Source organism: Chrysemys picta, chromosome 7 (assembly GCF_011386835.1).
Source record: "Chrysemys picta bellii isolate R12L10 chromosome 7, ASM1138683v2, whole genome shotgun sequence".
Classification (NCBI taxonomy): Eukaryota; Metazoa; Chordata; order Testudines; family Emydidae; genus Chrysemys; species Chrysemys picta.
The window spans coordinates 89,175,990-89,241,376 of NC_088797.1; the positions used below are offsets into that span (position 1 = coordinate 89,175,990).

Genomic DNA, 65,387 nt, shown 5'->3' on the forward strand with positions numbered 1-65,387 from the left:
GTAGTCAGGGAGCAGGGGGGATTGGATGGGGCATGGGAGTCCCAGGGTCCCTCAGGGGGCAGGGGATGGATAGGGGTCAGGGCAGTCAGGGGACAGGGAGCAAGGAGGGTCCTGGGAGGGCAGTTAGTGGGGGGGGGTCTCTGGAGGGGATGGTCAGGAGACAAGGAGCTGGAGGGGTTGGATGAGTCAGGAGTTTTGGGGGGGCTGTCAGGAGGCACGGGTGTGGAGAGGGGTTGGGGGGGAGGCAGGGAGTGGGGGGGTTGTATGGGTTGGGAGTTCTGGGGGTCCTGTCGGGGTGGGGACCAGTTGGATAGGCGTGGGAGTCCTGGGGGTTTGTCTGGGGGCGGGGGTGTGGATAAGGGTCGGGGCAGTCAGGGGACAGGTAGGGGGCAGGGTCCTAGGAGGGCAGTCAGGGGACAAGGAGCAGGGAGGCTTAGGTAGGGGATGGAGTCTTGGGGGGCAGTTAGGGTCAGGGGACAAGGAGCAGGGGGGTTGGGGGTGCTGAGGGGGGAAGTCAGGGGGCGGGAAGTAGGAGGGAGTGGATGGGAGTGGGACTAGGGCAGGGCTATGGCGGGACTCCCTGGGTGCACATCCTAATGAAATGGGCTGCGCACACCTATGAACACTGGTAAGGGCAATTTTTACCCAAAGAGAAAGAGGAAAAGGTTTTTTTATACAATATGTATAGGGTCTTGAATATCTATGCAGAGCAGTGAGGTACTCAATACCAGTTTTTCCCTGAAATCTGCTTTCTCCCTCCCCTTCCCAATAAACTTTGCTGTTTTCAAATTATGTATTTGAGGAGGAGGAATGGCTGAGTCATCCCTGCTGGGATTTGAACCTGTAGTTTCAGGGTGTCAAATTCATCCCTGTACCAGTGCACAGCCTGGCACAGAGACTCTGGGGTAAGATATGTGCTCACCTAATCCTCGAGCTGGAGAAAACTGTACCTTTAAGAAGCTCTGGCATGAGCCAGTTGGAACCAGTTAGGACATAATGCGGAGAATCCTGTTACACACCAGTGCTGGTCAGTTTGAACTGGGACTCTGAATGGGGTGGAGCTGTACCAGACATACTGGCTCTGAGCATCGCAGGGGGCACTGGGGACCCTCAGCGGGTGACTAAGGCCTGCTGCACGCCTGGGAGGGGAGCAGGCAGCTGCAAAGCACATAGCACAAAGGGCCCACAGGTGTTTAAAATGGGCTACTTAGACTGCTAATCCATCCCCTTCAGCAAGAGCTATAGCCTGGCCTGCCGCTGGAGAATTTGGTTCTGGTTCTGCGGGCCGGTGGCAGAACAGAGGGGGACTGAGCGACTCCGGGTGAGTCTGTCCAAGGGCCGAGGGTACCTCCTACATTTCATAGGACTCTGGGTCCCCTATGGAGGAAGCTGTGGGGGGAGCTGCACACCCACTAGCCTGACCTGCCAGGCTATGGCTTGTCAAGGAATGAGAGATCATTCCCCTTTCTGCTCATTAAATCATTAGCTTCTCTGGTGAGTGTAGTAAGGAGCTGACTTTTGGGTGCTGCACTGGAGGCTACAACGTTTGTTTCTCACAAACTGCAGAACACATGATTGTGACTTTCCCAGACAACCAACCTGGCTTCAACCACTGACTAACCGGTTAAAAAGGCACATTGCAAAATAAAATGATTTTTGCTGAAGTACATTCAGTGTAAAAAGAGGGTAGAAGGTAGGTATATCTACTAACGACCTGTTGATAGTACCATCAGGTGGTAAAGCGGTCTTCAGTGGGTTAACTGCATAGCCCCCCTTTCATCCCCCCCCCCCATTTCCTGTTTAGTCAGTGCGTGTTTTCCCTCACTCTGTTGCTGTGTGGTTGAATGAAGCAGCATGTTCCCAGCCTGCACTTACTTACTGTAAGTAGCATGTTTTTTGTGCACTGAGCAGACTCTGTACAAAACTCATGACTCAGGGAGTCAGGATATTTGCTCTCCAGTGGAAAGTGTCCATTATGGGATACCTCTCTTCGTTTTGACTGATGTTCCCATTACAGCAGTGCTCCATCCTGGGCAGTCTCTGCAGGAGAGGTTTAGTTTTCGTCTTTCCCTCCACCACCACCTCCAGTTAAAACTTTCCAATTGTCTGTGATTAACTGGGGGGAGCGTAATGAGCATCATGAAGTCATATGACTTGTGGAAGGAGCCGAGATAACAGCTAGCACCAATCTGCCCTTCTCTTCCAGCCTTCCAGGATGTCCGGGTGTCCCCTCCATTAGAATTCCCCTTTAGATAAGATACTAGAGGTGTCACTGCAAGAAAACAATAAGGGATGAGTTTAAAAACAAGATTGGGCAGTAAAGGGCAGTGCTGCTTTGTGCAGGTCAAGGCTGAAGTTGTGCCCAGCATCCCCTCAGCCTCTTCCTCTGATAAGCCCTCCAGTAGCGCTAGCGCCACCACACTTCCCAGAGCTTGGAGTCAAAACACACAAGCCACTAGGAGAGGCAGTCAAAGAGAAGGACAGTGAGGCAAGACGGAGGGGGAGCAGGCAGTTACAGGGAGTTTTTGTTCAGGTGCAACTTTTACTTGGTTGAGTGGGATGTTCCAGTACTTGTTTTTCTCCTTCTGTATCTATGTCAAGTTACAGCCAATATCTTCAGTGGGTGAGTAACCACAAGTGGCGCTGCTTTTAGGAGTATATATGTGCATGGTATTTTGGGGGTTAGACTGGGATGCCTTGTGCACCTTTTGGATAAAAGAGTGGTAGATCCAGGAATCAGTATTCAAAATATCTGGAGGAGTTTTACAGCCTCCTGTTCTACACAGAGAGTCCTTTCTGTCAGAGTGTTTGGACGCTGCCTAAACAGGCAACATCTTCATTTATTTATAGTTAAAAGCAGAGAAAAATTTAATATTCATTAATGGTGGAGACTCTTTAGACTAGGGTGGGCAGGTACTGTGCTAGTTACTCACATGATCTAGCAATACAGCTCAGTTCAGAGAACTACGGTATCCCTGCTGTTCTCTTACTACTACTTCTCAGAGCAGAAACTGCCACTTACACAAAACATACAGGATTGACCTTTCTCCAGAATGTCAGACTCCTGAATGCTTATTAGATCATGAGCTACGTAATTATATCTGTTAAAGTGCACAAACAAAAATTAGTAGTATCAGTAAGGTTACAAATTGAAATGCTTAAATGAAAGTTAATGTTCTCCTAGCATTAAGTTGGCCATGCTATTTCCAGAAGCATTCAACAAAGCTAATGGAAAGGGGGGTTTGAAGGGGGTGACGGTGGAAATTAAATGTAAAAATAAAATACTTTTCCACATTTTTTGTGAAAAAAAATTTAAAATTTCCCGCCCAAAAAAACAAAAACAAAAAATGTTTCCACTAGCTGCAGTGTCAGAAAGGACTGGCATTAGAACTGTGCCTACTGAGGCAGTAGCTGCAGGGTCTTGCAGCTGTTTGTCTGCAAATAGCTGTATTAGTCTCCGTGTTCTACAGGCTAAGGAATATTTTAGTCACTATTGTCCCCTCCTGCCTGAAACTGCCCACAGTCTGGTTGGGGAGTGTTGTTCTTTCGCTTGAACTGCTTCATCAGTCTGGAATTCCCCCTTCTCTCCCTCCAAGTCCCTGCATTGTTCCATTCTCTAAATCTCTCCTTTAAAACCTTTCTTATCTGTTTAGCTAATGACGAGCTCTCTGTGGCAAGTGTTTTCTTAGCTCATTTATGAAAGACAGGATAGAGCAGCTAATTGCATTGTATATATCTTCAGTGCTGCTAAATTGGGAAGTGGACAGGGAATTCCTCACTTTGCCACCTTTTTGTTGCTAACACAGAGAGCTTTTAATCTTGGACAGTAATCCATCCTAAACCCAAAATAAAAAAATCATTGAAACTAAAGCATTGAGGAGAAAGGCCAGGTAAGTGTGAAAGAGTTTTCAGTTGTATCTGTTCTGGATATAGGGATAGCCTAGTTCTTCCATGAAATGAGTTCATCACGCTGGTAAGAAAACAAGGATTGGGAAACCTTAAATAAGTGGGGTCCAAGTCTGTCCTTGTTTGGGAGGTAAAATAATCTCTTTGGGAATACTGGCTTTAAAAGGAGATTCCTCATCAGGGCTAAGGAATACACCTGGTGTAGCAAGTTTTCTGTTAAATCTGTTCTGCTCATCACTTAAAAACAATGGTACCAAAGCTTCTTTAAAAGTTTTCCTCCTGATCCAAACCTGATCTCCTACAGCTTCCTCTCATAGCTTTGCAGCCCTCTAATGGCTCCTGCGTCTGGGTGTTGGGGGGTTTTCTGTTATACTGAACTCAAAGCCCAATGAGACAAATCTGTGATTGCAGATGGTGTAAGGGTGTTTAGTGAGAGATTCCTTTAAGAGTCTTGTATTAGCATTTCAGTGAAGGAAACAGGTATTTACTGAGGATACAGTTAAATTAGACAATCTTTAAACCATTTCTCAATGCACTTATAGCTCCCATTTCAGAGCAAGTGAAGCAATAATAAGTACTGTACAAAGACGGTATCTAGAACATTTTATTAAAAACAATAGTTGATTTTGAATGGTATCTTTCATGTAAACTGCATCACACCATTCTTTAGAACTAAGTTAAATAATAAATAGCAGAGAGAGAAAGTACAGAATATATGGAAGAACTATATTAAAGAGAGAGAGACCATGTATTCTACTTGGCTGGGATGTAATTAATCAGAATGACTGGCTTTATTAGTCTAATGCTACTGAAAGTAATGAAGTCTCCTTAGTCAGGAAAATATTAGCATACATTCTGCTTACAGGGGACAAATTGAGTCGTGGTTAGTGGTACTTAACCAGGTGTTAATATATTGTGAAAATGTAAGTTCCAATCTGTTAGTCTAGAAACAGACTAAATACAGGAAAAATGAAAATGCACTGAATAGTTTTGTATTTTCAGTGGTACGGTATTCTTCCATTTTAGTTATTTTGCACACACACCTCTCCCACTGAAATCAATAGATGCTGGTTTCCAGCATGTCCCAATTCAGAGCACTCCATTCGGTAGGTTTTGAGGTGACCTATGAGGAGAGGTGATAGGAAGATTGTTTCAGATGGCAGCTGAAGGTGGTCAGACCAACCATAATGAATGTTTTGAGTCAGAGGAGGGATAGTGTTAAAGGGCAGAAGCAATAATGTGGACAAGTTTCTTGGGGTAGTCTGGGGCAAGTCCACGTGGGTCTTTAAATGCCAGGGACCTGAGTTTTTCCACTGCCTTGCCCCTTGTGTAGTAATTTACACTAGGCAAAGTGGGTGTAAAACCCTAGCAAGTCAACATGGTAACCCTTTGCACCCACTTTGCACCGGTGTACAGTACAACGCTACACAAGGGGCAGGGTGACGGAGAGCTAAATCTAAAGACAGCAGATTGAACTGCCCGAGGAGGGTTTACAGTTGTATTGGATTCTAATAACTCTTGTGTAGGTTCTGGGCCAGATCCATAGCCAAGGTAACAGGCAGATATTTTCCATTTGTAGAACTGTAACATGAATATGTTCAACACCTATTGCTTGCATTCTAAAAGCTACTTCTAGTGATGATTTCTGACTTCTTTCCATAGAAAACTAGTACTTGACAAAAAATGAACTGTGCTATTGTTGAATGTTTTTTATGGATTTTATAAATGCCTCAAAATCCACTTGGAACTCAATCCTCCTCCTCCTGAAATCTGGGGGAGAATTAGAATTGACTCCAGTGGGTCAGACACTTATGTGGCCCCAGCAAGTGGATGAATGCCAAAGAACTGATGCTATGCAAGGCATTTCAATTATGCTTAAATAATGGATAAATCGTCCACGTGATGTTCCCTGCAAGCTTAGTCATCAGTCAGAACTTGAATTTGCGAGAACGTTTTCCACTGGTTCACTTCATTCTGCTATGCTCGAGGCACCCATTATACAATAGTTACTCTGCAAGTCATTCTTACTGTCATATAGTGTTTTAAGTGCTCGAATGCTCCGTTACGTTGCTTGTTTTTAAAGGATTTAATTAAGTTGAACTTTCAGAATACTTCACTCCTCTGAGCTTCTGGGAAACTGACACTTTACCAGCATCATTCTGCCTCCTCTGGGATCTCTGTCCATTAAGAAGATTCTGCTATATTAGGAATGGAAAAATAAAATTGAAATTATTTTCTGAGTTCTACAGTTACCAGTCAGTAAACATGGTTTGATTATCACTGGGTTCTCCCTCTTCTCTCTTATCATATGACTCAGCCCTGGACCCTTGCTCTGCCTATATCAGCCTGAATGAGCCTTGGAGGAACACTGATCACCAGATAAATGGTTCCCGTGACCAGCCTACATGCGATAGCCACATTGATGGGGAGTGGTACCGTTTCACTGGCATGGCTGGCGATGCCATGCCTACCTTCTGCATCCCAGAGAACCACTGCGGGACGCATGCCCCCATCTGGCTAAACGGCAGCCACCCTAGGGAGTTGGATGGCATTGTCCAAAGACAAGCCTGTGCGAGTTTCAAGGGGAACTGCTGCCTTTGGGACACCACGATTGATGTTAAGGCATGTCCCGGCGGGTATTATGTCTACCGCTTAACCAAGCCTAGTGTCTGCTTCCATGTGTACTGTGGGCGTAAGTAACCATGAGGGTCCTTTTCTTTTCTTTGACAATCTCTTTATTCTTTTCTGTGATTCTCTGAGTGACAACTGTGTTGGGGGTTTCCCCTCTCTGGTAGTTAGTTCCTAACTCCCACCCCTTGCCTTGGGGTGGGGAATCCTACTGACGTTGGGGAGGCAGGAATGCATCCAGAAATCACTCCAGCACCTTTATCAGCAAACAAACAGTCCAAGTGCCACTCCAACATTAGCCTCTTAGTCACAGCACTGCAGTACGGTGCCAGCCCACAGTGGCCACGCAAGACAGGCTGCTCCCTGTGTCTTTCCCCAAACCCTGAGCTCAGACTCTAGGTAGGAAATCCTCTATGGCCTGTGTTATACAGAAGGTGATTGATTAGATCACAGTGGTCCCTTCTGGTCTATAGACTAGATCAGGGGTCGGCAACGTTCGGCATGCGGCTCGCCGGGGTAAGAACCCTAGCGGGCCGGGCCAGTTTATTTACCTGCTGACGCTGCAGGTTCGGCCGATCACGGCCCCCACTCACTGGGGTTCGCCGTCCCGGGCCAATGGGGGAGGCGGGAAGTGGCGTGGGTCGAGGGATGTGCTGGCCACGGCTTCCCACCGCCCCCATTGGCCCGGGACGGCGAACCGCGGCCAGTGGGGGCCGCGATCGGCTGAACCTGCCACGTCAGCAGGTAAATAAACTGGCCTGACCCGCTAGGGTGCTTACCCTGGTGAGCCGCGTGCCGAACATTGCCGACCCCTGGACTAGATGATCATAGTGGTCTGTTCTGGCCTCAGAATCTGTGATGGCATTTCCATGCTCCCGCAGGAGGAGAGCTGGCAGCAGAAAGCAGGGGTAGGGCTTCCTGACAGCTCTCAAGAAAAGGAGGGTTCTGGGGCCAGAGGGCTTGGCCTTTCACACTGTTGATATGTGAAGTGAGGACTCCACAATGACAATGCTGCAAAACAGTTGAAAAGTGGAGGTGTTCCCTTGTGCCTAGAAATTAGGTATCCTAAAGAGAATAAGGAAAGCCCAGGCTATGAAAACAGCACCAGCCCAGCTCCTATGACTAAGGCCCTACCAAACTCACAGCCGTGAAAAATGCATCATGGACTGTGAAATCTGGTCTCCAGCGTGAATTCTGGCCTTTTGTATACTTTTACCCTATACTATACAGATTTCACAGGGGAGACCAGCGTTCTCAAACTGGGAGTCCCAACCCAAAAGAGGGTTGCAGGGTGTGTTTGTGTGTGTTGCAAGGTTATTGTAGGAGGGACGTGGTATTGCCACCTTTACTTCTGTGCTACCTTCAGAGCTGGCTGGAAAGTGGCAGCTGCTGGCCTGGCGCGCAGCTCTGAAGGCAGCACTGCCAGCAGCACCGCAGAAGTAAGGGTAGCAATACTATACCATGCCGTCCTTACTTCTGCGCTACTCCTGGCAGTGGTGCTGCTTTCAGAGCTGGACTCCCAGCCAACAGCTGCCACTCTCCGGCCGCCCAGCTTTGAAGGCAGTGCCGCCGCCAGCAGCAGCCCAGAAGTAAGGGTGGCAATACCATAACACCCCCTACAATAACCTTGCAACACCCCCCCCCACTACCTCCTTTTGGATCAGGACCCCTACAGTTACAACACCGTGAAATTTCAGATTTAAATATCTGAAATCATGAAATTTATTATGTTTAAAATCCGATGACCAAGAAATTGACCAAAATGGACCGTGAATTTGGTAGGGCCCTACCTATGACTTTCGCAGAACTGGACTGAGGTCTGAGTAGACAACAGAACCCAGAAATCTCCATGATTTGGGGTGAGTTCCGGATTCTGTGGGACACTTTCAACTACTTAATTATAACTTTAAAAAGTCTCTGTTTTCCCCATGTAATCAAACCCATAAACCTACTAGTTCTTCAGTCATCCACAAAGTCTTCCAGGAAAAACAGGGAGATATGGGACCTGAATTTTTTTTATATAAATATATAAATAAAAAGCAGGAAAACCTCCTTTGGCCTAGAAGATGTCTCTATACCTGAGAGAGAAGATGACTGATTTCTTTTCTTCTTGCACAAAAACTTGTCAGACTGATGCAGCATAAACTGTTGGCTTGTTTATATTAGAAAAGTTGCAACTGTTTCACTAAATCAATTTTAAATCTATCTAGTTAAACTAGTGCTAACCTCTAATGTAGACATACTTAAAATGGTTTAACCCTCACTTAAATCGGATTAGATTGTGTCTGTAAATTACCAAAACTAGATTTGAATTGGTAAATTAAGATAGTCCAAATTAAATGAGTTTTAAACCAGTTTAAATGTCTCTCCATTAGGAGTTTGCACTAGTTTAAACAGATCCATTCAAAATCAATTTAATTAGACCAGTGCTTTTCTAATGTAGGCCGGGCTTGTAACTTATCAATTTAGCTGAGGGCATGAAACTCATAGCACTAATGGTAGAACTAGTTGTCTAGATTCTCAGTATTCTAGATGAACAGTGCTCTTGTCATTCTGTAGATTTCTATGATATCTGTGATGTGGTGGATTGCCATGGCTCCTGCTTGGATACCGGAGACTGCATGTGTTCCTTGGGGACTACACTGGGACCTGATGGACAGACCTGTCTTGGTAAGGGCAGAAACAGAGGGACATAGGAAATGTGAGGAGAAAAGGGACTAAACAAGTTACTGATGTTTCCTTTCTGTTCCTTTAGTTATTCATCTCCCAGTTAATTGCTTAAAAAAAAGGGTGGCGAGACAGATATGTTTGGGACTAATTTTAGCCCTTGTTGCTTGTAACAAGTCCACATTGTTTGCAGGTCAGTGATCTCACCTTTGGAGTTTTCCACCATTGACTCAGCACCTGAATGACCATTATCCTGGTGTCCCTGAGGCCATATAGTTACTGAGAGTGAATTTGCGTTCTGTGTGGACCAGCCGTTGGTTTAATGAAGAGCTAATCAGGGGGCAGCAGCTTTGCTGTCAGTGGTGGTTTGCTTTGGAAGGTCACTGCTCATTCATATTCTACAATAGGCTCATAGTCTGTCATGAGAGGCTTTTCCTTCATGGCTCTGTGGGATTCCTCAGTCCTCCAAACAGTTGCATTCACTGTCACAGTGCTACATGCTAAGATTGGTGATGCTGACAATCTTGTTGTCATTGCAGGGCCCTATCCAGGGCTTGGAACTCAGTATCTTCATATCACCTGTTGGATTTTTAGATTTCTGTCTCTGCAAATGTAGCTTGGAGGCAGAGAGACTATGCTTGATAATCTGTGACCAATAGGTAAGAGTCCCCAGACTTAGGTGGCATGGGGCTGGTGTTTTTTCAGTGAAGGGGCCTCACCCGGGAACTTTCTTCCTCTTCTGGCCCACCAGAACCTGAGTCTGTTGGCCTTCAGGACTAATGGTGAGATCTGTCTGCTCCTGGGCTTTTTCATTATGATCTGATTATGGTGGAGAAGGGATTAGGTATAATGTTGAATGACGAATGAGTCTTTTCCAATATTGTCATTAGTCTGCAAAATATGTATGGATTTTTATCTTTTTAATATATCTTGTGTCCATAGACTATGTGGTGTGTACTTTTATCCATTAAAACTTAAATCCGTGATAAATACCTGGTGGTAAAAGATTGATCAAATAGCTGGTGCTTTCTTCTGACCTTCACACTGTCAGACAGAGGTGTTATTTTTTTCCCACTGAATTTAGCACTGGAGAAAGGTGCTGGACTGACAGCCCTGCAGACTGATTACCTTTATATGTCCACAGAACAGCAGTGCAAATTTCCCCAAATTTAAAGCCTTGCCAATATGCTTTCAATCCGAAGCTGTGGGAGATCAGCTCGAGAGAGGAGAGAACCGTTGGTTTCTTTGTTGACACTGATAATTGTCAGAGTGGGTTTTGCATTGTAAATATCTTTTCACTCCTGGACTGAGGCCATCAGGCCATTTCACTTAAGTCACTGAACAGTCAGAAGATGGTAATAACTTCATCCCTGCTGACATGGGCTGGAGTTCACCAGTGACCTCAAAGTGAAAGTCTGTGTACCCCATTACTAATCCCATGAGCCACTGAGGTCTCTGACATGAACCGCAAATGGTTCCTCTAGTGTGTAATAACCATCTGGGAGCAGATATTTAAGTCACAACGATGCCTTCTCGGAGATTTATTCCTAGCGCTAAAAAACAGAAGGAAATATACAACAAATATATGCACAATTTGATTCTACACACAGTTTTTCCTGAGGAGTTTTAGTAGTCCTGTCCCTGATGCAGGATTGACTCTGCTGCCTTTACTTCCTGCATTGCTTTTTTTTTTCCATTTAATTAAAAACATTTATTGGACCCAATCATACATGCCATCTGTGTGCAGAACTCTCATTGACTTGCAGGATTGGGCCCATTCACTGATAAGTTTCCCATGACAATGGAGAAAATGGAAATCCCGACTCACTGATTTCTCACACTTGCCTAAAAATTTTGGAATTTAACATTCTGCCAGGGACAGCAACGAATGTGGATCCATGGGCAGGGCTGGGTAGGATTTCCATACCACACTTCCTCTGCATGATAACCAGATGCCACAACCACCTCTCAGAAGTAATATTTGCAGTTATTCTGCCTGCAGTCTTTAAAGCCATATGACTCATTCATCTTTCTAATGAATATCCTTTGGTGTGACTAAGTTCAAATTTATTTTGAACACAATCAGTCTGGCCTTAATATTAAAATTACCCATATCTATTTTCTCACTGGGGATATTCCCTCTTCTCCAGCCACTTGTGGGCTGGGAATGCAGCTCCAGAACTAAACAGCAGCATCTGGGAATTCTGTCTAGCACTGAACTAGACTGACTTATGCAATACACTTATGCAATATAGTGTGTGTGTGTGTGTGTGTGTGTGTATATATATATATAATAATAAAATGTTGAATCCCAGTTCTGAACTGCGGATCCTGCAATTCTTTTCAGTTTTCTTAAATTAAATACATTCACCTGCAAACTAAATTATGAGTTTGAGTTAGGATTTAGGCTTCCTGCCATAAACCAACCTATCCTAGTGGGTTAATAATACTATTTACCCACTCGCTTTTCACCTCTTGGAGACCTTGAGTCAATCCCAGATTGTCATAGCTGAAATTACTGTCTGTCAACCTCGTCCGCTAAGTGACACTTGTCTTCATGAAATCACCATGTTGATCATCTCTGCTTTGATAAGCAGAACTAGAGTACCAGCAAGATAGTATTAAAGTCTGTGGGCAGAATTTTGTGGAATTACAAGATTAGATTTACAGGGTCTCTGGCTGGATAACGTTGAAGGTGTACAGCCTTTAGTAGAGCCATTGAAAGAACTCAGCACAGCCTTTTCCTGCTTTAGGTCTATCTCTAGCCAGCCCAATCATATCTCATTTTCATAAACACTAAATTTCAACCCAAAGCATTTAAAAAAAAAAAAGAGAAAGAAATTGATCAGCATGCCTTATCTCTATGAAAAGCAGTATCTCTGTGCCTCCTAAATTCACTTAACATTTCCCTTCAAGGGTAAAGGATGGGTTGCAGCTTATTCCTTAAGCTAAGAACATCAAGCTTGTATCACTTGTGGAAGTAGATTATGGCACCAGTTACAAACTGTTTGTGTGGGGCATGTGAGGACTAGTATTACCTAAAAGAACTCATCTCTGTACTGTCCTTTAAAACTACATTTTCCTTATTTTTAGCTTCTGTCAGCTAGTAAATAATAACTAGTAAGCTGTGTAGAGAAAATCCAAGCTTGGCTGATTGATAACTTTGTCATTTTACTTCGACTTAGAAAAATTGTCACACACACACCTTTAATGTATTCATTGCATGCAGGCAAAGAGTAAATCAAGTTTAAAGAACCAGGATTCCCTATGAAGAATGAGCCTTTCAGCTCAAAAGGGAAGAGAAACTACAGGCTTCAGGGGTAGTTGTAAAATGGGAAAAATTAGGAGGAATTCTTGGGGCTCAGCCAAGAGATTCAAAGGCAACCTTTACCTTTTCCATCCCCTCTCAAATAATTAACACGTCCACTATGGGGAAGTTGCATACTGTCATCCTCCCCATGAAACAGTTTCTGTGTACATGTCACCGTTTGAGTAGCAGAGGTGTTGGCTGCAGTCAGTGGCTATGACCCCTGTTATGTGATAGGGGTATTGATGCCTAGACCTAGCTCGTGTGAGTTGGGCCAGAAAATAAAGTCCAATTTCTTACCAGCAGCCCTGTTCATCAGACCCATTTTACAGGCTGTGTGTTGCAAAATTGTGTATTACAGTATTTGCTTCCTGCAGATGAGAATGAATGTGAACAGGATAATGGAGGTTGCAGTGAGTTTTGTGTGAATCTGAAGAACTCCTATCGCTGTGAATGTGGAATCGGGCGAACGCTGGGAAAGGATGGTAAAACCTGTGAAGGTGAGTTAAAAGGCAAAGGAATGAAGGCACCAGCATGGAATTACAGCTCTGAATAGCACCTTCTACAGTCATACTTCCATAAAGTTACATCAATCATTACATTATTTCCTGCATAAATATTATCTCACAGTACTTGGTCAGTCATGGCATTTTTCAGCTGGTGTGAAATTCACTTGTGTTACTGATGTACTTGCCAGTAATTTTACTCCTGAAACACTTAGAAGAGAGTGGTGAAGAGGCTCCTTCCCGCTCTTCCAGTATTGTTTCCAATAAAAACATACATTTGTATTTGTGAACACATTTTTTATTCGTTGTTAGCAGACATAAGTGGCTTTTATCTTGATAAAGAGAAAAAAGGAAGGATGGAGATAACCTTGAAACATAACCTGAGTGCAAATCATGTAGTGATGGGACCTTACCAGCAAAGCTGTCAGCTACTCTGTGCATAACCCCTCTCACTATCACCCTATACAGTGACGAAGGAATGGAGACAAAATGATGAGGCATGGGACAGGGCAATAGGGACACGTGTAGGGGATGAGCAGGATTTTGTATTGCCATAATCTGGCAAAAGATGAACTAGGGATGGGATTGGTAGGTGGGAAAATATCAGTTAGTCCCAGTTATGGTTGAGAGTTGTTTGTTTGGTTTTTTTTACTCTGCTGAAGCGTCCCCTACAATCCTAAACTTCACTCACAGTTCTAGAGAGTAGCTATATGTGTGCTGGAACAATTAGCAGAGAAATAGATACTAAATATGTTGTCATTGTGATTCAGAATTAACACCCTGTTGTGATGTGTGAGGAATAGTTCAAATCTCTCTTGGAGGTACTGGCTAATTTGTGCCCTCAGTTCACCCATTAAACTGCATTAAAATCAGTGAGGTTGTACAGATATAAACTGAGGTAAGCCCTCATCAGGCACACTTTGTTTGCAAATGCACATGTTCTAAATTGTTTTTGCGTGAATGCTTTGGTTCTACAGACCCACCAGACAAATACTAGTAAAATGCACTACTTAGTATAGGTTCAGTAGGACCCTTCTTTCCTAAAAGACTAAAAAAAATCCAATATAGTGCATGTTTTACATCTTTTAAAATGTAATTGAACCACATTTTTAGTCAGCAAACAAGGGAAAATTTCACAAGCTTTTACTAATGCCCTGTTAAATTCAGAGAGTTATAGCAAATGTGAAATCTGACAAACTGGAGTGACTGTTAACATTGCAAATGCTTTTTTTATTTGGTTTCCACAAAATTTTCTTGAAGTAAAATCTCACCCAGTTATTACCCCCAAAGCTCTAATCTACTCAAAATGCTTTTCATATTGACAGAAATATACTCTGTAAGCTGCAAAACTGACATTTAGTGTTTAATTTTTTAATTTTATATTTATCCTACAGAAAGAAAATGAGCTTAAGGTTGATTAAGGAAATATATATGTGTGGTAAAGAAAGGGCCTGGCTAGCAAATAGAAGGGAAGGCCTTGAAAATAGTAAGTGGTAAGGCCAGAAGGAATAAAGTAGGGAGGATGTCTGGTTCAAAGAATAACTAATAAGATAAGGGGAAGTTTCTAAAACGAAGACTTCTAACCAGTTGGGGTGACTGCAGATGGTTTTAAATCAAAGAGACTCTGTCTTAAAATGAGCTAACACAGCCATTCCCCAGCCCACATACCAGTGTTAAAGCCTGTGTGAACCCAGGTACAATGGGAAAACTGTTGGACATCAAAAAAGAGGGGAGAAATGGCCTTGGGAAGAAAGGTGATTGTAAATCTTATCTGGATTAAGATTGTACATAAGGGTGAATTGTCTCAAACTGGTTTTTAGCTGAACTCAGTAATTGGCGATGACATCCTTGTTTGTTAAAGGGTATAAAAAGTCAGCTCTTAACGGGTTTATTGCTAATACCTGCCTGAACATGTAGGAGCCGACCAATATGGGTCTGAGCACCTTTGGGTTTGGCTCATTTATAAGTATCTTGATCAAATGCTTATAAATGTTTTGTTACTGTTTGGATGTAGTAAATGGCTTCTTATTTAAGCTTTTTTAGGCATATTCAGAGGAACTGCATAAGACTTTGGATTTAAAAAAGGAATTTATGGTTAAATTGGGGTTTGGTGATTTCCCATGTTAATATTTCAAACATTATTAATAATTCCAACACTTTGTCTCTTAGAAATTGAAGGTTGCCACAATAATAATGGAGGCTGCAGCCACACCTGCATTGCAGTGGAAGACACATACCAGTGTGAGTGCCCCAGGGGGCTTGTTCTGTCAGAGGACAACCACAGCTGCCAAGGTAGGGCAATAAAGATCACTTGCTAAAGAGCCAGTATTGCGTAGCCAGCCCAGGGCAATGTAGGTAAAGTAGGGAAGCACCCTTAGATCTTTAATCCATTGGAGCTAACGTGCATCTTGAAGGGGACACTCTTAGGCTCTTGGATGATGTAGAAGGGTCACCATTGCGCATAATACCTCTGCTCACCCACCCTCACCAGCTGGAGAACATGTGTTGTGTAATCAAGTATTTAGCATGAAGGTAGGTTGGGGGTTTAAAGGGGTAAATGGTGCCTCTTCTGAGATTACTATTTTACAATGGAGCCAATTAGTGTCAGATATTAAGGGCATTTTGTAGAGGAATTCAGCATTTTAAAGAACAAGCAATCTTACTTTATTAAATTCAATCAGATGTATTGTCACATACAGTAGTTTATGGTGTAAAGCAGATGTTTAACAGAACCTTTTTATAACTGCAGAAATACAAGCTTTTATTACCTCTAATCAAGTTTATGGTGATGTAATGAACTGTGGAAGACTTGCACAGAAACCTGAAGCAGTTTGTCTGTATCATATTAATAGTTCTACATGTAGCAATCCCTTTCAGCGTAATTCATGGTATTGTATCATCTGCAATTTTTTTTAAAAGAGAGTCGAGCCAAAGAAATGTTTGTAATTTGTAAAGTAATTTCCCCCTCCCATTTATTGTATTCCTGCTACAGTGTGAAACTGAAATGCTTTTTTCCTCCCGGACAAACACAAACCCTATGTACAACTAGGGACATTGTGAATCAGCTATTTTAATAATTTAATGTTTATTTGTATTTTGGTAGCCCCTAGGAGACCCTGTCATGGACCCCATTGCATTAGGTGCTGTACAAAAAAATGGCCCTTGCCCCCAGAGAGTTTATGTTCTAACTACAACAGAGAGAAAGACAGACAGACAGAGACTCAGGGAGCACAAGGAAACAGGGAGACCATATTGATCAGCATGATAGGCCGTAATTTTGGACTAAGTTCCTTGTAAGCCATGTGGCCGTGCAGCAGCCTATTTAACACTGCGCAGGCGCTCAGGGAACCCGCCCAGGGACCTGCTGCGTCCCTCCCCGGGCCCTAACCTAGCCTGACCCCCAACTGGCTGGGGAAGGCAAGTCCAGGCCAGGGGAGGGGTGCCCCGGCAGGTGGCAGAGTTGGGGTTGGGGGAGGGACACTGCGGATGTGGCAAGTACGGGCCGCCTCTCCCCCGGCCCCAACCTAGCCTACCCCCAACTGGCCGGGGGAGGGGCGGTCCTTACCTGCCATGGACGGAGCGCCCCTCCCCTGGCCCAGTTCTGCCATGGCCTGGACCTGCCGGGGCACCCTTACCCTGGCCAGAACCCATCCCTGGCCTGGACCTGACGGGACTGGGGGAGGAGCACCTATCCTGCAGCCCCAGCCCCGGAGCTGCTGCAGCGGGGAGAGGCACCTCTCCCCCCAGCCCAGGTAGTGGTGTGGGGAGAGAGAGCTGGGGGAGTCCTCTCTCACTGCCATAGCACCCTCCTGCACCCGAAACCCTTCATCCCTGGCCCCATCCCAAAGCCTACACCCCCAGTCAGAGCCCTCACCCCCTGCACCCAACCCAGAGCCTGCAACCCCAACCCTCTGCCCCAATGCTGAGCCCCTCATCCCTGTCCCCACCCCAGAGCCTGCACCCCAACCCTCTGCCCCAGCCCTAAGCCATCTCCCACACTCCAAATCCCTCTGCTCCACTCCCACCACATGAATTTTGTTATGTGTACCAAAATGAAGGTGATGGGAACACTGGTCTCGGGACACAGTGCAGCCAGCATTGTAAGCAGTATGTGGATTAGACCTCCTGTGAGCTGAATTAGATGACTCAAGTGTTTAAAACACCAGCAGCTCATCTACTTTAGGGCTCAAGATTTGTTAACATTGGTGAAATTGAACCAGTACTGTCAATATTGGGACAGTTTTTTGAAAAATGTCTCTAACATAGGCAAGGTTACATTCTTTCATTACTTTGGGGATGCTCATCAGTAATGAGTTGTTGGCATTGCTTTTTTTTTTTTTTTTTAGTCTTTTACCAGTGAGGGATGAGTTAATTTGGAGCCAAAGCTGATTTATTGATAGTAGTGAAACCTGTTCTAGTTTTAAGTGTTCTCCTGATTCATGGATTCCAACATAGTCTAGAATACACAGAAGCCTGCACAGCCCTAGCCCAGAACTCGGGTGGTAAGGATTTCTTCTCCTCTCCACTTAGTATTTCAAGGTAACAGCATTTAAAAAATAGAGATGTGCCTAAACCAAAACCCTGGATCCAAATGCTCCTGAACTTTGAAGAAATGCAACCTGGATCCAAACTCTCTTGCTCTGGCCTATCTCAGTTTAAAAACATTAGGCTTCCTCATTTGTCAAAGGATTAGTTGAAAGTGTTAATAAAAGTCCTAAAGTAAGGCTGAGTTCATCACTTCTGCACAGTGTTAGCTTTCTGGAGACCGTGGAAATGGTTTCACAGTGTCCCTGTAGAATCTTGAAAATAACATTTGTCCTTTGTTTTGTCCTGTGCTGTTTGACCCACATTGATTATTTCTCACCCTCTTGTCTTTCTAACAGAGCAGGAGCTCTGACATTTCCTTTTTATTTAATTCTGCTTCCCCCTTAGTGATGGCAGCTAGAGAGCACACAGCTCTGGGAACACTGCTTGTTATTTGGCACATCACACCAAAAATGATGGCTTTTAATAAAACTATTATTATCTATAATGGCTTGGTGAGTGTTAAAAATATTGCTGCTTGTACAGCATAAATGTTCACTCGGGGGGGAAAAATTATACTTCAGTGATGCTAGTTGTATCCCAGATCCAAGGAGCTTGGAATTAGAGAGGCAAAACTTGTGCAGTGGGAAGTGTTGAATTATTTTTCTGAGTTGCCTGTCTGCCAAATTAATGAATTTGCAGAATGTTTTATCCTGTAATTTAAAACTAAGTAATTCCAAAATTCTGTATCTTTTCTAGCTAAGTGGGGAAGTCTGGGCTATGCATAAGAAGCAGAAAGCCTCCCCCAAAATCAAGTGGGTTCCCTATGTATAGGGTGTATATATAGCATTTATTTTTTAATAAAAAATATTTTCTCCCATACACACTTCTTTTTAACAGTCTCTCTCTATCCTGTTTTCACTCTGCTCCATCTCTGCTCATCTTTCCCCAGTTTCTCTTTAATAGAGTTCAAACTCAAAAATGTTCAAGTTGAATTTTCAAATCCCGGATGTCCAAGTGGCTTGGCATGAGGAAGAATGAGTTTGCTAATCATTACCAAATGTATTACATTAAATATTGATTCTAATGGTCTTTCCGAACACACCCATTCTGGCTGGACATCTATACAGAATGAATTAAGCCCTCCCAAAGTCTTGTTATAGCATGTTCTGGGACTTGTATACTACCTGAGATAGATTCTTCAAGGATGGCTCTGTTTGGGTTGTTACAAAATCCTTGCCAGTAACATGCAGGGGTCTTCCCAGGACATTATACTGTTAATGATATCATCCAGGCCTTGACTAAATAAGAGTAATTTGAAAAACAATAATTAAGCTCCTCCCACAAAAACTTCAGTCTCTTCAATTCTGTCTTCTGCTGTTGGTCCGGCCAGGATGGAAATTATTTCAGTTGCTTGGTTCCAATGTGCCATGTGGAGAATTTGGGGAGTAATCATAAATTGGAGCAGTGAGGAAGCTTGGGGTGTGGATAGGACATAAAATGAAATGGGTGGGGAGAGCAAAACCTCTCCATATTCCACAATAACTTAAAACACACTGAAATTAAAAGGGATGAGGAAGATAATGTGATATGATGCTTTGGCTAAGATGCTTTGTGTTAGTCTGGAGAAGAGTTGGGTAAAAAATACTTGTATTGAATAGTCATAACTGAACAAAAGGCAAAGTTCTCTACTGGATCCCAGCAATGCAGGAGATGCACATTAAATGCAGCTCTCAGACTCCTGGCTACAGATTTGCCCCATGAAGAGGAAAAACTGCTCTTTGGGGCATCTAAAAAGCTGAAATCTGAAATATTCAAGTCCCCTGTCTGGGCAGAGAGATCAAAACAAAGTGTCTGCAGGCCAATAAAAGGCCATTTCAGGAAACACTAGGAATGGGAGTGAAGGGCAGCCTGATCACAAATAGAACATGTGCTCTCCCCTGCATTCCCAGTAATTAGGGTTACCAGATAGCAACTGTGAAAAAACGGGACAAGGGGTGAGGGGTGGGTAATAGGTGCCTATATAAGAAAAAGTCCCAAGAAACGGGAGTGTCCCTTTAAAAATGGGACATCTGGTCACCCTACTTGTAATAGTATGCAGAGGCCTTCCCTACCTCACTTGGCAGATTTGCTGTGCTGATCATTGAGCTGGGGTTTTTTCTTGCAGTTCCAGTGCTGTGCAAGTCCACCTCCATTGAGGTGAGCATCCCCAAGGATCTGGTTGGAGGGCTGGATCTTTCTCTCATCAATGCTTCCTGCAAAGGAGTATCCAATGGCACTCATGTCAACATCAACTTCTCTTTGAAGTCCTGTGGCACTGTTGTAGATGTACGTATCCTCATCGCCATCAGCTTTGTCATCATCATTGTTCTCATTACATGTGTAGGGACTGGGGATAGGTGTAGGGTCAACTAAGGCCCAATCCTCATTTACATGAGTAGCTGTACTGAGGTCACTAAGACAACTGATATGGGGAAGTGCTGCAAGATTGAGCCCTCAGTAAATGTTAACACCCTTCCCACTTTGGATGTGTCATGTGAGTCATGAATCCAAACTCTTAACTGACTGAGCTGTGTGGGTATCCAGTTCAGCTGCGTTTCATAAAGTTTCTTATTGCACAGGTAGAACCTCTCTCAGCCAGTCTGATTTCTTTAAGCTCCTAGTAGCCATTTTATGAGATGAATACCCAGAGGTGAAAGTAAGCCGGTACACCCCGGTACTGCAGCCCTGGACCCTTCAAATAGCCACCGGAGACCCACTGCCGCCTCCCCAGGGCTCCGGCAGCAGGGCTCCGGGGACAATTTAAAGAGTCTGGGGCTCCGGTAGCTGCTACCGCCCCAGGCCCTTTATATTGTCCCCGGAGCCTGCCGGAACCCTGGAGTAGCGGCGTTGGGGCTCAGACGGCGATTTAAAGGGCCAGGGGCTCGGCCACCGCTACTTCCCCAGGCCCTTTAACTTGCTGCCGGAGCACCGCTGCCGCTACCCCAGGGCTCCAGCAGCAGGGCTCCAGGGACGATTTAAAGGGTCCGGGGTGGCAGCGGCAGCCGGGGGCTCCGGCGGTGATTTAAAGGGCCTGGGGCTCCAGCAGCGTGGCTCGGGTGGTGATTTAAAGGGCTCGGGGCTCCCACTGCCGCTATCCTCCGGGGCCCTTTAAATCGCCACCCGAGCCCTACTGCTGGACCCCTGGGGTAGTGGTGGCGGGGCTCTGGCGGTGATTTAAAGGGCCAGGGGCTCCCAGCTGCCACTACTGCAGTGGAGCCCCGGGCTCTTTAAAGCTCCGCCAGAGGCCGGGGCCCCCTCCAATGGTGATTTAAAGTGCCTGGGGCTCCACTGCGGTAGCAGCAGCTGGAACCCTGGGCCCTTTAAATCACCCCCGGGGCTCCCAGCCGCCTCTGCAGCTGGTAGCTCCAGGGGTGATTTAAAGGGCCCGGGGCTCCCAGCTGCTGCTATCACAGCCCCAGCCCCAGGCCCTTTAAATCCTGATGTAAAGTGCCTGGGGATTTAAAGGCCCCACCTCTTCCGGTAGAAGCCCCTCCCCCTCCTAAGGACTCCAGAGTACCGGTAAGTCCTTTACGTTACTTTCACCCCTGTGAATACCATGCATTTGTGGAAGACAAATGAGGAAAATACTGGCTATACGCATATCCTCTATGGAAACCTGAGTATTCCTACACACTTCCTCTCAACTAAAAAAAACAACAGAGGGTCCTGTGGCACCTTTAAGATTAACAGAAGTATTGGGAGCATAAGCTTTCGTGGGTAAGAACCTCACTTCTTACCCACGAAAGCTTATGCTCCCAATACTTCTGTTAGTCTTAAAGGTGCCACAGGACCCTCTGTTGCTTTTTACAGATTCAGACTAACACGGCTACCCCTCTGATACTTCCTCTCAACTATTCACCCATCATATCATAGAAGGTCCCCACATGGCAGGCCTCATCCCTTTTCCAAGGAGGAATGGACTGAAGGGTATTCCCTCTCTCTGGAGTCCGACTATCCTCTTTCCTTAGCACTTTCAGGTCAGGAGGAGAGGAACTGGGACAGGAATCAAGCTGCACATTAGGCTGTACTTCAACGATCACAGCAGAGAACATAAGGGAGAAATTTCAGTTCAGAACGATGGGTAGATGAAAGAGCCTTGGAGGGCCCATCTTTCACAATATCTGTTTTTATTTGTGTGCATGTATTTTTTGCTTGAAATAGTGGAGTGAGCAGGCATTTTCTAGGGATTTTAGCCACAAATTACTGTGTGGCAGCTGCAGTGAGAGAATCTTCTCCTGCTGCCATGCAAACAACCTCAGCCCAAGCCTAGAGGGGCCACCAAACTCTGCGTGTGAGGGTTTGTTCCATCTCCCTTATTGCTCAGTCCTAGTAATGTACATTTGGAAGTACTGAGGACTGAACTGAGACTACTAAATTCAGTTCAATTAGGGCCTCTGAGTGGGCTTGATCTTGGTCCTTGAGGGAAAGGCCAGTTTTTATGCTCTGTCACCCAGTAGCTGACTCGTTTGCAGAAATGCAGTCAGAAGGGAACACAGGAGGGGGTGTCCCCATTACTGGCAACTTCTCAGGAGCCAGAGCGCTACACCTATCGCAGTGTGAATAGTGTAGCTGATTGCATGGCCTTGGCCTCCATCTGTAATACAGAGCTCCCGTCCATGGAGACTGCATGTCCAAGCATAATGTTTGGATCCAAGTGTCTCACTGCAACCAGATAGTGTCCATGGGTCCCACTAAAGATGAGGGTGACTGTGGCTGCAGCGTATAATTTTATTGGCTGCAGTTTGTTAGAGCAGGAATAGCAAGAGAAATCCAATCTCCGGCTCTTGTGTCCAAAATCAAACAGAGATTTTAAAAAATAAAGGTCCTGTTTGATGCCTGATGTTTCCAGTTGCTTCGTGTTGTGATGATCTTCCTCCCCTTCCCACCCCCCTTTCTTGTGCTGCAGGTAGCAAATGATAAAATCATTGCTACCAATATGGTGACCGGCTTGCCCAAGCAGACACCTGGCAGTAATGGGGACATCATCGTCCGCACCAGCAAGCTGCTGATCCCTGTGACCTGTGAGTTCCCCCGTCAGTACACCATCTCTGAGGGCTACGTCACCAACCTGAAGAACTCCCCTCTGGAAATCATGAGCCGCAACCGGGGCGTCTTCCCCTTTACCCTCGAGATCTTCAAAGACAAAGAGTTTGACGAGCCCTACAGGGATTCTCTTCCCACCCTCAAGCTTCGTGACTCGCTGTATTTTGGGATCGAGCCCATGGTGCACGTGAGTGGGCTAGAGACACTGGTGGAGAGCTGCTTCGCCACCCCCACCTCAAAAATTGATGAGATCCTGAAGTACTACTTAATTCAAGACGGGCAAGTATCACAGTTCTACTTCCCTTGTTTGTCTGATATTTAACCCCAATACCATTTGCCATCTGGGTCACAGGGCACATAGAGGAAACAGAAAACACCATCACTCCTCCACAGACAGGAAAAATCTAGAATACTGGTCAGGACATGTTCAGAGTAATTGCCAACAGCCATTGCTACCAATGCAAAACCACCCACATAGTAAAAAGTCTGGAGAGACCAAAAGGAAGGCAGCATAACTGACTGTTGCATATTGTTGTTGTGTATCTCTCTCTGTAACTTGGCTCCTGTAGAAAAGCCATGTGGCCCTCTTTGTGTGCCAGCTGGTGACCAAACACTAAAGCTTACTTAACCAATGAGTTGAATCCCTCTACTGTGGCTGGATTTATTCTGTGTGCAGCTAAGCCTGTGGAACCAAATCTCTTTATATTCCGTTAGCAGTCATTTTTACCCTATGAGCCAAAAGTTCTGCCATGACTGGAGCTTCTAGGAGCTTTGCTGAGCTCATTTCACATCTTACACCTGCCATCTAATGGTCTGTCTGGCTATCACTATAGACACAGTGGCCTACAGGTCACTTAATTATGGGAGCAATTTTCTGGCAATTGCCAATGGGCCAAGTCCTCAGGGGAATGTTAATAAAAAGCTTAGAGCAGACCTTCGAGGTCTGTAAAGGGACATCTAATAATGATTGTGGCACAACAGGTTCCAGGTAGGTTTGCTGAGTGTTCTGATGTTTTATAAGATGGTCCCAGCTTTGACAGGATTGTCACATATCCTGACACGTTTAGAATCATTTTAGTGTTAACATGATGTTGTCTCAGGATGTTTGCATCGTGGTGTTGCCAGTCAGAATGGCATTGCAACATCATAATGCAATTTTCACAGTATTGTGAAGGTTGTGTGCTATGACTCAGGGGACAAAGTCCAGTAAAAGTAATATTCAGGATGCACGCATTCAGCCACTAGTTCAGGGACTCTGGTAATTAGTTAAGTCTAATTTAGTGTCTGCCCATCAGCCTGCAAAGATAACAATGATTTATGCAATAACCTGGCTGCCAAAGAAATAAGTCATCCACCATGACAGTTAATGAGGCAAAACTTTCATAGGCTGCTGTTTTAAAAGTAGTAGGGAGGATTTGGGTTGGGTATTTTTTTGTTTTGTTTTTGTGTTTTACTTCAATCTGTCTAACTTTAATGAGTTATTACTGCAGCAGTGTGTAGTGCTTCTCTCTCAGTAACCAATGGTAAGCTGCACGTTGGCTCTTGTACTCTGTACTTGATGCATCAGTTGCACTTAAGTCATTTATACACTTCTACTTCTGTGCTTTATGCACCAAATCATAATGGAATAACTTGTTTATCAGATCTCCTAGCAAAGACTTTGGGCATTTGTATTCTTGGGGCTCCAAACATCCATTAATCACCAACACTTGAGAACATTACTGAAAATGGTCAGTATTGGAAAAAGGAGGAACATGAACTGAATGGGGAGAAAGGAGAATTGAATGGTGAGGTCTCAAATCCATTACAGCAGCAGATTTGCACTTGACTATGATGGCTCCAGGGGGTTCCTCCTGTAAGCAGTCACTGGCATTTTCTCCTCATAGGAAGGAGGTACCAGCAACTCCTCTGCTATTTTTATACTCTACAGGACAGCAAAACTTTACAGAAAAGATATGAGATGAAGTGTGGTGGAACAGACACCATTCTGACTTCAGTCTGTATAGTCCTGTCAAGATTACTATTACCTAGCAAATTACTCTGCATGGGCACACTACATACTGTTCTAGCTGCTTTTGCATCAATTAAAAAGTAAAATCCATAGACTATACCAGTGATTGAGCATTTTTTAGCATGGGCTATTCTTGCTCCAAATAGTACTCAATCCAACATCCCTTAATCTACCCATACAGAAAATCCCAAGGATAAAAGACAAGCCTTTTAATTAGTTTAGCTAACTAACCACCATCAGGTCTGCAAGGCAACTGTGGCATAGAAATTCTTAAATAAAATACAGTATAAGGACTTGAAATATTTTTAGGGAGTATCCTTCCCTTACTTATTTTCTACCACCCCAAATCCCCCAGCTGACAAGTGCTGAATGTACCTTACTTTGGAGCCCACCACCTCACTTCTGAAAGGGGCTGTCTCCCTTCAGAGGCCGAGTGCAACCTGACTGAATCCTGGGGGATTAACTCAGACTCATGGGTGTTGGAACTAGGGGTTCTGGGGGTGCTGCCGTACCCCCTGGCTTGACGTGGTTTCCATCATATACGAGGTTTATAGTTTGGTTCAATGGCTTTCAGCATCCCCACTATAGAAATTGTTCCAGCACCCCTGCTCAGACCCCTTGTGTGTTGCAGTACAACACGCTGTCACTAGACCAGCAGGGCAGCCCTAAACTTATATTTAAAGTATGGTTTTAGTATCCTTATTGTATGTGCCTCTAAAAAAGCAACAAGCTGGTAGTAGAGAAAATAAATAGTATAGCTCTCCAGTGCGTATACCCAAGACCATGTGGTTTAAGGTGGGTCCGTTATAATCAAATCATAGTCCAGGACTTTTAAGAGGGACTTGATTTAACCCAGCTCAAATATTTTAAGACGGTTCCAGTATAAATCCGTTAATATCACTCTTTAAAGGTGGCCCTTTCATTATTATCATATAAAGAAAAACCCTTTAAATTGGCTCCTTCATAGTCAATTAGGAGCTATGCGTTTAAAAGCCACCTTATAATAAACAATCCAATAGCATCTGATGTTTGTCCATGGTAGGGTGACCAGATGCCTTGGTTTTATAGGGACAGTCCCGATTTTTGGTCTTTTTCTTATATAGGCTCCTATTACCCCCCACCCCATGTCCTGATTTTTCACACTTGCTGTCTGGTCACCCTAGTCCATGGGGACATCTGAATATTGCAGTTCTAGGAGTGGACAGTTCAGATGGGCAGTTGTAGGAGTTCTAAACTCATATTGTAAACCAGACACTTAGACCATTTTTTGAGAAAGGCCTGAAATAAAACAAGTGATGAACTAAATAACACTGATTTTTATTAATTTTTATTTACCTCTTTTCTTCAACCCCTCCTCAGTCAGACAAACTGATCATTCCAACAGTTATATAGTGCAATGCATGCTATTGAATCCAGTTTATGCAGAACTCTACTAGAGATAGCAACATCCTGCAGGCTGAGGAACCTAACTGGCTGAATATCCCAAAAAATTGTAAATGAAAATGTCTGCATAAACAGAGTTAATTATTTTTCTTTTTCGTAAATGAACACACTATACTGTGTAATCATTTTCAACAATTCATCAAATATTTCTACTGCGGCTGTCTGTTAAAAGTAAGGCTATAGTATTTCAAGTTTTGTTCCTCTACTCTCCACCATTTCCATCACAACCCCTTTTATAACATGCAAAATCCACATTCCTGAGATTAGTTTGTGGAAGAGGACATGCTGTGTTGTAATGCAGTACAACAGCAGAGTAGAATTTGTGCCTTTTTAAATTGGCAGGGCATTGTAATAATCAACAAGAACTTCTATTAAATAAAAACCATTACATTTTTCTTTTTGTTAGTTCTATATCTAGCTCTAAACTGTTATATAGTTCAGGCTCCAAAGTTAAGTTCTGTAAAAACAATTAACCGTTCTCCTGTAGTGTTCATAGAAATATAGGGCTGGAAGGGACCTCGAGAGGTCTTCTAGTCCAGCCCCCAGGCCTGAGGCAGGACCAAGTATGCCTACACTGTCCCTGAGCAGTTTTTGTCTAACCTGTTCTTAAAAGCCTCCCATCACAGGGGTGGTATTCCACAACCTCCCTGGGAAGCCTATTCCAGTACTTAACTATCCTTATAGTTAGAAAGGTTTTCCTAATATCTAACCTCAATCCCCCTTGCAACAGATTCAGCTTATTACTTCTTGTCCTGCCTTCAGTGGACGTGGAGAACAATTGATTACCATTCTCTTTGTAACAGCCCTTAGCATATTTGAATACTGTTATCAGGTCCCCTTTCTGTCTTCCTGTGAACCCTAATACAAACATATTGTCCTAGCGCATGAGATGCTGAATGTGAAATTGGCTAGACATGGAGAAGTTGATCAGTGTAGTTTCACAGGCTAAGCTGAAGAAATGCAAAAAGTAAACAAAAGCATAAATGGTGAAAAGTACATTAGATTTGAAAAATGCTTTGTTTTTAATGATCTAAGAAATTTTAGTAACACACATAAGGACATTTTCTTTTAAAGTAAATGATTTTGATCTTCTTAAAAGGTGTCCCTTTTAATTATGACATTATATTTTTTTAAATAATTCAGCAAATATCTGAATCTGTACATCTCTATTGATCGCTGCAGACTGTGGTGCCCAGAAAGGTGAACTGAGGATAAACTTGATTGCAATTCTCTGGCAGATGTTCTGGTTGTGGGTGTGTGCAGCATTATTAGTTGTGTGCATTCTGCCAGTTCCCTTTGCTGCAGAGCTGTGCTGGAGATGCTATCAGTCACCACTGTTGTTTTTCCTCTTCATTCTTGAACGTTCTGCGGTGGCCAAAGACAAAGTAATATGGATGGTAACTAGGTGACTAAATAGGTTGGGATACTTTTTTTTTCCACCTCTGTGAAAGCTATTAAAGCTTCTCCCTCTGCTTTCTTCAGCTGTGTTTCTGATGACTCCGTGAAACAATACACGTCAAAGGATCATCTTGCTAAGCACTTCCAGGTCCCTGTTTTCAAGTTTGTGGGTAAAGACAACAAGGTGAGCTCAAAACAAAATTACTTCTCAGGCAGACATTAAACCAGCCCTTAACTGGCTTGGGAGACTGTCCATGGGGGGGGGGGGGGCGGCGACTAGTGGGAGGGACACAAAGGGGGCACCAGCTAAAGGGGGGCACGTCCCCGCCCCCTCACATGACTCCTCCCCACCCCGCTCCCCAGGTGACCCCCCCACACGTGACTCATCCCCACCCCCGGCCCAGGGGCTCTGCGTTCTCCCCGTCCTCTCCCGATCCCACGTTTCCTGGTGGGGGGGTGGAGGGAGTCTGCTCCAGTCCTCCTAGCATGTGTGGAGCCATGCACTAATGCACTCTCCCAGGCAGCCTCTGCCACGCTGCTTGCCTGGGATGCTGCCTGGTGCAGCATGCAGCAGCCGCACTCTTCCAGGCAGCCTCCGGCCACGCTGCCTGCCTGGGACGCTGCCCGGTGCGGCACGCAGCAGCTGCACTCTTCCAGGCAGCCTCCGGCCATGCTGCCTGCCTGGCAAGCAGCATGGCCAGAGGCTGTCTGTGAGAGCGCAACCACTGCATGCCACACCAGGCAGCATGGCCGGAAGAGGAGAGGCTCTGGCCCTGCACCTTCATCTCCCTGGCTGCCAGCCTTGCCCCACCCCGGCGTTTTGAGGAGGGTCATGTGACCCTTTGCCCCACCACCACAGGTCGCCATTGCATGGGCTGATTCTTTGTGCATGTAGTATTACAGTAGTAGTAGAGAATCAGGGATAGGAATTGCCATACCATAACAGATTGATGGTCTGCCTAATCTAGTATGTTGTTTCCTTTAAGAGCCTAGAAGATAAAGTGCTTTTAGAGGAAAGTGGGGGGTCAGGGGAAGCCTTGACAGTGGTGCAATACCATGGCTCAATTTCTTCCTAACAGCAGAAAACACTTAGCTTAGGCCTGAAGCATGAAGATTCATAGCTCCTATAATTGTTGTCCTACCTAGTGTAGTATAACTGCAGATTTTGTTCTATCTTATTCTTGTGTCTACACCTGTTTGAATTTCATTACGCTGTTCTTGGCAGTATCAGGTTCAAAATTCAACCTTACCTGCATGCACAAAAATGCAGGACGTCCTGCTCACTACTCAGAGGGACTCTACCATCCTCTCCTATCATCTGGGGCACAGGGAGCTGCCATTCTATCACTCCATCTTCCTCACTGTCTAGAAATGACAGCTGCTACTCACATCCTCCTTCCATGGTCCCCCACAGTCTCCTGTCCCCCTCACTCTACACTGACCTGTTTGCCTTCCGTATCCCCTCACAATCTTCTACTCCTCACATTTTCCCTCCCAGCTCATGCCACATTCCACTGCACTCTCTCCCTCTGCCTTATGCTCCCCCCAGTCCCCTGATTCCTCATAATTTCCTGTTCTGTTTCCTGACAAAGTCTCCCTTATGTGTATTGCCCCTTCAGTTTCATTCCCAGCACCTCCACATTCTTTCCCCTGCCTGCCCCTTACATAGTGACTAAAGGGGCCACCGTCTTCTCTGAGCTCAGTTAGGCAACAGTCACTGGAAATAACAAGTAGGGCAGCCATTTTTGCTGGGAGCAGCCTCATTTTCTCCTCTAAAGGTTAAAGGGACATGGCAGTGAGGGCGGCCTGTGGCTTCAGTCCCTTTAATAAAGGGAGATGGTGTCCATCTTGGATAAGGACAATATTTTGCAAGTTTGGGATGGATGGGAATATTGTGAGAGCTGGCAGCACTGCTTAAGTGAAAGCCAGCACCATGGTTCTTCACACTGCCATCTCCCTGCCTTTTCACAATCCTGCAGGAAGTGTTCTTGCACTGCCGCATCCTTGTGTGTGGCGTGCTGGACGAGAGGTCTCGCTGTGCCCAGGGGTGTCGGAGACGAATGCGCAGGTCAGCTGGGATGGAGGAAGAGGAGGAGGAAACCAGTCACATGGCAAACCATATCCTGACAGGTGGCCCCATTAGAATCGACATGGATGAGTAGCACTCTCTCACCATCACAGTGTACTACCCAAGAACCTGCCCTCCCTCCCTACTGAGGTTTTGTCGCATGGGTTTTGATGATGCAAAAAAGGTGTTTGGTAAAGTCCTGCATGAGCCTATTATCTTGTTTCATAACAGCCTGACAGTTATTTACTTTTGTGAAGCTATATTAGACACAAGAGGCAGCCCCTCCATATGTAATCTGATCAGCTGTGTAATACAGCTGTGCCTGCATTCCTGTCAATTAAAGGGAGACATTTCAGTTATAGGCCCAAAATGTTACCTGCCTTCATTTTTCTGATCTCCGTTTGCAAACTTCACAATGTTTAAACACATTTTGAACCATGTCGCTAATGCTTTATTTTCCAAGGACAATACAAACAGTGCCAGGAGCCCGACACACATACTGAACAACTCCTGTGATAAGGCTGTGTGTGCAGTGAGTAGGTGGAGAGTGTGACATCAAGGTTCTGAAGGGTGGTTATTAAAATACATATAAATATATATCTCAAATATGCAGACTCCTTGAAGCTGTAAAAGAACAGTAATATGCAGCTAAAGCTCAGAATTGTTGCAGGCAAATGTGCATATTTTAAAATAATGATTTCATAAAATTAGTTTTATATTTTCCTCTGACAATTACATACATTTTTTACAATATGTTTCTCTCTATTTAGTGTATCATTTCTTCATCTCTCTTCCCCCTAATCCTGTCCCACTGCCCCACTAATTTGGTGATATGTGGTGCATTTTGTAAGTGGTGTGACACCTTAATTGTAAAAAAATTAAAAATCTCAAAACTAATACGAACTGTGATGCTGTGATCTTCTGTGACTTGGATGTTCTAATGCATTAACCTAGAACGGGATAGAGGTGTTAATGAAATGCATAGTAAGAACAATTGATGGAAACACTCCATAGATAGTATTAAACATAGAGGATCAGGTTCAAAAGCCCCATCAGGCCTGGTTACTGCAGAAACTCTCAGAAAGTTCTTAAAGACATTGTGAGGGTTAAGCACTATCTTGGCAGAGGAAGACTAGCAGGAGAGTTTGCTCCAGTGGATATTGAATATTGGATACTGATACCTGTCTGAGATTCATTTGGAGTACAAAGCACCAGCACAGAGGGAGGTAGAATGCCAAAGCCAGCCTGAACTAGTCCATGCGGCTCCATGCAGCCAAAGACTAGTGACTTTGGGTGAAGAGATTTCCTAGGTAAGAAGTACAATGCAGAGGCAGCAGTAAGGGTCAGCAAGTGTACAGAAAGTAGGGACAGAGCCCAAGAGTGAGAGAGGAGGGAGCTACTGGGCTTGACTTTGTATTCATGGGAAATGAATTCATGCAAATGAAATTCCTTTTGTGTAGTTCTGGCCAGCACGGTTCAAGGTAAACAAGACTTGTGTACATTTGTAAATAAATAAATTGCACTAGAAAATCCCCTGAGTCTGTATCACCAACTTTTCTTCCAATTGGAAACTGTCCAAAGTCCAAAATCTGTTACCACTTGCAAATGGGATTACAACTCATATCTGCAGTATTCAGTTTCAGAGCTTTATTTCCTCCAGCAACCAGACTCAGAATACAAATCAGAGTGTACCATTATTGATTTATTTGGTAGCTCTGATTTTTAAAAAAAGGCTTTTAGCCTGTCTTTATGAAGAGAGAGAGAGAGTCTGTGTTGGAAGAAGAGCAATAATGGAAAAATTGCTGGTAAAATAATATGAATAAGTGGAGACACTATTGTTTTGATGTCTTATCTAACCACTATGAAATAAAAAAATGGAAATGTAACATACTGTATTACCATGCAGCCATTGTGCAAATTTACCCTACACTGCTCAGCCATCCCCCCACAGAGTCCTGACCTGAATTGCTCACTGCTAGTCCAATTCTGAACTTCTGTTGTGCTCACTCACAACTGGGAGGGTTTTTGATGTCCAGGATTGGAGCTGAACTAACTCATTTTCACATATGTCATACAGTAAGAGAGTCTGAACCCAGATTTCCAGAAATAAAAGGCTAATTCATTAAATCACTGTACCAGTCAGCCCTACTATTATGATTTCAATGAACATACAGGGCAGGGATCGGAAACCTTTGGCACGCGGCCCACCCGGGTAAGCCCCTGGCGGGGCGGGCCAGTTTGTTTACCTGCCGCGTCCACAGGTTCTGCCGATTGCCGTCCCAGGCCAATGGGGGCTGCGGGAAGCGGTACAGGCCGAGGGATGTACTGGCTGCCGCTTCCTGCGGCCCCCCCATTGGACTGGAGCGGCGAACCGCAGCCATTGGGAGCCGCGATCGGCCGAACCTGCGGACGTAGCAGGTAAACAAACTGGCCTGGCCCGCCAGGGGGCTTTCCTGATGCAGGGGATCGCATAGAAAGCTGTAACAGGCTGGCCTGCTCCTTTAAAGATCAGGAGGCCTGGAGCCAGTCAGCCCTGTTGAATTAGTCCTGCCCTGCTATACCTGTGTAGGATGTGGGACTTAAGTGGAGGAAAGCCCAGCTGTGAAGGGCTGTTTAGGGAGAAGAACAAAACAGTTCTATCCTGGGGTAAGAAGCTTGGCCAGAAACTGCCTGAGGAGTGTGGTGTCCAGAGCCCTTTGCAGGAGGATGGGCCTGGATTTTACTGGTGAGTGGCTCAGAGCCCAGGTGCCTGTTAGTGAGTGTTGAAACAGGCTGTGGCAACTGGGACTTTAAGGAAGGAGCTGGCTGCTGGGTGAAGATTCGTTTGTTTTGTGCTTTTGTTGTCCTTTCTCTAAAGCACTCTGTTACCCTGGGAGGGGTTGAACCCTCAAATGCTGTTTGTCTGGAGGCCCAAGTCATCGCCCTGGCCAGGGTGAGCTGAAGAGTGTGGTGGGGAAGCTGGGGCAGCATAGCTGCAGTGCCGCACTATACTGTGAGAAGGGTCCTCTGAGATGCTGAGTCTTGTACAGAAGCATTTTAACTGGAGGGAAGACACCACCTGGATCATTTGTAAACAAGAACTGTAAGTACTTCAACCCATATAAAAAGCTGGGAGGAGGCAGCTTGAGGGGAGCACAGGGTCTCTCCCTTCATGCATCAGTTGGGGGTGAGAGCAAAGATGATGCAAGTTTAGTATGTTGAACGGTAGTGAACATTGATTAATCTCAGTTCACCTCAATCTAAACAGCCAGAATGGCTGTATTTCAGTGACTCACCAGTGATCTCTGGCTAGGCTGTCAAACTCTAAGTTGCTTATTTCATGTAGCACGTGTGTCTACTCCAACATAGTCTTGTTTGGTTCTTTTCATAAGACATTTCAAAAGCTTCATCCAAAAATAATTAAGGTTTTTTCTTGTTGTTTTTTAAGTCAGTAAAAGGAAACTTTACACTAAAAAAATGCAGGCTCAACGGTCTTCCATCTATCAGCTGCAGCTTGTAAAGTGGTTTGGGGATGAAAAGTGCTATATAGATATAAAGGAAATATCACTTTTATTTGTGATCTCAAAGTACCAAAGCTTGGATGGAAAGGTTCAGTTCAAAACTCCTCATTTATCCATTTTGTCATGCTCTATCGTGTCATTACATGCTTGGGTCAGCTTTAATGTGTCACTGTAGAGATCTGCAATTTAAAGGTAGCCACTGAACATAGACAAGATATTTTTGCAAGTGATATTTAATTGTACATATAAACTCACCTTTAGACTTAACAATGGGTAGCAGTTCACCTTAAAAATATATAAAGCTCTTAGTGTCTGTTCCTCACACACGACCCCCCTGCCTCTCCCACCCCAAACAAACTAGGGCTGACAATCAGGTTCTTTCTGCAGGAAACATTCTGATGGACAACTACTGAGATGAACTTTGGCACTGGAATACTCACTGGCTTATCACCTGCTCAGAGGGACATCTAATTTTCACTGAGGAAATAAGAATGGCCCTTCCAAATGGGGTGGGGGGGGGGAATCCCCACACAACTCAGTGTGTTCACTTTTTATTACCTTAGTCTCATGTTTTCTAACAATAGCCTCCCATTGCTGCAGACCATATGGGTCAGATGTATAACACTTTCCAGTGTGCGGCCAATAAGCCTGGCAAAAACAGGTACAGTAGTTTAAATAATGTTCTGCTAAATGTATCAGTTTAAACATGTATGCCAGAAACTAAAACAGAATCTGTCAAAAAACAAACAGTGTTGTAACATCCACTTTGTGCAGTGTGTAAAAGTGAATGGAAGACAGGGAGAGTGTGAGTGTGTGTACATCCATCTATCTAGGCATGTGACAGATCCACACTTATCTTGTATGTTACACACATCTTGGTAGAAACTCCCTTTCAGCAGCAGCAACAAACCCCAACAACAAAATTCCCTGGGGGGAGGTAGTTTTTAAAGTCTATAAGAGAATCCTTTCTCAGATTTAGATCTTAGACATGTTTGAAAAAATAAATCTGCTGGGATTGTTCATCTCTTTAAGTTAGCCATGTCCCCATGAAACCAAGCCCTGCCTTACCAAACACAGCCTAAGCAGTACCAGTCTACAAATATGCCTTCGTATGCCTGAAAGTTTCCCAAAGTCCCATCAAATCCTCCTGCAACCCCCCTCCCGCCCCCGCCCCCTTAAAAGGACACTGCTGAAGGTGCTTACTGGAGACTAATGTAATTTTTCCCTTTGGTTTTAAATTATGAAGGAGGGAAATAAACAGGTACAGCTGAATGGAATTGTGGGGGGAGCTGATTCCTCTGCTGTGAAATTATGGGCAGAATCTTATATGTGTATCAGAATGTATAGTGTAGAGCTACTTGAGCCTGGATGATCTTTGTTCCCGTCTACCTTTGTGTGCACTCGTGTATCGGAACTACTCAAAATCCCTCTTGGCTAATATTTGGCCATGTCCCCAGCCATGAATCATTCTCTTAGCTAACAAAAATCCTTGGTTATCTGAACAGTTTGGGGAGCCTCTAAATATTTCAGAGAAGTGGGGTAGTTTGCATGTGTGTAAATAATTGGGTCTGAACCAAAACCGCAAAAGGGGATGAATCCTTCCCCCTTTTTCCATTACCCCCCCCCCCCCAATATTGTGGCTCAGCCCATCTCCTGTGTTTGAATAATTTATTTAAAAGATGTAACTAGTGACTGGAACTTTGGCTAGTGGGAAAACTTGTTTTTCAGGGTGTATCAGTGATTCAGGGAGAGGAAGTTGTTATACACGTGTATATCTGCTGCAGAAACTACTTATTACTGTCTGCATTGCATTCTCTTTGCTCATCTTAATTGGTCTCAATAGAAAATTGGCATTAAAATAACCCACAGTGATACACCTGGAAAGAGATGGGGCTGTTAGACTGGATCTGAGGTGGGCAGTAGATGTCACTGCTTCTGACAGCACCCTCCACCCAAAGCTGTAACTGATGCATTATACACAGTGCAAAAATCTGCTCCTCCTACCCCATACTATCATAACTTCTCCAGTTCAGAGGGCTGATGGAAAATGGCTTGCTAAAGAGCTGCATCAGAGACGGAATGCATGAGGTCATCTCTGGCCAGAGGGCTGTGCTCTTCAAAGTTCCTCTTTTTCTTCCTCGTTACAAATGCAGGCACTTCTTTGGCTGTTCATGAAGGGTCGGCAGCCCAGAGTCCAGACAGTGTTAAACACTGTATCTGCTACAGATTCACAAGCTGTCAGGAGGGAAAAGAACAGGCATGTCAGCAGTGGTCTCACACTTTCATTACTGGTTAAACTAGTGCCAGGACTGGCCTCAAACCAGTGTGGATTGTGTGGGGTACTGCAATGTCTTTTTGCCTTTGTGTACAGTTCTATTTCTCGCTGTCGGCTGGATTTAGGAGCCATTTTGTTCCCAGTGTTGCTGCAGTGCAGTCTGTACAGCTGTGCTCTCTCTTAAAGAGACTTTCCTTTTGTTTTTTCTTGTTGAAAGTGTGTTATGCTCTTTGTGTACGGCAAAATAACAAGTGAGCTTCTCAAAAGATCTCTCTGCATCAACTCTTCCCTACTTCTCAGCCCCTCCATCTGACCATGGCCTTGTCTAAACTCAGCTTTTACCCCCAGGCTGTTTCTCACATACCCGGTAGCTATATCACCCTTACAGTGGGAGCAATAGCGTAAACCAGCTGCCAGTGGTCATCAGCATTTGACATGAGTGTTATCTAGACCTGCTCTGAGCAGAGCCAGATGACACAGTAGTTAAAATGTCAAACAGCCTGGAGTTAGGGTTGCCAATTTTGGTTGGACGTATTCCTGGAGGTTTCATCACATGACCTAATCTTTTAGATTAATATTTAGTTCCTGGAGTCTCCAGGACAATCCTGCAGGGTTGGCAACTCTAGCAAGAGGCTCACTATTGAACTCCCTAGCCAGGTAAATAAATTAGTTAATACTAAACTCCACAGGGTGGTCATTTCCCCTGATGGGCTGAAGGCAATAAAATCAGTTCAGACATAGAATTGGTAATAGTCCTACCCCATGGCCTCTCTCTAGTCCCCTCTCAGCTCCTCTGTCCATTTCTCTGCAGTTCTGCCACTGTAACTCCTGCCACCTGGGACAGCCTTCCTGATCCCCTCTGCCCTCCTTGTTACTTCAGAGCTCCCCAGACAATCTCTTCTCTTGTTTTACTTAATTGGGTTTGGGGATAGGAGTATAAAATCTATAGGAGTGTGTGTGTGTGTATATGTCTGATATATATGAGAGAGAGAAACATTCCCTGCCTTTGAGCACTTAAAATCTAAGACACAAGAGGAGACACAGGGGTTCAGGAGTGGGGATGACTCATTGAAGAGGTGGATTGCAAGAAGGGGTGTGAAAGAGATGGTGGCTGACAGGTGAGAAAAGGGAGATTGTTCCAGGGAAGCTTAATAGAAGGCACAAGCTGAGACTGGGAGGAGAGCTAGAGTATGTCTACACATGGAGTTATTCACCAGTAACTGTTGTGCTTTAAATTCACATCCTAATCTGCGTTGTCTTTCAAGTGTAGACAAGACCACAGGTTCAGCTGTGCTTGTGCAACCCCTAGTGCAGTCAAGTAAAGCACTGGTGGAGCTTACCCTGCTTGAAACCAGGCTAAACTGTCTTGGTGCAAATTGTGGCTGATTGGGGTTTACCCAGGCTGCAGTGGTGCAGCCACGCTGGCTGTTGGCAACCAATGGCTGTAATCAAGGAAAATTCCTAGTGTAGACTAGGCCAAATCCATTGAAGTCAATGGGAGTCTTTCTATTCACTTCATTGGGCTTTGAATCAGGCATATAGGGAGGAGTAGTAAAGTGAACTGATTGAGAGGAAAGATGACACAGAGTGGCTGGCCCTTTAAGTGAAGTAGCCCTGCTCCCCTGATGAGTAGGCAGGTTAACCCAGGTTGCCTCTAATGAGGGGCAGGGCAATACCCCAGTTCAAGGAGAAGAGGAGAGCTGCAGAGAGGCAGCCCTTAGAAAGGGGCTGTGAGAGGAGCCTAGGGAAGGTCCTGAAGAGAGCAGTGAGTTCCTGTAGTGATTACCCTGGGAGGGGAGGATATCATTTTGGTTGACTGCTTTTATTTTATGAAGAAACCCTGAGGACTTGTGCCCAGGAAAAGGAAGCTGAGCACCTGAAGAACCTGGCACAGAACAGAAGGGGATGACTAGGACTTTAAGTGGAGACATTGAGGGTCTGCTTTAAGACTGGGCGGCGTTATTCTAAATATTAACAAGCATGCAACAGAGGTACTTGTTTAAAAGCTGTCAGTGGAGTAACTTCTGAGGCCCTTGAGGGGAGGGTGTAGTCATGGCCTTTCAGGCCACACTCAGCCAGCAGAGGGCGCTCAAACGGAACTCTCTGATAAAGGGCTATCAAAACCAACAAAAGCAGAGTTGTAGGTAGGGTTTGTGTTGACCCTTGAAGATAAGAAGTAGCTTCTGGGGGGTTAATGCACCTCAGCAATAAGATCCTCAGGCCTCTGACTCTCTCTTTGTTCTCTTTAACTTGTTGCTGTGCCTGTCTTTGGTACTTCTCTACAAATGTTTAATCATCCTAATGAGACAGAAAACCAATGGAGGGAGGCACTGTTTTTCAAGTCTGCAATAGCAGCACTCAAGTGTGAACTTCCCCATTCATCTTAATTAGGTGTTAGGTTTGGAAAACAAATTAGTGACCCCTTAACGGCCTCATTGCTGGTTGGCTGCACATGGGGACCCAGGCAGGGAAGCTGCATACCATTTGTGAGAAATGCTGGGATATGCAAGGGTAGGGTGACCAGATGTCCCAATTTTATAGGGACAGTCCCGATTTTGGGGGCTTTTTCTTATATAGGCGCCTATTACCCCCCACCCCCGTCCCGATTTTTTACACTTGCTGTCTGGTCACCCTACGCAAGGGGAACACTTTTAAGGAGCACATCATGGGTTAGACTCTCTCTAAGAGGGTTCAATGTTGTATAAATACTGTTTTATGCCCAACTAAATTTGTTAGTCTCTAAAGTGCCACAAGGACAACTCGTTTTTGCTTATGCAGACTAACACGGCTACCACTCTGAAACTCGTTTTAAAGGACTGTCCTTCAGTTGGCAGGCCTAACTTTTGACGTCTTGTACCCTGCCATTGTACATATTACACTGCTCTCTATTAATAATAATAATAATTAATAATAAAATGTCTAGATTGTAAATCATCAATGTTTAAAAGTAAGGGCCATGGGAGCATTGAAATCCTGAGTGTTGGCTTTCTCTGGGATTTGCTGCAGGCAATTTCCCAGTTGAGAATGTGGGATTTTTACCACTGTTGTAGCCCTTGTCTGGGGGATCAGTGAAAACAGCAAATGTAACTTTTTGATATGGGCATTGGTTGGTAAGAGATCCAAGAAATCGCCAACCAGCAGCTTGTTTCCACAAGAATCAGAAGGCAGCACTAGGCATATTTGGGACATGTACTTCAGATGGCAACAGACAGACCCCCACGTCCCCCTTGAAGCTGTTAAGGGGATACTAACAGGTGTGAGGAAACCAGGATACCCAAGAGAAACTTTATTCTGCCCTCCCTGCTAAGGGGGGTTCTTAATCTATCTCAATCCCATAGACCAAATGGAAACAGCAGCAGCAAATGATAGAAGAATGGAAGAGAGTGTTTTTCCATGCTGTGCTCCAATATTGGTGTGGGAAGGATGTAATAATAATAACTGACCTGGGATCTGGAGTCTAGAGTGGGCCCTGTCACCCTTGACCATGTCCCTTTCAAAATTCTTGATGAGTAGTGCCCATTAATGGCAGTGGGTGTGTCACTGGCAGAACCCAACATGCAAGACAAAAGGGTTAAAACAGGCTTTTCAGAGGACAGGTCTACACTATGGACTTCTCCCAGCATAGCTGTGTCAGGGATGTGAAGAAGTATGATCTCTGATGCAGGTGTGGCAGTAAAAGCCCCTACTGTAGACAGTTATACTGACAAAACTGCACTTTTACCAGCATAGCTTGTTTCATGCAGCAAGGGGCTGGAATAAGCTATGCTGCCAAACCAGCATCCATGTTCAGAGTGCTTGGCCAGTACAGTATATCTATATAGCTACACTGCCAAAGTGCTGCTAAGGTAGACTTGGGCTCAGTCACTAGGGGAAAAAATTTGGATCTGCACAGTCATTAACCTTTTTTTTTTTGGTGGGGGGGAAAATTCTCCCATCTCTCCCTCCCTCCCTCCCCATTAACTCCCTCAATCACTCAGAACTTCACATCTAGTGACCTCTGACTGAGGAGTGCTGTTCACAGCAACTTCTGAGCTACTCATGGAGCTAGGGATTGTGGAAGTGTCGGTTGCAAGCACAGGTCCCCAGGGCAGGGCTGGCCTTACCATGAGGCGAACTGAGGCAGCTGCCTCAGGTGCCAGACTGGGGAGGGGGGGCACGCCATAGGACCCAGAGTGTCGAAAATTGTCTGCTGCTGATGCATATGTATTCTCTCTGCTCTAGATGCACAGAGATGGTGGAGTGCTGTGCTGGAGGAAGGAGGGCACGAGACATAACAGGCAGGCAAGAGAAAAAGTGAGAGGGAATAACAGAAAGCAGTAGAGCTGCAGAAAGGAGGAGGAGCCTCTTATGTACCTCTCTAGCACCTCCAGGAGCCTGGACTGATTAACACCAGCTTCTCAGGGAGCTTCCTGCTGCTTCCCTGAACCCACTTGAGGAGAACAGGCAGTCAACTGAAGTAGTAGGAGCCAATTAGGCCCTTAAGACACTGATATCTTCCCTCACTCAGGCCCTGCTACCAGCCTGCTTATTTGTCCCCTTCAATTGAGTGTTGAGAGCCACTATAGCTGGCACAGAACAGCAGTCATGAGTGAAAGAAGAAAACGCCCCTCTGGGGCAGCATTCAGAGAAAGAAAGAAAGCAAAGGAAGCTTTTCTATCTAAGCAGGAAGGAGCTCTCCTGAGATACATAGAGACAAATGTTCATGGTGAGCCTTCCGGCCCCAGTGAGGATGTGAGTGGTGAGGAGATGTCTAATCTTCCAGTTAGTCAGAGTGCAGGTGACCTGGCAGCTACTGTAGCATCCATATTTCCATCTCCAATGGATGTAACCATGCACATTCCTGAAGAAAAGTGTAGCTCAGAGAAGAGTGTGGTGGAGGCGCAAGAAACAGCTGCTGCTGAGTTTCGTTCCTTAAGTCTAGATGATCCAGGACTGTGGACCCACTTGAGCAGTAGCCTGAGGGACTTCCTTGTGCTGCATGGGCCACAGCAAGTGAAAAACTTCATGTTTCCCAAAGACAATGAAAATACAAGTTTCCATCCAACACGTTACTGGTGTAAAATCCCCAATGGTGACAAGGTGGAGAGGTCATGGCTTATGTACTCAAAAACCCAGAATGCTGCATACTGTTCTTGTTGCAAACTCTTCCAGTCTAATGTACCAGCCACATTGGGTTCTACAGGAACAAAGGACTGGAAAAATCTGGCTAGAAATCTGGCATGCCATGAGAAGGCAGCAAATCACTAGAGAGCATTCCATAGGTGGAAAGAGCTTGAGATGAGACTAAGGTTAACAGCCACCATAGATGATCAGCATCAAGAGAAGATTGCCTCAGAGTCTCTTTACTGGCAAAACGTTCTGAAAAGGCTCATTGCCATTGTGAGAATGCTTGCTACCCAAAATCTAGCACTGCTTGCCACTTCAGATCAGCTGTACGTGCCAAACAATGGAAACGTCCTTAAAATTGTGGAGCTGATGGCTGAGTTTGATGCTGTACTCCAGGAGCATCTAAGAAGAGTCACCACCCAAGAAATGAACACACCACCACCACCTTGGAAAAAACATTCAAAATGAGATCATACAGTTACTGGCAACAAAAGTCAAACAGAAGATTGTGGCAGATCTAAAGTCAGCAAGATATTACTCTGTTATTCTGGACTGCACACCTGACATCAGCCATACGGAACAAATGACTTTAATGGTGCGTTTTTCACTAGGTTCTGTTGTTGTTACAAATGTCCCTGCAATCAGGGCCGGCTCCAGCTATTTTGCCGCCCCAAGCGGCAAAGCGAAAAGAGGAGAGGAGGGAAAAAGATAAAGCCGATCGGCGGCACTTTGGCGGCACTCAGAGGAAGAGAGGGCCTGAGGGACCCGCCGCTGAATTGCTGCCGAAAAGCCGGACGTGCCACCCCTAGCGCCTGGAGCCGGCCCTGCCTGCAATCGTGACTGTCAGAGAGCATTTTCTAGAATTTATTGACATTGATGATACTACAGGAGCTGGTATGACAAATGTGCTTTTTAAAAAGCTGGAAGATACGGGAATTGCGATAGCTGACATGAGAGGTCAGGGCTCCGATAATGGTGCCAACATGAGAGGAAAGAACAGAGGAGTGCAGACATGGATCCGAGCATTAAACCCTTGAGCTTATTTTGTCCCATGCAGTTCTCATTCATTGAACTTGGTGGTCGGTGATGCAGCATCAGCTTCTAGTGAGGCTGAGGAATTTTTTAATGTAATTCAAAGCATCTATGTATTTTTTTCCATCAATGCATCGATGGCAAATTTTGAAGCAACATCTGGGAACATCCTCTCTGACACTGAAACCACTGAGTGCCACACGATGGGAAAGTCGAGTGGAGGCAATAAAGCCTATCCAACACCAAGTTGGGAAGATAGATGATGCCATAGTTGCCATGATGGAGGATAATGCTATGACAGGAACTGTTCGTGGGAGAACAGTGCCAGAGGGAAATGGAATCACCAGAAACATACATAACTTCAAATTTCTGTGTGGCATAGGGTTGTGGCATGACATACTGTTTGAAATAAATGTAAGCAAGAGACTCCGAGGTGTTGACCTTGATATATCTGGACCAATGGAATGACTGGACAAAGCAAAGTCATACCTACAGTCTTACTGGTCAGATGAGGGATTTCAAAACGTTCTGAAGAGTGCACAGAAGTTGGCAGAGGAACTTCACACTGCAGCTATTTTCCCACCCAGTCAAGAATACAAGAGTCACTGAGGAAGAAGACATTTTGATTACGAGGCACGGGATAATCCCATGTGAGACCCCCCCAAACAACAATTCAAGTTGAATTCTTTAACCAGGTGCTAGATTGTGCAATACAGTCAGTTGAAGAACATTTCATGCAGCTCAAGGAACACAGCAGTATATTTGGGATGGTGTATGATATTCCCAAACTCCTCACTATACCTGAAGAAGACCTACCCCAGCAATACAGGGCACTAGAGACAGCGTTGACACGATGACATGCGCGATATTGATGCGAGTGATTTAGGTGATGAACTGAAAGCCCTTTCAAGATACATTTCAGTAGGATCTGAAAGGCTGTTCTGGAATATGTGCACAAATAAGATGACCACCCTCTTTCCAAATGCTTTTGTTGCTCTGCGCATACTTCTAACACTTCCTGTAACAGTTGCCAGGGGAGAATGCAGCTTCTCCAAGCTGAAGTTAATAAAAACACATCTACGCTCCATAATGACACAGGAGAGGCTGGCTGGCCTTGCAACCATCTCAATAGAGCATGAACTGGCCCACACTGTGGACCTTCAGGAAGCAGTTCAAATCTTTGCAACCAAGAAGGCATGGAAAGCACCACTTTGATCATTCAAACAGATAAAAATGCCAGTGTTTACTATGCAGAGAAGAAAAGTTACATTTGCTGTTCAGGTGTTTGAAAGTGTTACTTAAAATTTTTGAACAAGGCATTTTAAGTTGTTAGTTCTCCTTTATTGGGGTAGGTAGCAGAGCAGTACCATGAGAGGAGTAGAACAGGAAGAAGGCAGAATTGAGACCTTTCAAAGTTTTGGCCCAAGCCAGGGAGAATGGGGGCATCATTTGAGCTCCCCGCCTCAGGTGCCAAAATGTTGTGGGCCAGCCCTGCCCCAGGGGCAGAGATTGCTGCTTGCATCATAGTCCGCAAGGGGTCTAGCATGCTACACTGCAACTCAGCCACTAAGCAGTCCAAATCTATGCCCAGAATGGGTGTTTCTCTGCTCATCTCTTTGTGTCTCAGCTCCAGGAGTGCCCCTTCCTGCCCACTGATCCAACCAGATTTGCCAATTTTCCTTTTGTTCATTAATCTGACACAGGGTTACCCCAATCGCAGGAGCACTAACCCCTGCCAAATCCTTACACTCCTTCCAATCCTCTTTCCAAACTGCCCCATTTGTCTTTCTTTCCCATTTTTGACTTTGCTCCTGCTAGCAAGCTGCCCTCTGCTTAGGTCAGTCTCACTCCTTGTGTTCCAAGCACTCTCCTCCAAATCAGTTTTCAACCCACATTTGTGATGCCTTCTAATGCTGAGCTCCCTTCATGGGGGCTTCGCTCATTCCTGGACTCAAACTGCTGTCTCACTATCTTTCTGAATTCGATTTAAAAAAAAAAAAAAAAAGCAACAATAATTTGTTTAACCACAAAGGATACTTAGTCCTATATAAATCTGTCTCTGTGTTTTTAATATGCCTTTGGCTGAAGTATCTAAGCACTACAGAGAAAGGAAGGTTCACGTTGATTCTGCCAAAGAAAACCAAATTCTCTCTTCACCTCATCTTTGTCTATAACCCATGCATGCTTGTTTTTATGTGGTGGTTTTCTGGTGCCAGGGAGCTCCACAGCATGGATACCCTCCACTCAGAATACTTTGTCTGCAGCCCACAGGAATTTCATCTCTATAACCATGAACTCCAGGGCTGCCCAGAGGAGGGGGGCAAGTGGGGCAATTTGCCCCAGGCCCCACAGGGGCCCCCACTAGAATATAGTATTCTATAGTATTGCAACTTTTTTTTATGGAAGGGGGCCCCCAAAATTGCTTTGCCCCAGGCCCCCTGAATCCTCTGGGTGGCCCTGATGAACTTCAGTGTCCATACCTGTCGCACATATGACTTGTTGGATGGTGGAGGGAGAAATTGTCACCAAGACATGTAGGTCTCAGATATTAATTGCCTCACAGCTCAGGATTGGCACCTTGAACTAGATCCAGAATTGGATCAGGAACCAGTGCAGTTCTTTGTTGAAATGTGCCCTACCAATTCATTTCACTTAGCAGCTGGGCTTCAGTATAATGAATTGTGGCTTCCATGTGGCCTTTGCCAAAGTACCAAGTAAGGTGAACTGCAGAAGTCCAGCCTGGATATGTTGAAGGGATGTGACACTGTTGCTGGATCCGCATCAGAGAGGAAAGGATGCAGTCTCTGGGCTAACTGAAGAGGAACAAAGGCATTTCTGGCCACTGTCACTATTGGGTGCCCAAGTAGTGCAATTAACCCAACAGGACCATTAGACTGTCCATTGCCTTGACTATCAGATACACACTCACAATAGAGGGGAAGTCACAATTACTTATTGCTCCTCAAATTGTCCCTGCTCTGTTGATATTGCCTGTATTGTATTAAAGTTCTAGGAGCTGATTCCTGGCTAAATTTGCAGCTGTTTTTCTATTAAATATTTCTACTTTTGGTCACCTCCTGAAATTCACAAAAATGGTCATATCAGCCTCAAAATTTGTAGGCTACTTCTGAGACAGGGTTCAAATTTCTCTATCAAATTTGAACAAAATCAGACAAAGGGTTCAGGAACAGATACCCTAAAAACAGTCATTCATGGGAGCTCAGGGTTTTAATTTTATTTTGCTAAAAAAAAAAAAAAAAAAAAAAACCTGACATGGAGGTAGCAAGAACCTAACGTACTGGACTTCTTAACAGTGAATTATGACAGCACTGGTGTTTCGTAGTTTAGTCACACTTCAAAAGTTGTTAATCTTTTGATTAAGAACATTTATTAGGGAAATTTGGCTTCAGCAAACAATCTTAAGGTCTTTGGCAGTCACTCTCAGAAGCATATTCTGGACAACTGCACTAGAAAAGTCTGGGGAACATTAATATGGGGACTGTGAACACCTGCCATGTGGCACTACCACAAAGGAGGCCCAGTGATATGAAGAGGTGCACTCCGAGGTATTTCAGGAGCAGGTGCTGAAGCATAGTGCTTCCCTCCCTTCCCAATTCAATGAGCCTCCTGTGGCTAGCACGCTAGGGATATATCTACACTACAGCAGCACAGCTATGGTGGTGCTGTGGCACTGTAGTTTAGGTCCTGTGTCAATGGAAGGGGTTTTCCAATGTAGTTAATCCATCTCTCTGAGAGGTCGTAGCTAGGTTGATGGAAGAGTTTGTTTTGTTTCCCCATCAACCTAGCTGTGTCTACAGTAGAAGTTAGGTTGACCTAACTATGTTGCATGGGGCATGACATTTTTTCACAGCCCTGAGTGATGTAGCTAGGTCCATCTAATTTCAAATGTAGCCCAGGCCTCCCCTCTCATAAGCAGGGCCGGCTCTAGGTTTTTTGCTGCCCCAAGCAAAAAAATTTTTGGCTGCCCCCGCGCGCACCCTCCTGCCGCCCCAGCCCTGGGTCACTGGCAATTCGCTCCCAGGGCGGGTCATTCAGCAGGAATTTTGGATGTGCACAGAACACAGACAGGACTGGTTCCCATATGGTTACAGAACTGCAGTAAAGTGGAACAATTTTCAGCTTGTGTGATTGAAGGATATCTGGATGCATATTATAAGACTGTCCTACATAAATGAGGAAAAGTTGAGGTGCCTTTATTATTCTTTTGTTCCATTCTTTGTTTCTATGAGGAATTTGCCAATGCAATATCACTGTCTTCCTTTTAAACAAATAAAACTAAAACTTAAAAATAATTAATAATAATAATAATAATAATTAATTAAAAAAAAAAGCAATGGCTGTTGAAAATAGCAATTCCAGTCCTAATAACCACTGGGGAGCATTTCTTGCTCAATTTATTTTACTTTTTCCTACAGCAAGTTACAGTGGATCAGTATATTTGATTTGGGGGAAATGAAGTAATAGCTGCCCAAATTGAGCTTGAGCACTCCTGAATTTTGAGGGGTTCAAATCTGGAAGGCAGGTGCTGGATTCCCTTTCTGAATATTAGCTAAATCTGGAAAAGAAAAGTCAATTTCTGCTTCCATGGCTCAGAAGGGTAAATCCTCCTACGTGCCTGGTACTGTATCTAAAGCTGCCCAGTCTAGTATAGCCTCCCCTCCCTTACTTTTCATTTTAAATTCTAGTGGGGTCCACGTACCTGCCTTGCTAGGCTTCAGATAGAGAGGTGCAATGTCCATTTAGTCCACCCAATTCTTTCTTTGGGGGAGAGCCCAGGGCTGGGGCGGCAGGAGGTGCAGGTGGGGGCCAGAGCTGGGGTGGCAGGAGGTGCGGGTGCAGGGGCGGAGAAGAGCCCAGGGCTGGGGTGTTAGGAGGTGCGGGGGGTGGGAGAAGACCCCAGGGCTGGGGTGGCAGGAGGTGTGGGTGGGGGCCAGGACTGGGGTGACAGGAGGGTGCGGATGCAGGGTGGGGGAGAAGAGCCCCGGGCTGGGGTGGCAGGAGGTGTGTGTGGGGGGGGGAGAGCCCCGGGCTGGGGCGGCAGGAGGTGTGGGGGGGGGAGAGAACCCCGGGCTGGGGCGGCAGGAGGATGCGGGTGGAGGGAGAACCCAGGGCTGGGGGTGCAGGTGGGGGCCAGAGCTGGGGCAGCAGGGGGTGTGGGCGGGGGAGAGTCCAGGGCTGGGACAACACAGGGGTACGGGGGGAGCCCAGGGCTGAGGTGGGGGGGCAGCAAAAAACCTAGAGCTGGCTCTGTCCCTACCCTGCAGCATGAGGTTTCAGTTCTACACTCCTTCCCCCTCCCTTTCCTGTTAATTGCGGCCAAGGGAATGCTGGGAAATGTAGTTCTTACCCTGCTCCAGGGCTGGCTCTATAGGCAGGGAGCTAACCAAGGAACTACAGCTCCCAGGGCTCCCTGTTGGTTCTCAGCTCTCATGCTGGATTCTTGTGCCCCTGCAAATTTGCTTTGCTGGTGCCTAGAGCCGGCCCTGCTAGGGTGACCAGATGTCCCGATTTTATAGGGACAGTCCCGATTTTTGGGTCTTTTTCTTATATAGGTTTCTATTACCCCCCCACACACACACACCACCTGTCCCGATTTTTCACACTTGCTGTCTGGTCACCCTAGGCCCTGCTAATAAACCACATGAGGTTTGCTGGCAGGAGAAGGAGGAAAGCTGCATGTACTGTGTTACTAATTTAAACTCCACCATTCTAGGAAGGTGCTATATGCACTCAAGCCACCGAGATGTGCCTGTAACTGTCACTTGATTTGTGAAGGAATCTGTATTTAGCTTCATCCAACTGCTTTTCAGCCAACCTCTGTTTCTCAGACATTGGGGCAGCTGGGAGATTATTTTTGTCTCCATTTCAGGATTAAGAGAAACTGGGTGGATGTTGGCATCTCAGTGACACTACCCTTTATGGTATCTCATTCTCCCTGTCCCCTCCCCCACAGTGGCTTTACTTGGATGTAAACATTAATAAAAAAGAGGTGGCAGCCCATATGGCAAGCTTCAACTCAACCCAAATCAAGAATGGGAGAGAGTTTGAATCTTGAAATTGGGGCTTATAAACGTAACATGTTAATAAGAACCTTTTGTCATAAAGTTAAATACTGTGGAAAAATTAACCCCTTTCTAAAACATTAGCACTGAGACTTTTAAATCTAGCTAAGGGATTTGGACACCAAATTCTCATTGGAAAGAAATAAGAACTGATCATCTCCATTTGGAAAGTCATGGGAGACGGGAGAGATTCCAGAAGACTGGAAAAGGGCAAATATAGTGCCCATCTATAAAAAGGGAAATAAAAACAACCCAGGTAACTACAGACCAGTTAGTTTAACTTCTGTGCCAGGGAAGATAATGGAGCAAGTAATTAAGGAAATCATCTGCAAACACTTGGAAGGTGGTAAGGTGATAGGGAACAGCCAGCATGGATTTGTGAAGAACAAATCATGTCAAACCAATCTGATAGCTTTCTTTGATAGAATAACGAGCCTTGTGGATAAGGGTGAAGCGGTGGATGTGGTATACCTAGACTTTAGTAAGGCATTTGATACGGTCTCGCATGATATTCTTATCGATAAACTAGGCAAATACAAATTAGATGGGGCTACTATAAGGTGGGTGCATAACTGGCTGGATAACCGTACTCAGAGAGTTTTTATTAATGGTTCCCAATCCTGCTGGAAAGGCGTAACGAGTGGGGTTCCGCAGGGGTCTGTTTTGGGACCGGCTCTGTTCAATATCTTCATCAACGACTTAGATATTGGCATAGAAAGTACGCTTATTAAGTTTGCGGATGATACCAAACTGGGAGGGATTGCAACTACTTTGGAGGACAGGGTCATAATTCAAAATGATCTGGACAAATTGGAGAAATGGTCTGAGTTAAACAGGATGAAGTTTAACAAAGACAAATGCAAAGTGCTCCACTTAGGAAGGAAAAATCAATTTCACACATACAGAATGGGAAAAGACTGTCTAGGAAGGAGTACGGCAGAAAGGGATCTAGGGGTTATAGTGGACCACAAGCTAAATATGAGTCAACAGTGTGATGCTGTTGCAAAAAAAGCAAACATGATTCTGGGATGCATTAACAGGTGTGTTGTGAGCAAGACACGAGAAGTCATTCTTCCGCTCTACTCTGCTCTGGTTAGGCCTCAGCTGGAGTATTGTGTCCAGTTCTGGGCGCCGCATTTTAAAAAAGATGTGGAGAAATTGGAAAGGGTCCAAAGAAGAGCAACAAGAATGATTAAAGGTCTTGAGAACATGACCTGTGAAGGAAGGCTGAAAGAACTGGGTTTGTTTAGTTTGGAGAAGAGAAGACTGAGAGGGGACATGATAGCAGTTTTCAGGTATCTAAAAGGGTGTCATGAGGAGGAGGGAGAGAACTTGTTCACCTTAGCCTCTAAGGATAGAACCAGAAACAATGGGTTTAAACTGCAGCAAGGGAGGTCTAGGTTGGACATTAGGAAAAAGTTCCTAACTGTCAGGGTGGTTAAACACTGGAATAAATTGCCTAGGGAGGTTGTGGAATCTCCGTCTCTGGAGATATTTAAGAGTAGGTTAGATAAATGTCTATCAGGGATGGTCTAGACAGTATTTGGTCCTGCCATGCGGGCAGGGGACTGGACTCGATGACCTCTCGAGGTCCCTTCCAGTCCTATAATCTATGATTCTATTATTCTATGATTCTATGATAAGTGGCTCTGAAAATCCCACCCTAAGGTAAAAATGAATGGCTTGGGGAAGTTAATAATAAACTTCAAACATAAAAGCACGTTGGGTAATTGTCTGGGACAGTTCTGCTTTAGAGAGGAGGGAGGCAATGTTCAAGCAAAAGTTAGGGCTAGCTCAGCCTTTTGATCTAAGTGTATTTCACATGTGATTGCCGCTCAGTTGTGGCAGTGCTATGTCCTATTGCAGTCACAGCAGAAACCTGCTGCCGTGTTGTAGGAAAAGGACTTCCTGCTACCGCTCCTCTGGGAAATGGGGCTGGAGCCACCTGCGTCCCACAAGAGTGGCCTGGGTGCAAAACTCACCTTCAACCTTGGAGACAAAACCAAGGCTCCGTTTGAGGTCTGAGCAGATGGAGTGGAGGCACCATCGGAACTTAGCATCACAGCGGTATTTATTGGCTCCGCAGGTGTCGTAACAAACATCCAGCTGGTTACAGCACTTAGTCATGGCAGGGATGCCTAAATCCAACTGGAGGCAGAGAAAGGGAAGACAGCACTGCTCAGGCATTGTACTTAGTGAAGGGTCTATCCTCCTCTCCAACGGTGGTGATGCCCCTCTTCCCCCAAACCACCAAATGCTGCTCCTTGACCCAAAGCTTCTGCTACAATTCCAGTGTTAATGCCATAGTTGTAACAAACAGAGCTGTAAGGTCAAGAACAAATACACTTTGGATTTTTGGTTTATAATCTCCCATTAGTGAGTGTGTAATAGGCATGAGAGTTACACATGGGCCTGTTCATATCAAGGTGGGAATGAAGTCCTTATTTTCTAAATTACTTATTAGAAACTGTTTCTCTTCCACATCCCCGATGTAGGGGTCTAGTTTCCCCTCCTTACTTCTAACACTCATGAATGCACATGCATGCAGGAGATGACAGAAGCCTCTAGAGAGGTTTGTGGTGATGTCCAGTTTAAAGAACTATTATAACTTCAAAAATAGCCCACAAGGGATTTTTTTTTAACAGAATCTTAATTGGTGCAGACCGTGGTGGGAACAGAAATAGGCTAATTAGCCAGGCCAGCTCTTAGAGGCCTTTCAAGGAACCATTCTCATGGTATAGATTAACTTTGATTTCATTAATTGCTTTAAAAATAACCAAGATACAAAGCCTGGAAATGAGTTGAATTTAGTACTCAATATTGAGGAGGGGAGCTGTAGAAAGGGACCAAAGGGCTGCTTAGTGGGAGATTTATGAGAGCAAACACCAATTCACACCTGTAAATAGGCTTTGCAGGGAACACCAGGCATTGCCATTTATCTCTAAGCTTTGAGTAATTGAACTGCCTTGCACTGAATGTTCCCTAGTGATGGACCCAGTTAAAAGTGCATGATACTTATCTGGGTTTCCATTAAGTGGCTTCTATTGCACCAACACTCCGTAGCTATCCCACGGATTACCATGTACCTTCTGAACTGCTTCCCTGATGCAATCATTTGCTTCTCCTGCATTTATCTGCTAGGTAGACTTTATCCTCCAATAAATAGTAAGACAATTGGAGTTTTGTATCATGCATCCACACATGTAATTCCCATTGACAGAATTATTCATCCACCGCAAGCAGTAGCCACCAACATTTGGGAGCTGATCGCTCTGCTGGTTAGCAAATCAGATAGTAAATTAAATGGTTACTTAAAGTTACATTTTCCTTCCCTTGCCATCGCAGACAGCCATCTCCTTGGCAAACACAGGCAGACAATTTAGTACTGTAATATATGACTGACTATCACAGCAATCTTTAGAAAGGTGAGGATACCACTCAGAGCTGGCTGCAGCCAGGAAAAAAATACAATAGTTATCATACCAATAGCACATGTCCTAGCTAGACCACGCTCTTAACTATTTTTTTAAGCTGATTATTCTGGTTAGTGAATTATTTCATGGGGGAACTAGGTGTTAGCAGCAGTACATACACTTTCTGGTACCTTGAGACCAAGGAAGTAGGAGCTGCAGCCATTGGGCTCTTGGGGCTTGTAGTTCGGTCTGGGCATTGGAGCCTTCCCTTGAAAGACAGAGAAATGTGAAAAGTTAGGGGTAAGAGATTGCAGGGGTGTCGAACTTAGAGGTAAGCACATGTTCTTTGCTTTTGGTTTGCCAAAGGCAAAGAAACATTGTACGACGAGAGTCTTAAATACAGCCTCCTATAGGCATCCTAGCTCCACTGAACAGACAGAGGACCATCACCCACCTAATCTCTTGCTTTAAGAAGAGAGGCATAAACTGCTCCTTTCAGATCAAGTGAAAGACAGTACACCGCTCCCTGAGGACCTGGTTGTACCTCCCACAATCACTAATCCTTTACAAAGGGCTATGACATTGCTGGATTCCAGTGTTTACAACCTGGTCCAGTCCTCCTCCTGGACAGTTACCAGTCTGTTGTAAATGCACCTAAACATGAATCCCATGTGTCTCTAAATCAATTGGGTCTGGGCTGAGTCTAGTTACTATTCCTAGCTCTGGGTCTCCAGGTCACATTCCCAGGCTCAGGCCTCTTGCCTGAGTCCTTCTCAGGGACACAGGACTCTGCATTCCAGCTGCCTCAGACCTCCTGAGCCCCCCAATCTCTTCCACATGTTCCACCTAGGCTATATTCAAGTAGTAAAGAGAGGGGATATCCACTTCTGTGTAAATGTTGGTAATAGAGCACTCCACAATGGAGTTAAAATTTCACCTGCTGCTTATTTCTTTCATCAGAGACTTGGGACAGCGCTGGGCCCCCTAGCATTGGATACTCAAGCCCTGGGCACGTTCGATTACACTGCTCATTTTTACACAGACCCATTCAGCACTGTGCTGGAAACCATAACTTCTAGAGCTCTTAAGTGTTAAAATGGGTCCCTTGGAACAACTCTGAAAAAGAGGCAATGCCATGCAAAATGCTGCAAATCCTGCTTGCCTGCCCATCCACAGAGCCTGGCATCTGAAATTGTGGGAAACTGTCCAGAGAATTTTTACTTTTAGCCCACTTTTGCTTGAATGCCTGAGAGTATGGCTCCTCATTTTTCACCATTGACTTCCCTAAAGAAATACCTTACTATCCCTCCCTATATTTTTCAGCAAAAACCACATAACCATAACACCTACCCACCCCCTTTTTGGGTTATATGTTCCCAGTCCTCCACAATACAGCCCTCTGCTGGTGAGAAATCCGCTAAGAACCACATCAGCTGGCAGCCAGGAGAAGGGAGATTCCAACTGCAGAGAGCATGAAATTCTCTCATCAGCATAAGATGGATATGACCACTACCAGTAAGTCCTGACCTTCATTTCGGCAATACAGACTATTAGCAGCATTATTAGACTAAAAAAAGAGCAGCAGGCAGAGTTTGTAACAGTTGCCCTGGGAAGAACAGACCAGATCTCTAATTCCTGATGTAGTTGCAGATGACTGCCCTAGGTCAAGGGATTCTGCATTTATTCTTCCTGTGAACAAATTCATTTTATCTCAGGTTTTGGATTTTCCCCCTAGCTTGCAGCTTCAAATGCCTCAACTGGGGGAGAAAGCATGGACAAATACTGTAGGCTTGCATGGATCATCAAAAACCTCCGGGCTGTGCTGCCAATATTTCAACAAGGGACTTTGCTAATTTCCCCTTTAACCTGTGACTAATCACTTGTCCCAGGGGAACACATGCTAGCAGAGAGGAGAGTGAAGGAATCTACTTGTTTGTTTAAATGGGAAAACAAATACTTTCTCATGACTACAAACAAAGAGGGAGGTTACATCATGTAACAAACATACACCTGCTCTTCTTGCTGGATTTGTTCCTGACAAATAAATATAGAGAGTTATTAGTAGTACAGCAAATATCCAGTGTGAATTCTTGAATGGGAGGTATGGATGTTTTAGTGCCAAAACCTCATAGGGCACCTGTGGGTAGAGAAGGCTGGGGTGTTTTATATAACTACCGTTTGGTCCATTCCAAAGCCAAAATTTTGCTCTTTGGAAATCTTTCTGAGCCAGTGGTTTAGGTCAGTGGTCTCCAAACACTTTTGATCGCGCACCCCTATTAGTAAAAAGATTTTGAGCACCCCCTGCCGTGCCGGCTCTACCATTTTTGCTGAAGCAAAAAAAAAAAGCTGTTCGGACTTCTGCCCGAACTGCGGAAGCAAAAAAAAAACTTTGGAGACCAGTGTTTTGGGTAATCCTGGCAGACAGAGGGGGAACCTGTCAGGCAAGGATCTCGCTGCAATCTTTCCTTTGCAGTGGAGGCAGAATTTTTAACATGGGGCTCCTAGGGTATCCCTCCAGCACTTCTGTGATTCATCTTCTAGAGGAGGCATAAAAGACCTTAACAAGGGAATGTCTTCTCTCCACCTCGCAGGGCATCCTGAGCCTTTATCGAAGCTAACAATCGTTTACCCTTAACATAACTTAAATGTAGATCATTATTTTAACAAGAAATATGCTCCCCATGCATTTGAGCTGCTTTCTGTTCTGTGAGCACCTGATTCTCATTTCAATTACCATGGTATCTCCATTTATGTCAAAGGGTTTTCTTCTGATTCTCCTGTGTGAGGGGGAATTAGGCCCATTGTTATGCAGGATCAGGTCCTAAACTGCTTTCCTACTATTTGAAACTCCTCTTGAAGTAGTTAGGACTCTTGGGTACACACACACTACAGGACTGGAACCATAAGGCTTTGTGAAACCTAATATGAATATAACTGTCTTCTGTTCCAGTACATTTAAACACTTGCCTGGATAATGGCAGTTACAGCTGTCACCTGTCACACAAGAGCTCTCTTTATGGTTCATCAGACCCACAGGCTGCCACTGTTACAAAGCCCTGGCCTCAGCTTGTTGGCAGTTTGCCTGCCAGATTCTCTTCCCCCTACAGCCTTTACAGGTAAGACCTTCCTTGTGACACATCGCCTATGTTCTTCAGCATAAGTAGGGCAACTGAGTTCCCAGAGGTTAGTTGTAGTCTAAAATGTTGGTTGGTGAAAGCATCCTTGACTACATCCAAGAAGCTTTCCCCTAAATTCTGTCTCAAAGACAAACTGACTTGTACCTTTAAAAAAAAAAAAATCAAAAGCCTAAGAGACAGAAACTGTCTGGAACAGTCTGAGTGTTAAAGGTTCTTGTAATAGTGACAACAGATCTTATTTACCTTCCAGTTCTCTCGCTCCCTCCTCCCCTCATTATTACTAATCTTAGAACTAAGAACTGCTGAATAATTAAACTCTGATGACTGCAGAGATTGCTGCAGCCTGCTTGGTCTGCTGCTTGTGTGAGTCATTTAGAAACTCCACCTACCAAGCTGATAGATTTGTACAGCTAGAGCCAGAAAGACCCCTTACTCCTTGTGACTGCAAAGGCTTGGCTGTCTAACCAAACTGGGGTGGGCAGGAAAAGAAGCTTCCTTATGGAAGATGCTGATTCTGAAAGTTCCCTGGATTATGAGGGGCAAACCAGAGTTACATCTGTCCTACGCTGACCTGCTGTTCCGCTGACCTCAGAATGGCTGAATCTAAGCGTATAAACTTGACATGTGTTAAAGAAGCAAACAGCATCACTGCGTTATACAAAGTCCTTTCTTACTTAGTGTTTTGGGCCCAAAGTGTGCTAGGGGTTGGTCCCTTATTCTGGGGTGTCTTTGTCCCCTCTGCTGAAGAGTTGTCCCCTGCTTTGGAGTCCTAGGTGACTGAGAACTGTGGTGGGTTAAGACAAGACACCAATGTTCTCTTCTCTCCCATTATTCCCCAGTAGCAAAAAAGTCCAAAGGAGTCTTTACCCTTTAGGGAAGCCCTTAATCTTCAGTGAGGGGCAAATTGTCTCTGGGCTGTTCCAGGTAGGGGAAGCACAAGCTTCCCCACTGTGGTGTCTATATACCAGACTTAGTTATCAACACAGGGTTGAATTCTACCCTCCCACGGTTAGTTTCTGACTTGCTAACTCAGTGTTAGACACAGAGTTCCCCTTTGTTTTAAGGAATTCTCTATCAATGTAAGTGTCATGAACAGAATCCATCATAGCTCAGGGGAAAGGCTGTAAATTTAAAAACAAGCAAAGGGGAGTTTGAAAGGAAAAAGGTCAGGGAAAAAAAACCATCAAAAATTCTGAGTGGGAAGCGGAGAGTTAAAGAGGCAGCGCCAAAAACTCCATTAGTATCAATTTAGAAAGCTAATGGAGTGTGGACAGTGCTGGGAGAGCAACATGCAGAATTCAGTCAGAAGTCCTAGAAACAGATACAAAATGTACAAGATTTGTCTCTACAGAGAATATCTGTTGCATTTGCCTTTCCCATCTTCTGTCTCAAACCCAAAACTGATAGCCAATAACTTACCAGTAAGAACTGTTAGGCCTGAAATAGGTGTACCAATTCACAGGACAGCTGCCTGAACCCGCAGGGCCCTATGGAAAGGAAAGAAGCCACTTACCATATCTACATCTGTACTGACAAACCCCATTTTTTCCTCCTAGCAGCTCTAAAAAAGAGTCAAAATAGCTATTAACAGTTTCAAAGCCATCTCTGAGGGTCCCAATGCCCCAGTCTGCTGAGGCTGATTCTTCTGGGGCAGCTTGGTTGACTGAGTTGTCTGGGGTTACTTCTTCATCGCATCTTCCTAGACTCAGGGCCAGGCACAGAACCACTATCTTGACAACCGGCTTCATCCTGCAGTCAGACCAAACAAATCCAGGCTCCCGAAACTCTAATGCACAGGCATGTAGTAAGGTGGAAATGGGGCTGGGTTGTTTCGAGTCCAGGGCATGTATACTCCCCTCTCTGATGGACTTTAAACACTGCTGTGGTAACCAAAGTGAGGTCACAGCAATTAGAGAGTGCAAAGGTCAGACAAAGTGGAGATTGGGTCCAAGTTCAGCTCATAAAACAGGAGAGTGGAGGACAGTTGTGTAATACTTTGAAATGGTTCAGGCACCTCAGCATGGGGCATTTAGCCAGTATTTGGATGGGGCAGGAGGGACTGTCCTTCTGTCAGAGCATGCGATCAGATCATGTTTATTTTCATCAGTGGATTGGTAGCTAGTCATGAGGTCAGTGAAACACCCCTTCAGCTAGTGCATTAGACAGATGGCCACAAAACCTTTCCTGGGTTTTTGTTTTTTTAAATCTTCCTGTGACAGTGTACCCCATAAGGCTTTATGGGGGGGGGTGTGCTTATAAATGTATGTATGACATAACTGGAATATGTTTTGTGCTCCCTGTGCCATGTAATATATCTCCATAAAGGTTATGGTCTACTATATCTATTATTCCTATTTGTACATATATATCATTTTCTACTTGAGGTTAAGAATATGGGCTGTATGCTTGCTTGGTTTCACAGGCCTTGGCTACACTTGCAGATGTACAGCGCTGTGAGTTAAGCCTGACTTTGTGCAGCTGAGTAGGGAGAGTGCTGCAGTCTGTCCACACTGACAGCTGCCCAGCGCACTGTCGTGGCCACATTTGCGGCAATTGCAGCGCTATTGGGAGCGGTGCATTATGGGCAGCTATCCCACAGAGCACCTTTTCCCATTCTGGCGCTGTGGGTTGTGGGAAGGGGGTGTGGGGGATTCTGAGTCCTGTCCCAATGCCCCGTGATGCATCGCTTCGCATCCCAGAAATCCCTTTGTTTCCGTCCACCTTTGGCGCCACCTTTCAACGGTTTCTGTGCAGCGCGATCCGTCTGCGGGAAATGGAGTCTGAACTGCTGAGGCGTATGCTGACGAGTCTCGCCAGCACGTCACGTTTGGCTGTCGAACTATTCCTTAAGATCCAAAGAGACAGTGAGGGTGAGGAGTCCGACGATGCTATCGAGCCGCGTAACGCGTACGACATGAAATTGCTTGTGGCATTCACGGACATGCTCAGCACCGTGGAACGCCGCTTTTGGGCTTGGGAAACAAGCACCGAGTGGTGGGATCACATCATCATGGATGTCTGGGATGACGAGCAGTGGCTGCAGAACTTTCAGATGAGAAAAGCCACTTTCATGGGACTGTGTGAGGAGCTTGTCCCCACCCTGCGGCGCAAGGACACGAGATTGAGAGCTGCTCTGCCAGTGGAGAAGCGGGTGGCTATTGCAATCTGGAAGCTGGCAACTCCAGACAGGTACCGGTCGGTCGCAAACCAGTTTGGAGTGGGGAAGTCGACCGTTGGAATCGTGTTGATGCAAGTTTGCAAGGCCATTTATCGCATCCTACTCAGAAGAATTGTGACTCTGGGTAACGTGGAGGAAATAGTGGATGGCTTTGCACAAATGGGGTTCCCTAACTGTGGAGGGGCGATAGATGGGACGCACATTCCTATTCTGGCACCACCCCACCTAGGATCCGAGTACGTTAATCGGAAGGGGTATTTCTCTATGGTTCTCCAGGCGCTTGTGGATCACCGTGGGCATTTCGTGGACATTAACACAGGCTGGCCCGGAAAGGTGCATGACGCATGCATCTTTCGGAACACTTGGCTGTTCAGGAAGATGCAGGCCGGGACTTTTTTCCCAGAGCGGAAGATCACGGTAGGGGAAATTGAAATGCCCATTGTGATCCTTGGAGATCCCGCTTACCCATTAATGCCATGGCTCATGAAACCCTACAAGGGAGCCTTGACAGCAGCAAGGAATGGTTCAACTACAGGCTGAGCCGGTGCCGAATGACTGTGGAGTGTGCCTTTGGCCGTTTAAAGGGCCGCTGGCGATCTCTGTCTGGACAGTCCCTCCACAAAAGAATAAATGGACACAAATCAGACATCAGGAATGGTAACATACATAAGCCAGTAAGTGAACACTTCAATCTCCCTGGTCATTCTATTACAGATTTAAAAGTCACTATCATTGAACAAAAAAACTTTAGAAACAGAGTTCAAAGAGAAACAGCAGAACTAAAATTCATTTGCAAATTCAACACCATTAATCTGGGCTTGAATAGGGACTGGGAGTGGCTGGCTCATTACAGAAGCAGCTTTTCCTCTCCTGGAATTGACACCTCCTCATCTATTATTGGGAGTGGACTACATCCACCCTGATTGAAATGGCCCTGTCAACACTGGTTCTCCACTTGCGAAGTAACTCCTTGCTCTCCATGTGTCAGTATATATTATTCGACATTGGTGAGGCCTCATCTGGAATACTGTGTCCAGTTTTGGGCCCCACACTACAAGAAGGATGTGGAAAAATTGGAAAGAGTCCAGCGGAGGGCAACAAAAATGATTAGGGGTCTGGAGCACATGACTTATGAGGAGAGGCTGAGAGAACTGGGATTGTTTAGTCTCCAGAAGAGAAGAATGAGGGGGGATTTGATAGCAGCCTTCAACTACCTGAAGGGGGGTTCCAAAGAGGATGGAGCTCGGCTGTTCTCAGTGATGGCAGATGACAGAACAAGGAGCAATGGTCTCAAGTTGCGGTGGGGGAGGTCCAGGTTGGATATCAGGAAAAACTATTTCACTAGGAGGGTGGTGAAACACTGGAATGCGTTACCTAGGGAGGTGGTGGAGTCTCCTTCCTTGGAGGTTTTTAAGGCCCGGCTTGACAAAGCCCTGGCTGGGATGATTTAGCTGGGAATTGGTCCTGCTTTGAGCAGGGGGTTGGACTAGATGACCTCTTGAGGTCCCTTCCAACTCTGATATTCTATGATTCTATGATTCTATAATGCCTGCATCTGTAACTTTCACTCTATGCATCCGAAGAAGTGAGGTTTTTACTCACGAAAGCTTATGCCCAAATAAAACTGTTAGTCTTTAAGGTGCCACCAGACTCCTTGTTGTTTTTGTAGATACAATCTAACACGGCTACCTCGATACTTGACACCCACAAGAGAGAGTCTATTTAAACCCGTGGGAGACCCCTCCATTTGGTCTTCAGCTGGCTAAGGAAGGAGCCTCTCCACCCACCCACACACACCCCCAGGATACTTGAAGGGAACGAGAACAAACAGTAACTACAGGGAGTGTGAGTGATTGCTGGACCCAGGCTAAAAGGAGATTAGCCTGTAAAAGGGAGCATTCTGGAACTGGTGAGGAGCTTATCTGTATTTAGTTTGATTAGACATAGATTTGCACATTTTATTTTATTTTACTTGGTGACTTACTTTGTTCTGTCTGTTACTACTTGGAACCACTTAAATCCTACTGTCTGTATTTAATAAAATCACTTTTTATTTAGTAATTTACTCAGAGTATGTATTAATACCTGGGGGAGCAAACAGCTGTGCATATCTCTCTATCAGTGTTATAGAGGGCGAACAATTTATGAGTTTGCCCTGCATAAGCTTTATGCAGGGTAAAATGGATTTATCTGGGTTTAGACCCCATTGGGAGTGGGGCATCTGAGTGCTAAAGACAAGCACACTTCTGTGTGCTGTTTTCAGGTAAACTTGCAGCTTTGGGGCAAGTTATTCAGACCCTGGGTCTGTGTTGGAGCAGACGGGAGTATCTGGCTCAACGAGACAGGGTGCTGGAGTCCTGAGCTGGCAGGGAAAACAGAATAGAAGTAGTCTTGGTACATTAGGTGGCAGCTCCCAAGGGGGTTTCTGTGATCCAACCCATCACATTTCCCCTTTCTTTGGAACTGGGGTGGGGATTTGTGTATCCTCCTCTAGACAGTGGGGCAAGTGCCTGATCAACAAGTATGTCCCTGCTGGAGGTTTTTGTGGTCAGGTAGACCAGGGACTGGGCCTTCCATGAGACAAAATTTTGCAATCAGGGCATCTTCCACAGCACCCTGGTTCTAACACTCTTGTAAAGCTACTTTACCTTAACGACCACTTACTTTCAGCATACTAATAGATGAATGACCATTCTCCTTATGCTTTTACTGGGACTCCTGCAGTGGCTGATGTAGCAGTAGTCTGACCACCTCTACACTGGGGGGGATGATTCCTGAGGATCTCTTAGGGTATCTCACATAAAATGGTCCTGGGGCACCTGTGAATCTTTATTATAAAGATGATATAATATACTGTCAGCCTTGCTTGCTTAAATATAACAGACCATCAATAAGTGACCCATAATATACATATAACTTGTGGCACTTAAAACTGTACATGCTAGGGGCTCCATTCCACAGCATTGTTGTTCCTCCTGGTTCTGAGATGGAGCCAGTTTAATGCATGCAGCTGGCCTCCATATCAGTTTAAGCTTTTGCAGAAATTAAACTCATCTAAATCAATGCTTCTAGCCCCTCTGGTTACCCCCCCCCCCGCCCCCCAAAAAACCCCTCCCTAATATGACCCAGTGGAGTGCTGTCTTCCTGAGTCTGCAAGCAGCCTGAAGTGTTAGTGATCCCAGTGGGGTATTAAATACCATGGGCCAGATTTTCTAACAGCTCAGCTCCCCCATAGGCACTGAAAGAAGTGGCTTCTTTACAAGCCTCACTGCTAGTTTAAATTTTCTTTATATGATCTAATAGAGAACCTCAGTAACCTTTCACTATGGTCTGAGTCTATAAATCTTTCACAATAGTCATTGCTCTCAAAAAGCAGTAGCATCAGTGGCCATTCGACTGTGAGTAAAGATCCACTGAGATAAGGGGTTGTAGGACTGGGCTATTTGTTCACTCTGTGTTTCAAGACATTCCTAAATGGCTTGAACTACTGCTGACAAATGAAAAATGACCATGCTCCTTGCTGTTTTGCTGTATGCTTCAGGATGTGTTATCAGTAAATGTTGATACAGTGAAAACCAGGTTCAAGTCATCACATCTTTCTCTTCTACTGTATAGAACAATTCAAGTATCTGAATAATCTTTCTGCACAAAGTACTAGACTCTCTCCCTCCCCCTCCTTGCTCACAGCCCTTCTGAAAAGTCCTATAGAATTTATTATGCATGGAACTAATAGGAATAACTCTAAAAACCGATAGAAGCACTGGATGTCTGGGGCTGTGATGTTATGCTTAATAATACACCTTTCAAAGATAGATCTGGCAATGACTCCACAGCAGTCCTTCTGGGTACCAAACACTGGTTGGGAGGTAGGGAATGTGGGGCGGGGGAAGAGGGGGTGGCGAGGAGGGAATTTGCCATGGTTCACAAGCTGGCTATTGCCTATGGCCTTCGCGGTTCAGTGCAGCTGTCACTGAAACTAGCATTTAGCATAGAGGAAAGGTGGTGAGGAAACAATGTCTGACCTCCATAGTGAACTGATTCTTCAAAACAACTGCTGGTGCAGATCCAGATTCTTTAGTTCTGAGCTCACTTGTATCACCACCTAACAACAGTGCCCAATGGGATTGTAGTGTACCATATCTGTGCCCTTCTCCTCCCACCTTGAGCATGCCTTCCTTCAATTCAAGAAGTTATAGCAAAGTTCTGAAACAATGGAAAAGTTGGGAAGTAGTGCAGATCCACCAAGGCAACCACCTTGAAGAACCACTGTTGGTTGTTTACTGTACTATTATTTTTTCTTTGAGCATTGCCTGCTCCCCAAGGTGTAGATCTGATTTTAAAAAGGTAAATCCTGCTGGAATTGCTGTTAAAAGGTGCAGACTGAACTCTAGGTACAAGGGGTAGCACATGGGACTCTGTCTTTTGCTTAGTTAATACAAGTATGTCAATTTGTACACTAAAAACAAACTGTCTACTATTCATAGCACTGGGCTTCTTACTTGCCATAGTAAATAACTTTAATGCATCTTCCAAGTCCATGTGGAACGATATAGATATAATTGACATTTTATCTATGGATTATTTCAATTCAATGGCCACTCAAAATATTTTCAGTTTAAGAGTTGCTGCAGTCTAATTGTGAACATACTCTTAGATTTAAATTACTTTAATATACAATCCATTTTGTTAACAGGGCCCAGCTATGCTGGCAACCTAAACAATACAAAACTGTGTTAGTCAAGAGACTATGGAAACGACACCACCTAGCATATTTGTACTGTCCAAACAGACTAATGCAGAAAGTAAACAAGTAAATCTAAATCTATACATCTTTCAGGGCCAGATCCACAGGTGATGTGAATTGATTTAGTTCCATTTACACTAGCTCAGGATCAGCTTCAGTTTTTATATAGAGAACCCCTAAACCTTGACTGTTTCCATAACTGCAGTCATTCATTCCAAAGTGCAGCTGTGTTAGAAGTGTGGAATGAGTTTATCCTCATAGTGGTTATTACAGAATTACCCAGCATTTTAATTCTCCTAGTGCAACCATCAAAATATGTTTTAAATCTTGTAATGGTAGAGTGAGCAAAAGCATGGCTAGTGAGGAGAACATAAACCACCTCAAACAAATTAAGTTACTTGACACTTTAAAAAGCTACATTCTTTTAAGGTCCAATTCTGCCCATGTAGCTTTACAACTCAACTTCAATGGTAGCTGCCTTTGTGGGCAGATCTGGATCCATAAGATTTTGGTTAGCTGATGTAAAGACTTTAAAAGTCAAGCTATGCGATCATAACATGTGACGGGGTGTACACAAAACCATTCCTGTGCATTCATTGTTCTAGTTAAGGGAAGGTTCATTTGAACTACATTTCTACAGTCCTGTCATCCAGAAAGCGTGGTTTGAGAATCTAGCTTCAATGTAACAAAAAAATTAGCATCTTTAGTTCTTAACAGGATTGCAGTATGCAAATTGCCTGTACAATTGGGATGAACTGAATTACTTCTGCTGTCCAACTCCCTTCTTCAAGAGTAGCAGCAGGTACAATAAGGAAGAGATAGTAGAAGCCACATTCTACTCTGAAACTTTTCATTCTGGGACAGGTAACAGCGGACTATAATGCTTTTGATACTGTATACAATTTGGGAAGATATGGACAAGAAACTACATTTGGATAGCTTTCACAAGATATCCTTGCTGAGTTGCCCAGCTGTCAGGGCCGGCTCCAGCATTTCTGCTGCCCTAAGCAGCAAAAAATAAAAAGCCGTGATCAGCAGCAGCAATGGGGGGTGGGGGCGGCAGGGGTGGGGAACAACGCGATTGGCGGCAGCAGTTCAGTGGCAGGTCCTTCGCTCCTAGAGGGAGTGAGGGACCTGCCGCTCCCGAATTGCTGCAGGTGCTGCCCCTCTCCCTTGGCCACCCCAAGCACCTGCTTGTTAAGCTGGTGCCTGGAGCTGGCCCTGCCAGCTGTATGTTGTGTAGTATAGCCACAGAGGGAAAAGTGACTGCAAGAATTTCATAGTGTGTAGTGAATTACTATATAGATATCACAGAAAGCCTTCATTAGCTCAGATAAGGCTGAAGAAAGAATGTGTAGTACAAGGGAGGTTACGCTAGGTCTGGGCAGGGAATAACTGGGGACTCTTTGTATGATAACAAGCCAAAGTGCCAGCTTGCTGGGGAGGAAGTTAAAGGAGACAAAGGGCATGTCTACACTGTGGCATAATGTGCACTAGTGGTAGGAGAGTGGTGTGACTTGAAGTGTTCTAAAGTATGTTAATGGGTCCATGTAGAAAGGGCTGGTGGGAACTCAATTAAAGCACTCTAGGAAATGTTAGTGTTCACCAGCAGCACCTGAACAGATTAATATACATGTTTGTGCACTACAGGGTGTGATTTCTGAAATGTAGACAAACCTTGAGACCCTAAAGAGAGAATCAAATTTTCTGCTAGTTCATGCTGGGTTTTTCAAAAGCTAAAGGTCATGTTGGTGTTTTTATTTTAACCTGACTGGACAATTGCCATCCCTCTCCCTGCTGCCTTAGGACTGACCCTGCCTCCCAACCTGAGTCCAGCTTTGAATTTCATGCTTGGGACCAAAAGTCTAGATCCCAAACACCTTTGAAATAAGGGGTTAAAAAAAAAAATGTTGATCTCTAAACCTAAACTGCAGTTTTGTTAATCTATCAACAGCATCTATAGCAAGTGTTCCATAAATGAGAAGCACACAGCATGTACCTAGAAGACTATTTAATTTATGGGATTACAACATGGCATTGCTATTTCTTTAGCATCTCATCTGGAAAATGTTTGTGGTTTGTCAGAACTGTAGGATTTGAGTCCATAGGAAAGTGATAAACCCCATGGACATACAAAGGTTGGGAATATACCTTTAAATGCCTGTGGCATGGGCTCTTCCTCAACGACCCCTTCATGTGAACAATCCAAAGGTTAGGGTGCCGTAAGAAAGCTTCTTCTAAATATTTAGAAACAAATGTTGACAAGGGTTCCAACACCTTTGTCTCCTTACCCCTACCCTCAGCTTTAGGTTAGAAACCCCTTTATAGGCTAGAGATTCTTCTTGTACAGTTCCAATACAAGCTACAGGTCCACACAATATCAACTTATGTAACTTGAGATACCTGGATTCAACTCAGCTTCCATCTAGGATACAACGTTTTAACTGATTGGAACATAAAACAAAACACCCCCAATACCAAAACAAAGGTGGTTTATCCCACCAGAAATGGTTTAGGATCCAAAGGCCTCTACATGGAGCAATAATGCAGATGACAGCGTATAGTTTCTAAAGCACACTTAATGTGCAACACATTACTTGGTCTGTGTAGACCAACCTGGTGCATACTAAAGATCCCTATTGTAAACGTATTTTAACATAGTACTGTTTCAAAAAGAGACTTGAAAACTTGATTTTTGGACAGCTACCTAAAAATCAAATTGCTAAAAATACCCCTCCCCCCAAATGAAACTCAAACCTCAGAAACAGAAGCCCTAGCTGTATTTCAATAAAGAAAGCCTAAAGAGTGCAGTTTTTACAAGTGTTTTACATTAATGAAAGGGCTATTTGGAAACTAACAATGAATAGCAGTACCCAGAAGATCTTAAAAGGCTTATTTTCTTCCATTCTGCTTCTTTGGTCCCTTATCTTGTCTCACTTGGACACACATGTTTAAACCTCATGTCTGTTGTTGTGGAGAACAGTTAATACACAGTAATCCATGTTACAAGCATCTTCTTAACAGGGGTGGGCAAACTTTGGCCTGAGGGCCACATTGGGTTTCGTAAATTGAATGGAGGGCCAGTTGGGGAGGGAGTTGTGGCCCAACCCCCACCTCCTATCTGCCCCCCATCCCTGTTCTCTGAGGGCCCCTCTGGGACTCCTGCCCCATCCACACACCCCTGCTCCCTGTCTGCCCCCTGTCACCCCATCCAAACCCTCCTTTCATTCCTGACACCCCCCTGCCCCATCCAACCCCATTCCCAACCCCTATCCACACACCCCCAAGCCCCCTTGCCCCTACTGCGCTGCCTGGAGCACTGGTGGCTGGAAGTGCTACAGCTGCACCGCTGTGGCCATGCAGCACAGAGGTAGGC

At 44.9% G+C, this 65,387-nt stretch overlaps 2 protein-coding genes across 3 annotated transcripts; one reads left to right on the top strand and one right to left on the bottom strand.

The window, feature by feature from the left end:
* The first annotated feature begins 2,423 nt into the window (after nt 1-2,423).
* OIT3 (oncoprotein induced transcript 3) lies at nt 2,424-30,440 on the top strand. Its single transcript, XM_005301748.4, has 9 exons — nt 2,424-2,623; nt 6,224-6,598; nt 9,094-9,204; nt 12,886-13,008; nt 15,184-15,306; nt 19,706-19,866; nt 22,487-22,902; nt 27,560-27,659; nt 29,455-30,440. Exons 1-9 carry the CDS (start codon nt 2,560-2,562, stop codon nt 29,635-29,637), a joined length of 1,656 nt encoding a protein of 551 aa, XP_005301805.1. The 5' UTR covers nt 2,424-2,559; the 3' UTR covers nt 29,638-30,440.
* Nucleotides 30,441-33,260: 2,820 nt separating this feature from the next.
* On the bottom strand, nt 33,261-55,951 carry PLA2G12B (phospholipase A2 group XIIB). Of its 2 annotated transcripts, none has more exons than XM_024107553.3 (4): nt 55,603-55,951; nt 51,132-51,220; nt 49,522-49,687; nt 33,261-35,278 (listed from the first exon to the last, which is right to left on the bottom strand). In XM_024107553.3, exons 1-4 carry the CDS (start codon nt 55,835-55,837, stop codon nt 35,160-35,162), a joined length of 609 nt encoding a protein of 202 aa, XP_023963321.1. In that variant the 5' UTR covers nt 55,838-55,951; the 3' UTR covers nt 33,261-35,159. The 2 variants fall into 2 exon arrangements, with proteins under 2 accessions (XP_023963321.1, XP_005301789.1); XM_005301732.4 differs by having other exon boundaries at nt 51,144-51,220; nt 55,603-55,950.
* Nucleotides 55,952-65,387: the final 9,436 nt, after the last annotated feature.

Excerpts from the sequence above, each read along its gene's own strand:
- OIT3 (XM_005301748.4), top strand. The coding sequence starts at position 2,560 with ATGTTCCAGTACTTGTTTTTCTCCTTCTGTATCTATGTCAAGTTACAG. Across the intron at positions 19,867-22,486 it reads CCTGTGGCACTGTTGTAGAT|GTAGCAAATGATAAAATCAT; the intron begins GTACGTATCCTC and ends CTTGTGCTGCAG. Across the intron at positions 22,903-27,559 it reads TACTACTTAATTCAAGACGG|CTGTGTTTCTGATGACTCCG; the intron begins GCAAGTATCACA and ends TGCTTTCTTCAG.
- PLA2G12B (XM_024107553.3), bottom strand. The coding sequence starts at position 55,837 with ATGAAGCCGGTTGTCAAGATAGTGGTTCTGTGCCTGGCCCTGAGTCTA. Across the intron at positions 51,221-55,602 it reads TCAGTACAGATGTAGATATG|GGAAGGCTCCAATGCCCAGA; the intron begins GTAAGTGGCTTC and ends CTGTCTTTCAAG. Across the intron at positions 35,279-49,521 it reads TTTTGTCTCCAAGGTTGAAG|CTTGTGAATCTGTAGCAGAT; the intron begins GTGAGTTTTGCA and ends CCCTCCTGACAG.